The sequence below is a fragment of the Oncorhynchus keta genome, chromosome 37, assembly GCF_023373465.1.
Source record: "Oncorhynchus keta strain PuntledgeMale-10-30-2019 chromosome 37, Oket_V2, whole genome shotgun sequence".
Taxonomy (NCBI): Eukaryota; Metazoa; Chordata; class Actinopteri; order Salmoniformes; family Salmonidae; genus Oncorhynchus; species Oncorhynchus keta.
This window is the reverse complement of record NC_068457.1, coordinates 17643286-17715374: the sequence shown is the minus strand read 5'-3', so window position 1 is coordinate 17715374 and position 72089 is coordinate 17643286. Positions and strand designations below refer to the sequence as shown.

At 43.9% G+C, this 72089-nt stretch overlaps 3 protein-coding genes across 8 annotated transcripts in view; 2 read left to right on the top strand and 1 right to left on the bottom strand.

Moving 5' to 3' along the window:
* The window catches only part of LOC118370274 (programmed cell death protein 10-B), a 13904-nt gene extending 1180 nt beyond the window's left edge, over window positions 1–12724 (bottom strand). Inside the window, exons 1-9 of one of the 5 annotated variants that reach the window (XM_035755223.2) lie at window positions 12611–12724; window positions 11625–11854; window positions 7880–7933; window positions 7615–7732; window positions 7350–7476; window positions 7171–7249; window positions 6479–6561; window positions 4147–4239; window positions 707–856 (exon numbers count right to left, since the gene is read on the bottom strand). In XM_035755223.2, coding sequence (XP_035611116.1) covers window positions 4158–4239; window positions 6479–6561; window positions 7171–7249; window positions 7350–7476; window positions 7615–7732; window positions 7880–7933; window positions 11625–11714 — 633 coding nt within the window. In that variant the 5' untranslated portion in view covers window positions 11715–11854; window positions 12611–12724 and the 3' untranslated portion in view covers window positions 707–856; window positions 4147–4157. Of the gene's footprint in view, window positions 857–4146; window positions 4240–6478; window positions 6562–7170; window positions 7250–7349; window positions 7477–7614; window positions 7733–7879; window positions 7934–11624; window positions 11886–12610 lie in introns of all 5 variants that reach the window. The other 4 variants (XM_035755222.2, XM_035755221.2, XM_035755224.2 and 1 more) reach the window with 4 other exon arrangements.
* A 9702-nt stretch (window positions 12725–22426) lies between these two features.
* Window positions 22427–31903, top strand: LOC118370270 (inositol-3-phosphate synthase 1-B-like). Its single transcript, XM_035755217.2, has 11 exons — window positions 22427–22675; window positions 25835–25957; window positions 26048–26209; window positions 26932–27064; window positions 27385–27578; window positions 27711–27860; window positions 27963–28178; window positions 28436–28600; window positions 28820–28933; window positions 29013–29230; window positions 29336–31903. The coding sequence occupies exons 2-11, from the start codon at window positions 25844–25846 to the stop codon at window positions 29523–29525; spliced, it is 1656 nt and encodes a 551-aa protein (XP_035611110.1). The 5' UTR covers window positions 22427–22675; window positions 25835–25843; the 3' UTR covers window positions 29526–31903.
* Window positions 31904–65216: 33313 nt separating this feature from the next.
* The window catches only part of LOC127916701 (guanine nucleotide-binding protein subunit alpha-11-like), a 37589-nt gene continuing 30716 nt past the window's right edge, over window positions 65217–72089 (top strand). Inside the window, exon 1 of one of the 2 annotated variants that reach the window (XM_052499372.1) lies at window positions 65217–66349. In XM_052499372.1, coding sequence (XP_052355332.1) covers window positions 66214–66349 — 136 coding nt within the window. In that variant the 5' untranslated portion in view covers window positions 65217–66213. The remainder of the gene's footprint in view (window positions 66350–72089) is intronic. The other variant, XM_052499373.1, reaches the window with a different exon arrangement.

Here is a 72089-nt window from a genome sequence, read left to right as displayed (position 1 = left end):
AATTCACCCTATATGGATGAAAATACCCTCGAATTAAAGCCAACAGTCTGCACTTTAACCTCATAGTCATTGTATCATTTCAAATCCAAAATGCTAGAGTACACAGTCAAAACAACAAAACAGGTAACAGGTAAAGTTAGGATTGGGGAAAGGTAATCTGATCCTAGATATGTGGTTAGGGGCAACTTCTACCTTGAGCCTAATGTAAAGTAATCACATGAATATATATTATCAAAAATGGCAATTAGTCTGACAAATGCCTCGTCTCCTCTACTTCTAACAAGACCAGGTGTGTGTTCAACAAGTAGGGCCAGGAATATACCAGTATCATTAATAACATGGCAAGAAACAAAAAGCTCATTTTACATCTTTAGATAAACAGCCCTAATTTTAGAAACAAATATCATTCTTGTCACATTTATTTAATTTCTAAGATATAGCACAGAATATTTTACATACAGCAAGTTTTTATAGGACCAAAGAAAAATTGAAAAAAATATTGTCATACTGTTATCGTCACAGCCTGATGAACAAGACTGTCCCAAAACTTTAAAATGCTGATTCACACAATTAAACAGTAGCTAGGGATAACTAAAAAAGCTATCACATATGCTGAAGTTCTTCAGCTAGATTTTGGCCATTAAAACATTCACTAACGTTAGCTAACAGTTTAAAAGCTGATGTATTTCACTGCTAACATCAGCCTTGTTGAACACACCTCAAGGGTATAAATTAAAACTGTCCGGTCAAAACAAGCCTCTATTGTACATTTAAATCTGGTAGAAGGTGCTCTCCGATCATATGCCATTTTTAATGTTGCTTTGTTGGAAGATTGGATGGCCTCTCCAAGGCAAGCCTACACACACATTCAGACAAAGACAGAAACACAGGAGACATAGATTAGAAATCAGTGGCCACTTTAAGAAATGGATCACTAGCCACTTGAATAATGTTCCGTATCTAGCATTACTCATTTCATATGTATAAACCGCACTCTTCTACGGTATCTTAGTCACTTTTAAAATGTGTCTACATATTGCATCACCCATTTCATATTTATATACTGTATTGTATTCTAGACTACACCCCTGTGTCACGACTCCCACCGAAGTTGGCTCCCCTGCCTGTTGGGGCGGTGCTCGGCGGTTGTCGTCACCGGACTACTAGCCGCCACCGATCCCCTTTTCTGTTAGTTTAGTCTTATGAGTTGCACCTGGTCCTGTTTTCTTGATTTGCTTTCCTATTTAAACTTGTGTAGCCTGCCCTTGTTTGTGGGGGATTCATTTTAGTTCACGTCTTGTATCGGAGGCGCTCCGGACCGTTGCCACCCTGTGTTCTGGGTTGGACAGTGTTCTCCGCCCTGTTTTCTGGGTTGGACTGTGTTCTCCTCCCTGTTTTCTGGGTTGGACTGTGTTCTCCTCCCTGTTTTCTGGGTTGGACTGTGTTCTCCTCCCTGTTTTCTGGGTTGGACTGTGTTCTCCTCCCTGTTTTCTGGGTTGGACTGTGTTCTCCTCCCTGTTTTCTGGGTTGGACTGTGTTCTCCTCCCTGTTTTCTGGGTTGGACTGTGTTCTCCTCCCTGTTTTCTGGGTTGGACTGTGTTCTCCTCCCTGTTTTCTGGGTTGGACTGTGTTCTCCTCCCTGTTTTCTGGGTTGGACTGTGTTCTCCTCCCTGTTTTCTGGGTTGGACTGTGTTCTCCTCCCTGTTTTCTGGGTTGGACTGTGTTCTCCTCCCTGTTTTCTGGGTTGGACTGTGTTCTCCTCCCTGTTTTCTGGGTTGGACTGTGTTCTCCGCCCTGTTTTCTGGGTTGGACTGTGTTTCCGTGTTTTCTGGGTTGGACTGTGTTTTCCTCCCTGTTTTCTGGGTTGGACTGTGTTCCTCCCTGTGTTCTGGGTTGGACCCTCCCTGTTTTCTGGGTTGGACTGTGTTCTCCGCACTGTTTTCTGGGTTGGACTGTGTTCTCCTCCTGTGTTCTGGGTTGGACTGGAATCCCTGTTTTCTGACTGTTTTTCACTCCACTTTAATCAAGTGTTCTGGCATTATTAATCTCATATGCGTAAACTGTACTATTCTGCGGTATCTTAAGTCACTTTAATTGTTTGTAAATATTGCATCACCCATCTCCTATGTTATACTATGCCACTGTATCTTAGTTGCTGACTGTATGTATCTTAATCCATTTCTTACCAGATTTACATGTATTTTGTTATCTTGTGAAACTGGTTACTGCACTGTTGGATCTAGTGTTTTCTCCCTAGATGTTACTGGGTCTAGATGTTACTGCACTGTTGGATTCTAGATGTTACTGCACTGTTGGACTAGATGTTACTGCACTGTTGGATCTAGATGTTACTGCACTGTGTTCTGGGATCTAGATGTTACTGCACTGTTTTCTCCTGCACTGTTGGATCTAGATGTTACTGCACTGTTGGATCTGGATGTGTTTTCTGAAACACTAGATGTTAATGCCACTGTTGGATCACTGTTGGATCTAGATGTTCTGGGTTGGATCTAGATGTTACTGCACTGTTGGATCTAGATGTTACTGGGTTGGACTGTGTTACTGCACTGTTGGATCTAGATGTTACTGGGTTGGATCTGTGTTTTCACTGTTGTCTAGATGTTACTGCACTGTTGGATCTAGATGTTACTCACTGCCCTAGATGTTTTGGGCTATGACCATTTTGTGCCTAGATGTTACTGCACTGTTGCATGTTACTGCCGTGAACCCTCTGCTCTGCTGTTGGATCTAGATGTTACTGCACTGTTGGATCTAGATGTTACTGCACTGTTGGATCACAGATGTTACTGCACTGTTGGACTAGATGTTACTGCACTGTTGGATCTAGATGTTACTGCACTGTTGGATCTAGATTAGTTACTGCACTGTTGATCTTTTTACTGCACTGTTGAATCTAGATGTTACTAGCCACTGTTGGATCTAGATGTTACTGCACTGTTGGATCTAGATGTTACTGCATTATTAATCTATATGTTAAACTGTACTAGATGTTACTGCACTGTTGGATCTAGATGTTACTCACTTTAATTGTTTGTAAATGCACTGTTGGATCTAGATGTTACTATGTATATCTAGATGTTACTGTATCTTAGTCTAGATGTTACTGCACTGTTGGATGTTATCTGACATATGATGTTATATATGCACTGTTGGATCTAGATGTTACTGCACTGTTGGATCTAGATGTTACTGCACTGTTGGATCTTACATTATTTTGTTGGATCTAGATGTTACTGCACTGTTGGATCTAGATGTTACTGCACTGTTGGATCTAGATGTTACTGCACTGTTGGATCTAGATGTTACTGCACTGTTGGATCTAGATGTTACTGCACTGTTGGATCTAGATGTTACTGCACTGTTGGATCTAGATGTTACTGCACTGTTGGATCTAGATGTTACTGCACTGTTGGATCTAGATGTTACTGCACTGTTGGATCTAGATGTTACTGCACTGTTGGATCTAGATGTTACTGCACTGTTGGATCTAGATGTTACTGCACTGTTGGATCTAGATGTTACTACACTGTTGGATCTAGATGTTACTGCACTGTTGGATCTAGAAGCACAAGCATTTCGCTACACCCGCAATAACATCTGCTAAACACGTGTATGTGACTAATAAAATTTGATTTGAAGAGAGAGGAGGCTGTCAGTGGACATAGACAGTAGCACCAGCATAATAAACAATCTCCCACCATAGAGTTAGTTAGAGATCTCAACTTTGTATCTGTCCCATTATGGCTTCTGTGCCATCTCCATTTTGAAGTAGTCCATTTTCTTCTTTGTTGTGTTTTTTAAAAAAAGCATAAACTTTATAATGGTGAATTACCGCCACCTGCAGTACTGGATTTGATTTTGATTTGGAGTCCTGAACCAAATATTGTGCGTCATTCATTTATTGTGGCCACTAGATGGCAGTGATACAGCTTAAAGCCATTTACAAACTGGGTAACCCAATTTGAAGAAGCAGCCAATGCTCTGCTCATTCATTGGCTGATACCTCCCAACCCATAGGAATCGCCACTCACTTGTCTACTTTTAAATTATGGAAGCCCTCAATGGCAATGTTCATGCAACAACAGGTTATATCCAACTAGAACTCTCTAACTATGTCTCACACACCCCTATTGTACCTATATGACGGTCTTGAAGGTCTGCAGAATGAGGTTGGTTTGGTGGATCAGTCTGTTCGCACTGATGAACACGTTGATCGCCCTGGAAACAAGGATGGTTCATTTATATTGTTATTTAACGACTGCAAATAAAACAAAAACGCAATGTCAGCAAAACAGTTGTTCAAAATAGCTCTGACATTTCAAACCTGATTAAATAATTGGTTTCTCATGGTCATCGTAAAATAAACAGTAAGAACATTCCCACTACTAATATTATTAGTATTAATGTACACTGAACCAAATATAAAACGCAACATGCAACAATTTCAAAGATTTTACTGAGTTCCAGTTCATATAAGGTAGTGGTCACCAACCAACCGGTGGATGGCGCAATTGGCGGTGCACTTGATTCAGAAGATCTGTGGCTAAATCGAGTGTGCCTACTGTGCCTACAACTTCCAGCAAAGTTTGATACTAGCTACATGAGATTTCATAACTTATAAAAACCAGAGAGAGAGAGAGACTGTCAAAGAATACAGCAAAGAGCTGCTGTTTTTATGACTTTTTATTCAGCACTGCCAACACTGTTTTTATTCACTACAATTACAAAACATAACACGTACTCTGTACTACCACTCGCGCTGCAGCTGTGATTAATTAGTAGCCAAGTGTATCGATAGCCCTGCATTTTTATTGTTATTAGCAGCTCATCGTGTCTATTTGAATATATCGAGGAATATTTCATTTTCTCTGGTCATAGGAACAACATGAATTTATTGTTGTTTGACTTGTTTTGCCATCAGGTGGAAGACGGTGTCATCTATCTCTGGTCAGTCTCACCGGAGGCAAGGCAAGGAAGGACAGAGCAGGGACCATGAGAGGCAGACCCTCTGCTGCTCTCTCCCTCCCTCCGCTGAGACTAATGCCGTGTTCAAAACATCTAGGAACTCAGAAATGTCAGACTTCTGACTTCAGTGCGTTCAAGAGAACAGGGAACTCAGGATAAAAACTAGATGTGACTGGGAAAAATAGTTTTGAACTGGGGATTGAGTTGATCAGGCTGTTGATTGTGGCCTGTGGAATGTTGTCCAACTCTTCTTTAATGGCTGTGGAAAGTTGCTGGATATTGAAGAGAACTGGAACATGCTGTCGTTCCTGAGCATCCCAAACAGGCTCAATGGGTGACATCTCTGGTGAGTGTGCAGGCCATGGAAGAACTGACATTTTCAGTTGCCAGGAATTGTGTACAGATTTTTGCGACATGTTGCCGTGTATTATCATTCGGAAACACGAGGTGATGGTGGCGGATGAATGGCACGACAATGGGCCAGGATCTCGCCACGGTATCTGTGCATTCAAATTGTCCTCGATAAAATGCAATTGTGTTCGTTGGCCATAGCTTATGCCTTGCCGTACCATAACCCCACCGCCACCATGGGGCACTCTGTTGACAACGTTGACATCAGTAAACCACTCGCCCACATGACAATATACACGTCTGCCATCTGCCCGGTACAGTTGAAACTGAGATTCATCCGTGAAGAGCACACTTCTCCAGTGTGCCAGTGGCCATCGAAGGTAAGCATTTGCCCACTGAAGTCTGTTACAACGTCAAACTACAGTTAGATCAAGGCTTTGGTGGAGGACGACGAGCACACAGATGAGCTTCCCTGAGACGGTTCAATTTCTGCAGAAATTCTTCGGGTTGTGTAAACCCAGCTGTCCAGGTGGCTGGTCTCAGATGTACCCGCAGGTGAAGAAGCTGGATGTGGAGGTCCTGGCTGGTGTGGTTACATGTGGTCTGCGGTTGGACGTATTGTCAAATTCCCAATTCTCTGGCAAGTGCTCTGGGGGAAATTCCTGCAGTCAGCATGCAAATTGCACGCTCCCCCAAAACATGGCATCTGTGGCAGTGTGTTGTGTGACAAAACGGCACATTTTAGAGTAGCCTTTTATTGTCCCCAGCACAAGGTGCACCTGTGTAATGATCATGCTGTTTAATCAGCTTCTTGATATGCCACACCTGTCAGGTGGATGGATTATCTTGGCAAAAGATAAATGCTCACTAACAGGGATATAAACAAATTTGTGCACAACATTTGAGAGAAATATGCTTTTTATGCATATGGAACATTTCTAGGACCTTCTATTTTAGCTTATGTAACATGGGACCAACACTTTATATGTTGCGTTGAAATTTTTGTTCAGTGTATTTTTGCTGTGGGTTTAGTAAGTTCTGTTTTGTGAAGAAAAAAAATCCCCCAATCACAATTCACTGCTTTCGATAAGCATATATCCATCTATTCAGCTTCCTTACGAATCTACTCTACATGACTCACTTTCCATCTTTGAAGTATGTTTTGAGGGTGTCGCTGAAGCTTTTGGAGTATTTGACAAACTCCTTCTTCTGGTGCTCAAGAGCCTGGACACACAGAATAGACAGCTGTGAACATTGCCTTCACAATGATATCAGCTCTACTTTCAGCCATTGATCACATTAAAGATAAGGAAGAAACACACTGAGTGTACAAAACATTAGGAGCACCTTCCTAATATTGAGTTGCAACCCCTTTTGCCCTCAGAACAGCCTCAATTCGTCGGGGTATGGTCTCTACAAGGATGTCGAAAGCGTTCCACAGGGACGATGGCCCATGTTGACTCCAATGCTTCCCACAGTTTGTGTCAAGTTGACTGGATGTCCTTTGGGTGGTGGACCATTCTTGATACACCAGCAGCGTTGCAGTTCTTGACACACTCAAATCTGTGCGCCTTGCACCTTCTACCATACCCAGGTTAAAAGCACATCAACATTTTGTCTTACCCATTCACCCTCTGAATGGCGCACACACACACAATCCATGTCCTTCTTTAACCCGTCTCCTCCCATTCATCTACACTGACTTAAGTTCATTTAACAAGTGACATCAATAAGGGATCATAGCTTTTCACCTGGATTAACCTGCTCAGTCTACGCCATGGAAAGAGCTGTTTTGTCCACTCAGTGTATATTCCACATCTCTGTGTGTCTTACCCTACGGTTCTGGTAGTGGTATTTCTTAAAGACGTTATTGACTGTATCCAGGAGTTCCTTTATAGCACTGGCGATGTCTCTATGGAAAAGAACAACCAACACCAATCAAGAAGCAGGATGTCAAGGGCATGCTCATGAAGGTGTGTGTGTTAGTGTATACTGTGTGTGTGTGTACTCACTTAATTGTCTGTAGGAAGCGTACCCTGTCGTTGATCTCGTCAGGTATCTTACTGAGGATGTGTTTCAGAGCTCTGGATTTCTCATTTAGGTCCTGGAACTCCTGCTCTGGCCTGTCCACTAAGAACTCTACACACACACACACACACACACACACACACACACACACACAGGGAATAGGACATATGAGTCCATTTAATAAACAACTACAAACATATTGAATCTCTTGTAAGCAGATGCTCAGTGCTGGTACTTTTCTACACACACCTTCCACGTCATCTGCAGCCATGCGCAGCAGAGACTCTGTGTAGTTTATCTGAACGTTTTTCTTCTCCAGAATTTTCATTATGATGTCCTGAGTTAGGCCTGGGTTCTCCCTCTCTGCCTAGCAACACCAACACACAATTACACCTGTTGATTATTCAAGCTGCCCATCCTTGCAAACAGAGCCCAGCGGTTACGTAAGGGCAAAGGTCATACGTTTATGAGGTAAGGGGTTAGATGTCAGGGATCGTGTGTTTGTGTGTCTTACCTTGATGAAGGCTGCCCTCAGTGTCTGGGCAGCTGACAAGTTGATCCTCTCCAGCTGCCAAACCAACACATACACACATCGTTAGAGGCTGACAAGAACAAACACACTCATCCAGGGTTCGATATACAAGGCTGCCTGCTGGTATGGGGAGGTTTTGGAAGCCCTCTGGGCCAGTCAATCATCCACACCAGTGGCCCGCTTGGGTCAGTGAGAAAAATATATTGTTATTTTCAATCAAGGCTATATAATTGATGAAAAAGACAGGAATTCCTGAAGCTGCTAGTTCGTTATATAGATTATTTATCTCACACGTGCCCCGCACACAGCCTCATTTGAGTGGAATCATCTGTCGGGCAGCAAGACTGCGCAGCTGTCAACTGTCCTGATTCTTTTGCAACAGACACCATTTATTCCAAACGCTCTTCAACGTAAATGCTGTTGGGTTCTTAAATGGAAGTTGTACCATAGTCCCATGTACCAACACCACAGTCGCCTCCAAACTCATCACCAAGCTCAGGACCCTGGGACTAAACATCTGCCTCTGCAGTTGGATCCTGGACTTCCTGATGGGCCACCCCCAAGTGGTGAGTGTTGGCAACAACACATCCGGCACACTGATCATCAACACGGGGGCCCCTCAGGAGTGTGTGCTTTGTCCCCACCTGTACACCCTGCGTGGACGTGCATGACTCCATCATCATCAAGTTTGCTGACCACACAACGGTGGTATGACTGATCACCGACAACGATGAGGCAGCCTATAGGAAGGAGGCAAAGAGACCTGACAGTGTGGTGCCAGGACAAGAACCTCTCCCCCAATGTCAGCAAGACAAAGGAGCTGACCGTGGACAACAGGAAACGGAGGGGTGAGTACGCCCCCATCCACAGATGGGGATGTAGTGGAGCAGGTCGAGAGCTTCAAGTTCCTCAGTGTCTAAATCATTAAGGAATGATCATGGTCCACACACACCCACACAGTTGTGAAAAGGGCATGACAGCACCTGCCCTCAGGAGGCTGAAAAAATGTGGCCTGGACCATTGAGAGCATCTTGACAGGCTGCAACACCGCTTGGTAAGGCAACTGCAAGGCACCTGATCTACACAGGGTGGTGAGTATGGCCCAATACTTCACTGGGGCCAAGCTTCCTGCCATCCAGGACCTCTATACCAGGCGGTGTCAGAGGAAGGCCCTAAAAATTGTCAAAGACTCCAGCCACCCTGGTCATAGACTGTTCTCTCTGCTACCATACACAAGCGGTACCAGAGTGCCAAGTCTAGGTTCAAAAGGCTCCCTAACAGCTTCCACCCCCAAGCCATAAGACTCCTGAGCAGCTAATCAAAGGGCTACCCAGACCCCTCTTTAACACTGCTGCTACTCTGTTTATTATCTATGCATAGTAACTTTAACTCTACCTACATGTACATATTACCTCAATTACCTCGACTAACCGGTGTCCCCGCACATTGTACCGGTAACCCCCTGTATATAGCCTCCACATTGACTCTGTACCGGTAACCCCCTGTATATAGCCTCCACATTGACTCTGTACCGGTAACCCCCTGTATATAGCCTCCACATTGACTCTGTACCGGTAACCCCCTGTATATAGCCTCCACATTCACTCTGTACCGGTAACCCCCTGTATATAGCCTCCACATTGACTCTGTACCGGTAACCCCCTGTATATAGCCTCCACATTGACTCTGTACCGGTAACCCCCTGTATATAGCCTCCACATTCACTCTGTACCGGTAACCCCCTGTATATAGCCTCCACATTGACTCTGTACCGGTAACCCCCTGTATATAGCCTCTCTTGTTATTTTATTGCTGCTGTTTAATTATTTGTTACTTTATTTTCTATTTTTTACTTAACACTTATTTTTATTTTTTTACCTTCTTAAAGCATTTTTGGGTAAGGGCTTGTAAGTAAGCATTTCAATATAAGATCTACACAGTGATTCTCTACCCTATACTTGCTTGTTTTGTCACAAACTGAAATTAGGCGAACTATTTGAATTTTAGCAAACCAGGAAATGGCGGAGAGATTTCTGCATAGTGTATCGTTAACTCCGCATTGTTGGAAAAGAAAGAACCCCTAATTAATCATTTAACTTTTAGTCAGTGGTGTAAAGTACTTAAGTAAAAATACTTGGAAGCACTACTTAAGTAGTTTTTTGGGGTATCTGTACTTTACCATTTTTGACAACTTTTACACTATTACACTACTACTTTTACAACTTTTACACTACATTTCTGAAGAAAATGATGTACTTTTTACTCCATACATTTTCCCTGACACCCAAAAGTACTCATTACATTTTGACAGGAAAATGGTCCAATTCACCCACTTATCAAGAAAGCATCCCTGGTGCCTCTGATCTGGCGGACTCACTAAACACAAATGCTTTGTTTGTTAAATTAATATCTAAGTCTTGGAGTGTGCCCCTGGTTATCTGCAAATTTTTGTAAAATAATTTAAAAATATGCTGAGCCATACTCACCACCCTTTTGCATAATATAAGGACTTTGAAATTATTAATACCTTTACTTTTGATACATAAGTATATTTTAGCAATTCTGTTTACTTTTAATACTGAAGTATATTTAAAACCAAATACTTTTAAACTTTAACTCAATTAGTATTTTAATGGGTGACTTTCACTCAAGTTATTTTCTATTAAGGTATCTTTACTTTTACTGAAGTATGACTTTTCAGTACTTTCTCCACCAGTGCTTTTAGTCTACACCTGTTGTTTACCAATCATCTGACAAATACAATTTGATTTGTATGGTTTCCACGCATTGCCATTCCAATCTGAATAGATTGCGGATGTTTGTCACAAGCCTGCTACGTTAGGTTAAGCACAAGCTGCACATCTATAAATTATAACTTCGTCCATGCTCTAAAGTGGAGTGAAGTCCACAGAGTTCCATATTTAAACTTCTTCCAGACACTCTTTTAAATGAGAGACACCACTGAACTACAACTTCCGTTTAAGAATAAAATGGAAATCAACAGCATTTGGAGTAAACGGTTTCTGTTGCGAAACGTTTTCCAACTAGCTCGTGAAAAATAATTGTTGTGGACTTAGAACATCCCATTTTTTTGTTTTTCTGTAAGAAAAAGTGTGATTTAGAGAGTGGAAACCAGAAAAAAACTGTAGGAAAACTCGGAAACGCGGACAAACAAAACCTTGAAAACAGAATTCAGCGTAATGTAATGAAACAGCAGGAAGCAGGTCTCGAGGCCTCGACCTTCTAGCCCGAGGTCCGGCGCGCTATCGACTGTGCCGTGCCGCATAAGCATGCTCGTGCGGCAGGGTCGATTTCCGAGCGTATAAACTCAGGGTCGTTACAGTAAAATAAAACAGATTTTAAAGGGCCTAAGAACTGACTGTTCAAAATCACCAACAAGAACACCCTTTTTGAGATTGCGCAAGTTTTATTTTCCCCCTCAAAACAATCAATGTAAATATATTGATATTACATTGTCCAGTTAAAATGTTATTATTTGTGTATGGAGAGTAGGTTATATGCTATACGCTAGCTTGCTCAGCCCGCAAATTAAAGATCAAATCCCCAGATATTTAAATTATGCACGCATCATCCACTATCCTTTGAGATATTGGCCCTGGTCGGTATGTTTTTCATTTGGACAAGTAGCTTTCAGGTCGCACTGGCCCGGGGTGTTACTTGAACATTTACCTGAATCTTTATTAGACAAAACACTCACACACATTACCTCGTTAAAAACTGGATACATGACAGCGTAAAGCGTCATGGAGACCATGGAGTTTGTCTCGGTTTCAAGCCTCATCTCTTCCATGGTCATCCTCCAAGGAGGTGCAGAGAATACACACTGACTTTTTCCTCTCTTTCACTCTCTCTCTCTCACACACACACACACACACACACACACACACACACACACAGAGAGAGAGAAGCTCCAAGAGTCCCCAGAGTGACAAGAGCCTAGAGAGAGAGAGAGAGAGAGATTTGTGCCCTGTTGCCACAAGGGCAACCAGTGAAAAACAAACACCATTGTAAATACAACCCATATGTATGTTTATTTATTTTCCCTTCTGTACTTTAACTATTTGCACATCATTTTAACACTTTACATAGCTACAATATGACATTTGAAATGTCTCTATTCCTTTGAAACTTTTGTGAGTAATGTTTACTGTTCATTTGATTGTTTATTTCACGTTTGTTTATTATCCATTTCACTTGCTTTGGCAATGTAAACATATGTTTCCCCTGCCAATAAAGCCATTTGAATTGAATAGAGAGAACTTTGTCTATGTTGTCATGTAGACAGACCTAAGGCGTTATTAACTTCCTCTTCTACCGTGACATGATAAGCTACTGTACACAAGAACGTTGCCATGTAAGTTAACGTTAAAAATGTTCGGTTCCTAAGAAGCTAGCTAACTTAACTGGCACACATGCTCGCTAACATTAGTTACCAAAGTTTGGTAACTAACTACATAGGTAGTTTGCAGATTCTATGTCATTTTAGGCGGACCTTTAACTGTGAAAATCACCAAGGAATATAGCTAACATTAACTAGCTAACGTCACCCATCAGTATCATGCTCTACTGTAACTAATACGTTAGTTACGCTTGAGCAACTCGCAAATGTGTGGCTAATGCACTGTCATTCAGTAGAGGTAAGTCTAACGGTCAAATGGTGGTGGTTATCTTAACTAACCACAGATAAGTTACCTTTCTTGTCACCGTTCTAATAGCGAGAATGTCTGGTTAGCTGCGTTGTTATCATCAACTTCTCCTTCAGCGACACTTCCGGGTCACGGAATTTTGGAAACGCTCTAAATAAAAGTCCCCAACATAATAGTAGAAAAGTGTCAATATCCTCAATTATTCATGATACATTAAAAATAATTGTCGAAACATGAACAATGATTCAAATTTTTTCACATTTAAGTGACATTTGCATTAAATGTTCCAAGGTCGAATGAATGCCCACAATGAAAATCATTGTACATTTTGCATACAGCATACAGCATACAATGACATTCTACACGATTCTATGCTTCCAACTTTGTGGCAACAGTTTGGGGGAAGCCCTTTCCTATTTCAACATGACCATGCCACCGTGCACAAAGCAAGGTCCATACAGAAATGGTTTCTCTAGATCAGTGTGGAAAAACTTGACTGGCCTGCACAGAGTCCTGACTTCAACCCCATCGAACACCTTCGGAATGAATTAGAATGCAGACTGCGAGCCAGGCCTAATCCCCCAACATCCGTGCCCACCCTCACAAATGCTCTTGTAGCTGAATGGAAGCAAGTCCTCGCAGCAATGTTCCAACATCTAGTAGAAAGCCTTCCCAGAAGAGTGGAGGCTGTTATGGCAGCAAAGGTGGGACCAAGTCCATATTAATGCCCATGATTTTGGAATAATAATAATAATAATAATAAAATGAGATGTTTGACCAGCAGGTGTCCACATACAGTGCCTTGCGAAAGTATTCGGCCCCCTTGAACTTTGGGACCTTTTGCCACATTTCAGGCTTCAAACATAAAGATATAAAACTGTATTTTTTTGTGAAGAATCAACAACAAGTGGGACACAATCATGAAGTGGAACTACATTTATTGGATATTTCAAACTTTTTTAACAAATCAAAAACTGAAAAATTGGGCGTGCAAAATTATTCAGCCCCCTTAAGTTAATACTTTGTAGCGCCACCTTTTGCTGTGATTACAGCTGTAAGTCGCTTGGGGCATGTCTCTATCAGTTTTGCACATCGAGAGACTGAATTTTTTTCCCATTCCTCCTTGCAAAACAGCTCGAGCTCAGTGAGGTTGGATGGAGAGCATTTGTGAACAGCAGTTTTCAGTTCTTTCCACAGATTCTCGATTGGATTCAGGTCTGGACTTTGACTTGGCCATTCTAACACCTGAATATGTTTATTTTTGAACCATTCCATTGTAGATTTTGCTTTATGTTTTGGATCATTGTCTTGTTGGAAGACAAATCTCCGTCCCAGTCTCAGGTCTTTTGCAGACTCCATCAGGTTTTCTTCCAGAATGGTCCTGTATTTGGCTCCATCCATCTTCCCAACAATTTTAACCATCTTCCCTGTCCCTGCTGAAGAAAAGCAGGCCCAAACCATGATGCTGCCACCACAATGTTTGACAGTGGGGATGGTATGTTCAGGGTGATGAGCTGTGTTGCTTTTACGCCAAACATAACGTTTTGCATTGTTGCCAAAAAGTTCAATTTTGGTTTCATCTGACCAGAGCACCTTCTTCCACATGTTTGGTGTGTCTCCCAGGTGGCTTGTGGCAAACTTTAAACAACACTTTTTATGGATATCTTTAAGAAATGGCTTTCTTCTTGCCACTCTTCCATAAAGGCCAGATTTGTGCAATATACGACTGATTGTTGTCCTATGGACAGAGTCTCCCACCTCAGCTGTAGATCTATGCAGTTCATCCAGAGTGATCATGGGCCTCTTGGCTGCATCTCTGATCAGTCTTCTCCTTGTATGAGCTGAAAGTTTAGAGGGACAGCGAGGTCCTGGTAGATTTGCAGTGGTCTGATACTCCTTCCATTTCAATATTATCGCTTGCACAGTGCTCCTTGGGATGTTTAAAGCTTGGGAAATCTTTTTGTATCCAAATCCGGCTTTAAACTTCTTCACAACAGTATATCGGACCTGCCTGGTGTGTTCCTTGTTCTTCATGATGCTCTCTGCGCTTTTAACGGACCTCTGAGACTAAAGTAAGTGCAGGTGCATTTATATGGAGACTTGATTACACACAGGTGGATTGTATTTATCATCATGAGTCATTTAGGTCAACATTAGATCATTCAGAGATCCTCACTGAACTTCTGGAGAGAGTTTGCTGCACTGAAAGTAAAGGGGCTGAATAATTTTGCACACCCAATTTTTCAGTTTTTGATTTGTTAAAAAAGTTTGAAATATCCAATAAATGTCGTTCCACTTCATGATTGTGTCCCACTTGTTGTTGATTCTTCACAAAAAAAATACAGTTTTATATCTTTATGTTTGAAGCCTGAAATGTGGCAAAAGGTCCCAAAGTTCAAGGGGGCCGAATACTTTCGCAAGGCACTGTACTTTCAGTCATGTAGTGTGTCTAATGTATGGTGTCATTTCATAGTGGTCTGAATAATATGAAGTGTTGCTGGCCTTTTACTGTGGTCAAACTGCTTAAAATGGAACCACTGGACACTGTATGGTGCAAATATTGCACTGTGCAGGCAAAGCAATCAAATCGCACAACGTAAAGACTTGTGTTCAATGAGAGGCTGTAGAGAGGCTGCTCAATGTGTGTGTGTGTGTGTGTGTGTGTGTGTGTGTGTGTGTGTGTGTGTGTGTGTGTGTGTGTGTGTGTGTGTGTGTGTGTGTGTGTGTGTGTGTGTGTGTGTGTGTGTGTGTGTGGTGTTTGTTGCTTGGTTGCTCCTCTGGTGTCGCATGGGTATGTGTTTTAAATGGAAGCCAGTCTGTTTCTGCTGATTTACTTTCTCTTTTCTCTCTCATCCAGTCCTCTTTGTTCTAGACAGAAGATACTGTCTTTTTCCCCACTGCTCTCTCTCCCTATGCTAAGCCACTTGAAAAAGACCATTGGTCAGTGGTTTCAATAGCCTACTCTGGTAGCCTACTAATAAATGTTTGGCTATTTTTGTATTTTATCCCAACTTCTGCCCTTTAACTAATTACCAATATGTCGACTTTGACTACACAGGGTTATATTTCCTGTCTGATAACCTTATGAGTATCATTTTAATTACAGATGCAAAGGTCTACAGCAGGGTTTTATTTGGCCCCCCAAGTTCTGAGCAAAAAAATCAAGATGTTTTTTTTTTAAATGTTCATTGTTGGATATACAACAAATAAAATGTAAAAACACATGAAAATCAGCTTCAAGTGATTTTAATTTGGAAAATGTGTTCGCAAGTATTCACATGTCATAACGAGGAGACCAAGGTGCAGCGTGATAAGCAAACATCCTGACCTAACCAAAACAATAAAGAAAACAAAGATAACTAAAGTCAGAGCGTGGTAACGTGATCATAAACAAATGTAAGCAAGGTTTTGAAAGTATTACGTTTTTATTACAATATTTTATCTGCTTGGGCTTATTATTTGTAATTATGTTCAGGCCCCCCAACTATCCGCTCAAGAAACAATTGGCCCACGGCTGAATCTAGTTGATGATCTCTACACCACGCAATCTAGTTGATGAGCTCTACACCACGCAATCTAATTGATGATCTCTACACCACGCAATCTAATTGATGATCTCTACACCACGCAATCTAGTTGATGATCTCTACACCACGCAATCTAATTGATGATCTCTACACCACGCAATCTAGTTGATGATCTCCACACCACGCAATCTAATTGATGATCTCTACACCACGCAATCTAGTTGATGATCTCTACACCACGCAATCTAGTTGATGATCTCTACACCACGCAATCTAGTTGATGATCTCTACACCACGCAATCTAGTTGATGATCTCTACACCACGCAATCTACTTGATGATCTCTACACCACGCAATCTAGTTGATGATCTCTACACCATGCAATCTAGTTGATCACCTCTACATCACGCAATCTCTACACCAGGTAATCTAGTTGATGAGCTCTACACCACGCAATCTAGTTGATGATCTCTACACCACGCAATCTAGTTGATGATCTCTACACCGAGCAATCTAGTTGATCATCTCTACACCATGAAATCTAGTTGATGATCTCTACACCACGCAATCTAGTTGATGATCTCTACACCACGCAATCTAGTTGATGATCTCTACACCACGCAATCTAGTTGATGATCTCTACACCACGTAATCTAGTTGATGATCTCTACACCACGTAATCTACTTGATGATCTCTACACCACGCAATCTAGTTGATGATCTCTACACCACGCAATCTAGTTGATGATCTCTACACCACGTAATCTAGTTGATGATCTCCACTGGCCTACACCTTGCAACCCTGCATACGGCTAGTTCAGCCCTGTTTATTTTTGTCAAATCACAGTTGTTGTCGGGACAAGAACTGCGAGGCCATTAAACCATATGACATGATTCGAAAAATAATCTGGTTCCATGAAAACTTTTTTTTAGCATCTGATTTATTACTATGTCATACACTACCACCAGGGAAGGGAAAGATGATCACTGATTAGTTGTACAACTGAATGCATTCAACCGAAATGTGTCTTCCCCATTTAACCCAACCCCTCTAGTGCAGGGGGCTGCCTTAATCAATATCCACTGCACAGATGTTGTGGGTGTTAACTGCCTTGCTCAAGGCCAGAACAGCCGTTTTTTCCACCTTGCCAGCTCGGGGATTCAAACAAGCAACCTTTCGATTACTGTCCCAATGCTCTAACCGCTAGGCTACCTGCTACTTCCAGAGGTAGCAAGCAGAATGGAGTACCGTGATTAATGGACAGTCCAGCGTGCATCAGCCTTGTAGCCAAGAGATCAGTGTCCAGGGGGCAGCGGTGGATGGGGCAGGGAAGCTGGACTGGCGAGTGTTATCCAGGTAAAAAAAAACTAACAATGACTAAATAGCTTGTAGCTAGTTAGCTGGTTAGCTTCTGGAGGTTCTTGAGTGTGTTCTAAAAATTAAAAATAATAGTGATTCCGTATCACATTGGGTGAGGCAGGTTTCCGGAAGGTATAAACAAATAAAAAATCGAAAAGAGATAGAAAGTAAATATGGGTCCAGTGAGTGTTTGGGACGCGGCGATTCAGACGGTTAGCAGGCCTGTGCTAACAAGCTAACAGTTCGTAGGCCGGGGCTAAACAAGGTAGCAGTTAGCGGACCGGAGCTAAACAAGCTAGCAGTTAGCAGGCCGAATTAGCAAGCAAGAAGATAGCAAGGGCTAGAGAGTTAGCCTTTGGGGGACGTTGCGATGGGGTGAGTCTGTTTATTCCTCTTCATGCGGTGACATCGATAGACCGGTCGTGGGCCCGGGTATTGTAGCCCAGGAGTATGCTACGGTGGTAGCACAGGTGCTCTGGCCGGGCTAGCTTCAAGCTAAGTGGGTGGAAATGCTAGCCAGGAGTAATCATCTGGGGTTGCGGTTTAGCTAGATAGCTAGTTGTGAAGATCCAGCTGAAAAATGTTCCGTTTGCGGTGGGAATCCGGGGATGAAAAATAAATAGGTCCGTTAAGCTCTGGTTAGAGTCGCGTTGTTCGAACTGGCGAGAGCTTTCCGAGCTAAAGGTTAGCTGATGACCGGTTAGCTGAAGACCGCTAGCATAGCTGGTGGTTAGCTGGCTAGCTTCAGTTGAGGCGTTCCGGTTCCGAAGTAAATATAAACACTTTAGGAAAAATAGCTACATTGGGTGAGGCGGGTTGCAGGAGAGTATTTGGAAGCTTAGGTTTAGCAAAATGTTTTTAAAGAGATATGCGAAGAAAAATATGTAAAAACTAAAAAGAAACGATATATACAAGGGACGCGACACGACAGGACGACTTACTGCTACGCCATCTTGGAGAGTGGAGAGTGTCCATTGAAGGTGAGCATTTGCCCATTGAAGTTGGTTACAACGCCGAACTGCATTCAGGTCAAGACCCTGGTGAGGACAACGAGCACACAGATGAGCTTCCGTGAGATGGTTTCTGACAGTTTGTGTAAAAATTATTTGGTTGTGCAAACCCACAGTTTCATCAGCTGTCCGGGTGGCTAGTCTCAGCCGATCCTGCAGGTGAAGAAGCAGGATGTGGCGTTCCTTTGGAACTACTGGGCTGACGTACTGCCAAATTCTCTAAAATGAAATTGGAGGTGGCTTATGGTAGAGAAATGAACATTAAATTCTCTGGCAACAGCTCTGGAGAAATGCTCTCTAACAGTGATGTAAACAAATTTGTGCACAAAATGTTGTGTGTATGACAAACTTCTGGGATCTTTTATTTCAGCTCATAAAACATGGGACCAACACTTTATTTGTTGCGTTTATATTTTTGTTCAGAGTACATTCATTAATCTGACTTCATTATTATGTGAATGCTATAGGCCCATAAGCATTGCCAACATATCTATCCATGGTAGCGAGCCTTGCTTCACCACTGAATACTATTAAGAGGCTAAGAGACAAAATAACTAACATCTTATGTCCTAGCATTAAATGATTGAGTTGACCTTAGCTCAGAGCTGCACATTTAGAGGCCAAGCATTTGGATGTGTAGTGTGAATTACACTTACCATTAGACCATTCACAAATAATAATACAAAGAATATTAGCTTCTCTGAAATATTAGGACTACAGTTTCGTATCCATTTAAAAGTACATATAATAATTTTGCACGCCCAATTTTTCAGTTTTTGATTTGTTAAAAAAGTTTGAAATATCCAATAAATGTCGTTCCACTTCATGATTGTGTCCCACTTGTTGTTGATTCTTCACAAAAAAAAACATTTTTATATCTTTATGTTTGAAGCCTGAAATGTGGCAAAAGGTCGCAAAGTTCAAGGGGGCCAAATACTTTCGCAAGGCACTGTAAAATCTTGGTGAGGCAAACTCACAAAAAATGTTTTAGATGCATGCCAGCAAAGCCACTACACAATACATTAATTGGACACTAATGGTGACAACCGGTGCCCACAAAATTTTAGGGCCTACATGAAAATGTCCCAACACCAAAGTCCCAAAAGCAATCCCAACATCTTACCATTGCTACACCTGGCTATCAGCTGAGCCTTGTCTGGCAGCGAAACAGTTCATTCAGCCTCATTTTCAACCTTTAAAAAAAAAAAAGCTGATATGGCTGACTTGCTTAAACAAATGTGGTTTCTACTGACAATTGAGATGTACAATCTATGATATAAGGGGACTACAAGCAGATAAGAGGTCCGTAATTTCGACTAAGACATTAATGAGCGAGCTCGGACGAACATAGCCAATATAACTATTTGTTCAGCACTTTTGAAATGTACAGCGACAGAATTCAGAACATGGGCCGTTCATACAGTATTCTCCGTGTACACCAAGTCAGAACCGTAGGATAAATAAAGGAGACATATAAGCAGACAATGAAAGCTCTTACAATATTCGATGACTACATTTCTCTAGAACAGGCTATAGGCTACATGTGCACCACCAAGTCAGAACAGTAAGCTAAATTATGAAGGGAAAAGGGACCAAATTATTAGGGTGAGGCACATGGGCTACTAACAGCTTACTACCCAACATGCACTTAGCATTACTTTCTTAGCTACAGTATACATATCTCCCTGGCATATTACATCATTTATGCAGCAGCATACAATACATTTTTGGACTCACCTTGTTTTGCTGGACTCACTTGAACAGGAAGGTGGCGCGGCGGGCCTTCGTGGGCAAATTTTGTCATCAAACTTTGTCATCAAAGTCTGGCTTCTCTGGATTTATGGTGCATTCAAGACAACTGGGAACTCAGAAAAAAAAACAAGGTTGAATCATGACGTTAGTGTTCTTCAGGTCGGAGCTCTAGAAAGAGGCCAGAGTAATCCGATTTGAAAATTTTGAGTTGGATGATCAATTCAAAACCTATTTTCCCAGTCGGAGTTCATTTTTTCCCCGAGTTCCCAGTTGTCTTGAATTTACTGAAGTCTGAGATTACCCATTTCGGAGTTTCCAGTTGTTTTGAACGCAGCATAAATCATGCTGGATTGACAGCATGGCTAATGTTGATTGTTTATCCTTTTAAGCTTGGAAAAAAGACCTTTAAACCCAGACTTGGACCACACGTCCACTCCACTGAATAGTAGGCTAGTGATTGCTTTGTAATGCTCTCAGTGAGCCACTGATTCCTTCCAAACCACTCATTGTTGAATTTGAGATTTCCAACTTGTTGTGTAATGTTTATGTCCACTGGCCGATGAGCACCAATACATTTTATCTATAATTTCTCTACACAATTTATCTTCATATGACAAGGATTGAAAATAATTTGCCAGTATATTGTTGACTTGATTCATGATGATGACCGCTAGTTTGCAGGTAAGATTTTGAAAGTGTGATGTTAACATGATCAGTCCAATCAAAACTACGGTGGCCAATGGCCTTGAGCCTTCTTGGATGGGCACTTCTAATGTGACTCTATGACAGCACCCAGGTTGCTTGAATTTTCGAGCTCTCCCCGGCAGATATTGGCGGTAACATAGTGTCCCCATGAGTGACAAAACACCCAGCCAATCACGGCACAACTAGAGAACATTACAAACCCCTAGGCTCCGTATTTTTCCGCTGGCTGCCCCACCACCACAGAAAGCACTGAGCTTGGCTGAAACACCTGCATGTTGGAGGTGCCATACTTTCTTCTTTTTTTAAAAAGTTGTTTGCCAACTGAAATGTGACACGGAATAATGCCAAAATAACATGCAAAACAGGCAACACAACATAAACAGGTGGGGATCTGCCTGCCCTGAATGACGGGTTGCCTCTGCCTACAAATGGTCAGCTATTCAAATAATGTCATACACCGTGATTTAGTCATCAGGCTGGGCCTCCGGGCGGCTGCAAGTCACCAGTCGCCAGCATCACCTTCTCTCATTCTATCATAACTACACCATCAATGCTTCGAGAGTGATGGTAACAAACTATTTGATTCACAAATAGTCCTGTAGCTCAGTTGGTAGAGCATGGCGCTTGTAACGCCAGGGTAGTGGGTTCGATCCCCGGGACCACCCATACGTAGAATGTATGCACACATGACTGTAAGTCGCTTTGGATAAAAGCGTCTGCTAAATGGCATATATTATTATTATATTAGCTTAACATTATTATCAATCACATGTATTTATAACGCCCTTCTTACATCAGCTGATGTCACAACGTGCTGTACAGAAACCCAGCCTAAAACCCCAAACAGCAAGCAATGCAGGTGTAGAAGCACAGTGGTTAGGAAAAACTCTCTAGAAAGGCCAGAACCTAGGAAGAAACCGAGAGAGGCACCAGGCTATGAGGGGTGGCCAGTCTTCTTTGGCTGTGCCGGTTTGAGATTATAACAGAACATAGATGACCAGCATGGTCAAATAATAATAAGGAGTAATCAGGAGTAAATGTCAGTTGGCTTTTCATAGCCGATCATTCAGAGTATCTCTACTGCTCCTGCTGAGAGTTGAAAACAGCAGGTCTGGGACAGGTAGCACGTCTGGCGAACAGGTCAGGGTTCCATAGACGCAGGCAGAACAGTTGAAACTGGAGCAGCATGACCAGGTGACACCGTGATTTGATTGTGAAATAGAAAAAAAGCACAACATTGTCAGAATCACTGACCAATAAATCCTATTGATCAGAGTGTAATAGGAGTAATATATATTAAATACTTATAAGATATCCCTTATTAAGTATTACTTTCCATAAAGCACAAGTCAACTGCTGAAACGTTAGGACTTCTTGACTTGTATGACATAATGTTTTATGTCTATATTTTCCTAATAGCAAGACTAGTCTAATTTTACTGGCGTGTACATATATGTAAATGTGATTTTACATAGACACTCCTCTGCCTACAAGTAAGCCAGTCCGGCTCTGCCACTAAGCTATCTATAAATGAACAGGGCTCTAGGGGATATCCTCTTGCACTCGCAACGGCAATATTGGAACATCCCATCTTCAGGTCACTTCGGCTTGAGAACAAGCGATTTAATAGGTTATTAGATTAAATATAAAAGAAATATCGAAACAAGCAAGCTATCAAATCAACGAATAACCGTCCGTCACCTATCATTGTTGTTTAGAAGAGAAAATTAAATCTCCTGACTCCAACGTATTCCACGGTAAGTAGGCTAAAGTGCGTAGGCTTTAAGTGCGTACTTGGCTTTTTTTTACTACTAAAATGAATTCCCACTGTCAAAGTTCCGCAATAGGAGTTACGGTGCTAATATCTGTGCATACATAGGCTACTCTTCAGAAATGTGTTTTTGTAGGCGTCACGGATTAGCCTGAAACTCCTTGTCATGTATTCACAATCTAACGGTAATTCCGTACAGTGTATTAACATCAACTCGCTTGCCAAGTTTAACCAGTTGAGGATTTCTCATTTTCAGCCATCAATTTCCTTTGTGTTTCCTGTAGCCTATTGTCACTGGATCGATTGCTTTCATTTTACGCTGGCGACTCGAACCCAATCTTGCTTTTGCCATTCGTTTTTCCCGGTTAACGTTTAGTAATAACCTGTCAAACACACTCGAGTAAAGGCTGATATAAGATCAAAGCAATACAATGTTTTTGCATCTCAGGCGATTTTGGGGGTTGCACAAACCCGCATTCGAACCCTGGCCCAGCGACTATCAAGCCAACACTTAAACCGCTAGGTCAAGAGATCCGAACCATTTGACAAGGTGGCTAGGTATTGGTTAAGGTTGCTATGTTACTTGCTGTCCCCACGCCTCTCTATACCAGTGGTTCCCAACCTTTTTCAGTTTCCAAACCACCAAACTGAATTTTGCTCTGCCCGGATTACCCCTGAAGTACCCCCTCATGTGCATTTTACCAGTATGTCTATGGTCTCGAGTCTTCTCAACTATCCTCTGTGGAAAAGCCAAGTACCCCCAGGGGTCCTACTACCCCTGGTGGGGAACCAATGCTCTATACCAAGTCCCTCCTCACTGGGCAGAAACTGGTTGAATCAACATTGTTTCCACTTAATTTCAACAAAAATTCATTAATGTTATGATGTTGAATCAATGTGGAAACTGGATTGCATTGCACTTGCAAAAAGTAATCAATGTAAAGGAATTCCATGTTTTTTTTTCACACAATAAAATAAAAACTAAATCCAATGTCATGGTGACATGTTCTGTTGATTTCACGTTAGTTGACAACTCAACCAAATGTTAATCAAAAATAGACATTGAACTGTATGTACCCAGTTGGTCACATCTACATGCCACTGCGAGGGCGCCATTCCCACATCTGTCACCAACTTCACCTCAGACACAGCGACTGTCAAACAACCGCTTTAACCGTTAGGCCAAGAGATCAGAACCTCTTGATGAGACCTATGTAGGCTATAGATGGGTGTAATCTAGAGCCAGGCGGGGAAAAAATGATTATAAGGGGAATTATAATGGTAGGCCTGATCACCGACAACGATGAGACAGCCTATAGGAAGGAGGTCAGTGACCTGACTGTGTGGTGCAATGACGACAACCTCTTCCTCAACGTGATCAAGACAAAGGAGATGATTGTGGGCTACAGGAAAAGGAGGACCGAGCACACCCCATTCTCATCGACCGGGCTGTAGTGGAGCAGGTTGAGAGCGTTATGTTCCCTGGCATCCACATCACCAACAAACTAACATGGTCCAAGCACACAGATGACAAAACCTATTCCCCCTTAGGAGACTGAAAAGATTTGGCATGGGTCCTTAGATCCTCAGAAGGTTTTACAGCTGCCCCTTCGAGAGCATCCTGACGGGTTGCATCACTGCCTGGTATGGCAGCTGCTCGGCCTCCGACCGCAAGGCACTACAGAGGGTAGTACGTACGGCCCAGTTCATCACCGGGGCCAAGCTTTCTGCCATCCAGGACCTCTATACCAGGCGTTGTCAGAGGAATACCCTAAAAATTGCCAAAGACTCCAGCCACCCTAGTCATAGACTGTTCTCTCTGCTACCGCACGGCAAGCACCAAGTCTAGGTCCAAGAAGCTTCCAAACATATTCTACCCCTAAGCCATAAGACTCCTGAACAGCTAATGCAATGTCTACCCAGACTATTGCTCCCCCCCCCCTGTATCGGTACCCCCTGTATATAGCTCCGCTATTGTTATTTACTGTGTTGTCTAATTATTTGTCATGCTTATCTCTTAATTTTGGGGGGGCAGGGGTATTTTCATAACTGCATTGTTGGTTAAGGGCTTGTAAGTAAGCTTTTCACTGTAAGGTCTACCTACACCTGTTCTATTTGGAGCATGTGACAAATAAAATTAGATTTGAAGCCCCAATGCAATTCTGAAGTATATCCACAGTGTGATTTCAACTGATTTTGCTGTATATTCGAAAATGAATTAATTATTGTATTTTGTTGAAATTTTAACGACATTTCAACCATGTTCACCATTATCCAGTCCAATTGTGGCAAATGTTGTTACTCCAGTTGTGATGTTTCACCACTGACGTTTCATCTTTTCAACCAAAAGATGATGACAATTAGCCTCTAAACGTATCAATGTGGATAATGTAGATAGTTTGACCATATTGTCAATGTTAAGCGACCTAGCTAACTTATTTTATTTGCATCGTTAGCTACCTTATCAGTTTATTCAGTCTATATGTAGCCGATGTGAAATGGCTAGCTAGTTAGCACTAGTGGCGTTTCAATCGGTGACGTCACTTGCTCTGAGACCTTGAAGTAGTGATGCTTCGAGGGTGACTGTTGACGTGTGCAGAGCGTCCCAGGTTCGCGCCCAAGTCGGTCGGGGTGAGGGGATGGGCGTAAAGTCTATACTGTTACATATACTTGTTTTTCAAATTGTAATATTTTTTTACTATATTTGTGGCTATGGAATCCTGACCTGTTCACCGTTCTACCTGTCCCAGACCTATTATTTGACCATGCTGGTCATCTATGAACATTTGAACATCTTGGCCATGTTCTGTTATAATCTCCACCCGGCACAGCCAGAAGAGGACTGGCCACCCCTCATAGCCTGGTTTCTTCCTAGGTTTTGGCCTTTCTAGGGAGTTTTTCCTTGCCAATGTGCTTCTACACCTGCATTGCTTGCTGTTTGGGGTTTTAGGCTGGGTTTCTGTACAGCACTTTGAGATATCAGCTGATGTATGAAGGGCTATATACATACATTTGATTTTGATTTGAAATAAATAAATGAAGCCAAAGAACTAGGCTAACTCTGTTAATATCTTCCCTAACTGTCCTGTTGCACTCTTTCACTCTCTTTTTGTCTCTATGCTTCTCTCTGTCACTCTCTCTCAAGCCTGCAGTCATGACTGAGAACATTCGTATCAACAATCCCAATGTGAAGTACACAGATACACACATCGAGGCTCAGTACTGCTACCATACTACTGCTGTATGCAGGGATGGAGACACACTCACAGTAAGTTTCTCACACACACACACACACACACACACCAGCATCACCTATCTAATTTCTAACTGTGTAAATCTCTCCACTCCACCCCTCCAGGTGACCCCTTCTGTTAGTGAGCTTGAGTTCCGTACTGAGCGACGTGTCCCCAGGCTGGGGGTGATGCTAGTTGGCTGGGGAGGAAACAATGGGACCACCGTCACCGCTGCTGTCCTGGCCAACAGACTGGGACTCACCTGGAGAACCAAAACTGGAGAACAGGTAAGGTGGTGTGTGTGTCGTTGATCCTACTTTGTGACCGTTTTATAGCATATACATGTCTCTCCTCTGATGCAGAGCTAGCTAGCAGAGCCTCATTATACCCCTAATACAGTGATGGGTTCACACACACACACACACACACACACACTGATATGATGGGTTTAGTGGAGTTTTAAGGGTTTAACATTGACTGACACACGAACGTTTACAACACAGGCAGTCCTTTACCTTTATATGGGCATCATTACTTCCCCAAATGTGTCCTTTTTTTTTCCTTTTTTCCTCACCATTCTTCATTTAATGCAGATATTCAAAGTTTGGGTCGTGGCGGGAATTGCAGTGGGCTAGCCAAAACAAATGTAAAAGTCTACATTATTGTATTGGATAATATAAAACGTTTTTGAAAGATCCTTTAAAAAATAATTGAGTGCATTTATTTATTGTTTTTCTTAATTTTGATAAGAGAGATAAAAATGTAGTGAATCGAAGGTTATTTGTTGATGTACAAATCCAAATGTCATTTTTTTTTATGTAATGTAGTGTCGTTAGATTTCGGGTGGGGTCGGCTGAAATTCTGGCGGGGAAAAAAGGAGTCCCTGTAGAAAACGTTTGAATACCACTGATTTAGTGTGTTGTTATTATTCAAGACTTGTTATTTATTTTTCTTCTGTGTCTATTTTATTACCCTCTCCCCCTTTTCGAACCCCCCTCCCCCTTCCCAGAAAGCCAACTACTACGGTTCCCTCTTCCAGTCCTCAACTGTGTGTTTAGGTGCGGGGTCAGATGGAAAGGAAGTTAACATTCCATTCCGTGACCTCTTACCCATGATGCACCCTAATGATATCGTCTTTGATGGTAAAGGAGTGTGTATGTGTGTATGTAATAAGAGAAGGAATGCTGACCCTAGGTCAGTTCTTCAGGGGCCACTATGGAGAAGGAAAAGTTAAAAGTCTCCATGTGGACTGTCTGTCAGGCTCGTTATTTAACCTCCTGTTTAACCTCCTCCATTATTCAGCACTGCCCTGGAGGCAGAGGTCGAGTACACACCTCTGGTCCTCTAGTCTAACTGGTCCTCTGTTCTTTTGGGCCTGTCTGATGGGTTTTCTTTTAAGAGACATTAGGCTTGTAAAACTTTAGCTAACTAATTAAATAAAGAGAGAGTGTGTGTGTGTCAGGCTGGGACATCTCATCCATGGATCTGGGCAGTGCGATGGAGAGAGCCGAGGTCCTTGATTGGTCCCTCCAGGAGAAGCTCCGCCCACACATGAGCCACCTCCGACCCCGAGCCTCCATCTATATCCCAGAATTCATAGCTGCCAACCAGGCGGGCCGAGCAGACAACGTTCTGAAAGGGACCATGGCTGAACAGGTACGCCCAATCCCAAGTAGTGTGTGTGCCTCGTACACCCTGTCCCCTAACCCTTTAGCTCTTACCCCATATACCCTAGACCCTATGTGTCTCTGTGTGTCTGAATAGTGATTCTTCTCTCTCTCCCTCCAGGTGGAGCAGATCAGAGCAGACATTCAGGACTTCCGGCATTCAAGCGGCGTGGACAAGGTCATCGTTTTGTGGACAGCCAACACCGAACGTTTCTGTGACCTCACAGCCGGGGTCAACGACACGGCCAAGAATCTCCTGGCTGCCATACAGGTAGAGATCTGACAGATCTATTCTATCTATACTATTATGTCTGTCTCGCTCTTGCCTTCTCTCTCTCTTACTCTCTCTCTCTACTCTCTCTGTCTCTATCAGTCAGGTGGGGAGGTGTCTCCCTCTACTTTGTTTGCCGTAGCCAGTATCCTGGAGGGCTGTGCCTACATTAACGGTTCTCCCCAGAACACGTTTGTCCCTGGGGCGATAGAGCTGGCTGTGGAAAGAAACGTGTTCATAGCAGGAGACGACTTCAAGTCTGGTCAGACAAAGATCAAGTCAGTCCTGGTCGACTTCCTCATCAGTGCTGGGATCAAGGTGAGAGGTCGACCCAGTCCATTTGATGTTTCATTCACTTCAATAGGACTTCTGTTCTGTGAACAGTTCCAGTTCCACTTGTATAATGACAAAGTACATCATTATACAATTACTAAGTTATTCTAAAATTACTATACAACATGTTAAAACACTGTTATTACAACAATTGTACCCAGGTAAAAGGGCAATTTCATGTGTGTAACACTAGGTTAATACCAGACTGTAAAATAACGTGTTGCTGTCTGTTGCCATGACAGCCCACCTCCATTGTCAGCTACAATCACCTTGGCAACAACGATGGTATGAACCTCTCAGCACCGCAGCAGTTCCGTTCCAAGGAGATCTCCAAGAGCAATGTGGTAGATGACATGGTCAACTCCAACCCTATACTGTACCACAATGGGGAGAAACCTGACCACTGTGTAAGTCTGTGTGTGTGTGTGTGTGTGTGTAACACAGAGAAACCTGATCTAAATTAAGAGTTGAATGTGTGTTTTTTTCATACCTGGTAGATATCAATAGCACCGCATTTTGTTTTACTAAGTGGCAGAAAGTATCCATAGTTTTTCTTGATAAATACTTGACTCAGTTGGCTTGCTGTGTGTGTGTGTGTGTGTGTGTGTGTGTGTGTGTGTGTGTAGGTGGTGATTAAGTATGTGCCGTATGTGGGGGACAGTAAGAGGGCGATGGATGAATACACCTCTGAGATCATGATGGGAGGAACCAACACTATCGCAATGCACAACACCTGTGAGGTGAGTCTCTCTCTCTCACACACACACACACACACCTCAATCTGATTTTTTTTTTCTAACCAAAGGTGTCTCTCTCCAGGACTCTCTGCTAGCCAGTCCTATCATCCTGGACCTGGTCCTCCTCACAGAGTTGTGTCAGCGTGTATGTGTTCGGCCCCAAGGATCAGAGACCTTCCAGTCCTTCCACAGTGTCCTGGCTATCCTCTCCTTCATGTGTAAAGCTCCCCTTGTCCCCCCTGGGGCCCCGCTGGTCAATGCCTACTTCAGACAGAGAGCCTGCATTGAGAACATCATGAGGTCAGAACACCTACCACCCTGTCGCTGGGCAATAATGTTGTGCCGGTCTCTGTGGTTATATTCCTTCAGTTTTGCAACTGACTAGGTATCCCTTTTCCCTTTCAGAGCGTGCCTTGGTCTCCCTCCTCAGAACCACATGCACCTGGAGCACAAGCTGCAGAGGGGCTTCCTGCCTCGCCACGACAACCGTATCTACGACAATGTGGCTACCAAGAGGGTCCAAAGCAACGGTTACCACGCCTCCCAACAGAATGGTGTCTGCGCACACGTGGTGAAAGAGGCAACGATTGGATAATGGCTGCAGATTAGGTCTCTGTCATCACGGGGAAGATTCTAGAAGTGTCTACAGCCACAGAGAAACAATTACATCCATAGTTTAGTTTATTAGGATCCCCATTAGCTGTTGCACATGCAGCAGCTACTCTTCCACGGGTTACACACTATTACATATTTAGATACTTATTTACAGTGCAGTTAAATTAGATCCATAGAAAGTTAGCCAAACTCTTTATACAGCATACTGTATGATGATCATGTTTTATTTGACCTATTTGTGTAAGATACATACAGTAGGAAACAACCTCTAGTTGGCTTTAACCATTGTCACTTTTGGACAACCAGTTTAATATTCTGTGGTTTTAGACTCTTATTGCTCATACATACAAACTTAACCAAAATCTGTTCATATATTTGTTCCAATGATACAGTGGGGAGAACAAGTATTTGATACACTGCCGATTTTGCAGGTTTTCTTACAAAGCATGTAGAGGTCTGTAATTTGTATCATAGGTACACTTCAACTGTGAGAGACGGCATCTAAAACACAAATTATTTTTAAGTAAATAATTAGCATTTTATTGCATGACATAAGTATTTGATACATCAGAAAAGCAGAACTTAATATTTGGTACAGAAACCTTTGTTAGCAATTACAGAGATCATACGTTTCCTGTAGTTCTTGACCAGGTTTGCACACACTGCTGCAGGGATTTTGGCCCACTCCTCCATACAGACCTTCTCCAGATCTTTCAGGTTTCGGGGCTGTCGCTGGGCAATAAGGATTTTCAGCTCCCTCCAAAGATTTTCTATTGGGTTCAGGTCTGGAGACTGGCTAGGCTACTCCAGGACCTTGAGATGCTTCTTACGGAGCCACTCCTTAGTTGCCCTGGCTCTGTGTTTTGGGTCGTTGTCATGCTGGAAGACCCAGCCACGACCCATCTTCAATGCTCTTACTGAGGGAAGGAGGTCGTTGGCCAAGATCTCGCGATACATGGCCCCATCCATCCTCCCCTCAATACGGTGCAGACATCCAGTCCTCATTTGCAGAAAAACGTCCCCAAATAATGATATTTCCACCTCCATGCTTCACGGTTGGGATGGTGTTCTTGGGGTTGTACTCATCCTTCTTCCTCCAAACACGGCAAGTGGAGTTTGGACCAAAAAGCTATTTTTGTCTCATCAGACCACATGACCTTCTCCCATTCCTCCTCTGGATCATCCAGATGGTCATTGGCAAACTTCAGATAGTCCTGGACATGTGCTGGCTTGAGCATGGGGACCTTGCGTGCGCTGCAGGATTTTAATCCATGACGACGTAGTGTGTTACTAATGGTTCTCTTTGAGACTGTGGTCCCAGCTCTCTTCAGGTCATTGACCAGGTCCTGCCGTGTAGTTCTGGGCTGATCCCTCACCTCCCTCATGATCATTGATGCCCTACGAGGTGAGATCTTGCATGGAGCCCCAGACCGAGGGTGATTGACCATCATCTTGAACTTCTTCCATTTTCTAATAATTGCGCCAACAGTTGTTGCCTTCTCACCAAGCTGCTTGCCTATTGTCCTGTAGCCCATCCCAGCCTTGTGCAGGTCTACAATTTAACCCTGATGTCCTTACACAGCTCTCTGGTCTTGGTCATTGTGGAGAGGTTGGAGTCTGTTTGATTGAGTGTGTGGACAGGTGTCTTTCGTACAAGTAACGAGTTCAAACAGGTGCAGTTAATACAGGTAATGAGTGGAGAACAGGGGGGCTTCTTAAAGAAAAACTAACAGGTCTGTGAGAGCCGGAATTCTTACTGGTTGGTAGGTGATCAAATACTTATGTCATGCAATAAAATGCAAATGAATTACTTAAAAATCATACAATGTGTTTTTCTGGATTTTTGTTTTAGATTCCGTCTCTCACAGTTGAAGTGTACCTATGATAAAAAATTACAGACCTCTACATGCTTTGTAAGTAGGAAACACTGACGATTTTGCAGGTTATCAAATACTTGTTCTCCCCACTGTATGTTACACGCAATGTTACCCTACCATCCCTACCCTGATTGGAGTAAACTAACAGACTAACAATACTGCTACTTGCAGCTATTTTCGCGCACATCTACGATGTCCGTATTTAAACAATTACACATATATTCCTAATTTCCCCTTTCTTCAAGTGATGGATTGTCACCCACAGTGGCCAATCCACCATTCATTCTGATCTTAAATCCAACCCTCCAATGTCCACAGATTTAACCCATCTTTCCCAGTATAATGCCATTTTTATACTTCCTTTTGCAATACATTCCTCCATTTTACTATGCTGTCTTTTTGAGTGTCCTTGTAACATTTCTACTGATATTGCCCAAAAAATAAAGAGTATAAAAAAATAAAAATAAAGAGTATAATCATATTTCATGTTTTTTCAGATGTCTTAACAATACAGTTTGCATGTCCCTGATTTTATAACATAACAGCCATACCTGGACCTGACTCCAAAAGTGAGCCACCAATACAGTACCAGAAAATATATTCTAGTGATTCTGCTTCCTCATGGCAGTCTGCACAAGGCTGACTGCTCAATGTCCCATATATTGAGCATTATTTTTGTAGAAAGTATTTTTATGTAATAGTTTAAATTGAAACAAACGGATTGATGTCACTTGCTGTTTTATGTCAGTTCATAGACCCCATGCCAAGGTATTAGGACATCAAAAACTATAATTTTTACACAAGTATTGCTGTCAAACCTTTTGACTTCATTAATTCACATTTTTTAAGCTATTTATTATTTTTTTTATGGGGGAGACTAATTCTAAAATTTCTTGTTTGAGTAATTTTCTCTTCCAATTTTGTGGCAGAGCCACAATGCGTTGTAATTTTTTTATCGAGCATACACCTCCATATACTGTTAGCTGCTTGTGACAATTTTACCATTCCTGTTTACAATGACCTTCATAAACATTATCCCATTGTACATTTCTTCCCACCCCAAAATGTTTCTCTATCAGTACATTGGAGTTTAGCCATATTATTTGCTGTCATATTAGTTCTCCCTTTTCTGGAGGAGGAAAGTGAGAGACTTTAAAAAGGAGGATACTTTAAAACAGGGACCCATTGCCAATCCAATGAAAATGTTTAATATGCAAAGAGTCCACTCGGAAACATAGGATGGGCCTCGCTTAGTAGCTTGCTAGAAAACCGATTTGGATTTAGATACAATGGAGACTTTAAGAGAGAGATTTAATGCTGTAATATTTAATAGTTTGAACCCTACCAACCAACTGGCCCTCCAAATACACCTCCGCTGTCTTCAACCAGGATCTCAGCGATCACTGCCTCATTGCCTGTATCCGCCACGGAGCCGCAGTCAAACAACCACCCCTCATCACTGTCAAACACTCCCTAAAACACTTCTGTGAGCAAGCCTTTCTAATCGACCTGGCCCGGGTATCCTGGAAGGACATTGACCTCATCCCGTCAGTTGAGGATGCCTGGTCATTCTTTAAAAGTAACTTCCTCACCATTTTAGATAAGCATGCTCCGTTCAAAAAATGCAGAACCAAGAACAGATACAGCCCTTGGTTCACTCCAGACCTGACTGCCCTCGACCAGCACAAAAACATCCTGTGGCGGACTGCAATAGCGTCTAATAGTCCCCGTGATATGCAACTGTTCAGGGAAGTCAGGAACCAATACACGCAGTCAGTCAGGAAAGCTAAGGCCAGCTTCTTCAGGCAGAAGTTTGCATCCTGTAGCTCCAACTCCAAAAAGTTCTGGGACACTGTGAAGTTCATGGAGAACAAGAGCACCTCCTCCCAGCTGCCCACTGCACTGAGGCTAGGTAACACTGTCTCCACCGATAAATCCATGATTATCGGAAATTTCAATAAGCATTTCTCAACGGCTGGCCATGCCTTCTGCCTGGCTACTCCAACCTCGGCCAACAGCTCTGCCCCCCCCCGCAGCTTCTCGCCCAAGCCTCTCCAGGTTCTCCTTTACCCAAATCCAGATAGCAGATGTTCTGAAAGAGCTGCAAAACCTGGACCCGTACAAATCAGCTGGGCTTGACAATCTGGACCCTCTATTTCTGAAACTATCCGCCGCCATTGTCGCAACCCCTATTACCAGCCTGTTCAACCTGTCTTTCATATCGTCTGAGATCCCCAAGGATTGGAAAGCTGCCGCAGTCATCCCCCTCTTCAAAGGGGGAGACACCCTGGACCCAAACTGTTATAGACCTATATCCATCCTGCCCTGCCTATCTAAGGTCTTCGAAAGCCAAGTCAACAAACAGGTCACTGACCATCTCGAATCCCACCGTACCTTCTCCGCTGTGCAATCTGGTTTCCGAGCCGGTCACGGGTGCACCTCAGCCACACTCAAGGTACTAAACGATATCATAACCGCCATCGATAAAAGACAGTACTGTGCAGCCGTCTTCATCGACCTTGCCAAGGCTTTCGAATCTGTCAATCACCATATTCTTATCGGCAGACTCAGTAGCCTCGGTTTTTCGGATGACTGCCTTGCCTGGTTCACCAATTACTTTGCAGACAGAGTTCAGTGTGTCAAATCGGAGGGCATGCTGTCCGGTCCTCTGGCAGTCTCTATGGGGGTGCCACAGGGTTCAATTCTCGGGCCGACTCTTTTCTCTGTATATATCAATGATGTTGCTCTTGCTGCGGGCGATTCCCTGATCCACCTCTACGCAGACGACACCATTCTATATACTTTCGGCCCGTCATTGGACACTGTGCTATCTAACCTCCAAAAATGCTTCAATGCCATACAGCACTCCTTCCGTGGCCTCCAACTGCTCTTAAACGCTAGTAAAACCAAATGCATGCTTTTCAACCGATCGCTGCCTGCACCCGCATGCCCGACTAGCATCACCACCCTGGATGGTTCCGACCTTGAATATGTGGACATCTATAAGTACCTAGGTGTCTGGCTAGACTGCAAACTCTCCTTCCAGAATGATATATAACATCTCCAATCGAAAATCAAATCAAGAGTCGGCTTTCTATTCCGCAACAAAGCCTCCTTCACTCACGCCGCCAAGCTTACCCTAGTAAAACTGACTATCCTACCGATCCTCGACTTCGGCGATGTCATCTACAAAATGGCTTCCAACACTCTACTGAGCAAACTGGATGCAGTCTATCACAGTGCCATCCGTTTTGTCACTAAAGCACCTTATACCACCCACCACTGCGACTTGTATGCTCTAGTCGGCTGGCCCTCGCTACATATTCGTCGCCAGACCCACTGGCTCCAGGTCATCTACAAGTCCATGCTAGGTAAAGCTCCGCCTTATCTCAGTTCACTGGTCACGATGGCAACACCCATCCGTAGCACGCGCTCCAGCAGGTGTATCTCACTGATCATCCCTAAAGCCAACACCTCATTTGGCCGCCTTTCGTTCCAGTACTCTGCTGCCTGTGACTGGAACGAACTGCAAAAATCGCTGAAGTTGGAGACTTTTATCTCCCTCACCAACTTCAAACATCAGCTATCTGAGCAGCTAACCGATCGCTGCAGCTGTACATAGTCTATTGGTAAATAGCCCACCCATTTTCACCTACCTCATTCCCATACTGTTTTTATTTATTTACTTTTCTGCTCTTTGCACACCAATATCTCTACCTGTACATGACCATCTGATCATTTATCACTCCAGTGTTAATCTGCAAAATTGTAATTATTCGCCTACCTCCTCATGCCTTTTGCACACATTGTATATAGACTGCCCCTTTTTTCTACTGTGTTATTGACTTGTTAATTGTTTACTCCATGTGTAACTCTGTGTTGTCTGTTCAAATCAAATCAAATCAAATCAAATTTTATTTGTCACATACACATGGTTAGCAGATGTTAAATGCGAGTGTAGCGAAATGCTTGTGCTTCTAGTTCCGACAATGCAGTGATAACCAACAAGTAATCTAACTAACAATTCCAAAACTACTGTCTTATACACAGTGTAAGGGGATAAGGAATATGTACATAAGGATATATGAATGAGTGATGGTACAGAGCAGCATACAGTAGATGGTATCGAGTACAGTATATACATATGAGATGAGTGTGTAGACAAAGTAAACAAAGTGGCATAGTTAAAGTGGCTAGTGATACATGTGTTACATAAGGATGCAGTCGATGATGTAGAGTACAGTATATACATATGCATATGAGATGAATAATGTAGGGTAAGTAACATCATTGTTTAAAGTGGCTAGTGATATATTTACATAATTCCCATCAATTCCCATTATTAAAATGGCTGGAGTTGGGTCAGTGTCAATGACAGTGTGTTGGCAGCAGCCACTCACACTGTTAGTGGTGGCTGTTTAACAGTCTGATGGCCTTGAGATAGAAGCTGTTTTTCAGTCAATGCACCTGTACTGACCTCGCCTTCTGGATGATAGCGGGGTGAACAGGCAGTGGTTCGGGTGGTTGATGTCCTTGATGATCTTTATGGGCTTCCTGTAACAACGGGTGGTGTAGGTGTCCTGGAGGGCAGGTAGTTTGCCCCGGTGATGCGTTGTGCAGTCCTCACTACCCTCTGGAGAGCCTTACGGTTGAGGGCGGAGCAGTTGCCGTACCAGGCGGTGATACAGCCCGCCAGGATGCTCATTGTGCATCTGTAGAAGTTTGTGAGTGCTTTTGGTGACAAGCCGAATTTCTTCAGCCTCCTGAGGTTGAATAGGCGCTGCTGCGCCTTCTTCACGACGCTGTCAGTGTGAGTGGACCAATTCAGTTTGTCTGTGATGTGTATGCCGAGGAACTTAAAACTAGCTACCCTCTCCACTACTGTTCCATCGATGTGGATAGGGGGGTGTTCCCTCTGCTGTTTCCTGAAGTCCACAATCATCTCCTTAGTTTTGTTGACGTTGAGTGTGAGTTATTTTCCTGACACCACACTCCGGTCCGTCTCGTCGTTGTTGGTAATCAAGCCTACCACTGTTGTGTCGTCCGCAAACTTGATGATTGAGTTGGAGCGTGCGTGGCCACGCAGTCGTGGGTGAACAGGGAGTACAGGAGAGGGCTCAGAACGCACCCTTGTGGGGCCCCGTGTTGAGGATCAGCGGGGAGGAGATGTTGTTGCACCCTCACCACCTGGGGGCGGCCCGTCAGGAAGTCCAGTACCCAGTTGCACAGGGCGGGTCGAGACCCAGGGTCTCGAGCATGACGAGCTTGTACTATGGTGTTGAATGCCGAGCTGTAGTCGATGAACAGCATTCTCACATAGGTATTCCTCTTGTCCAGGTGGGTTAGGGCAGTGTGCAGTGTGGTTGAGATTGCATCGTCTGTGGACCTATTTGGGCGGTAAGCAAATTGGAGTGGGTCTAGGGTGTCAGGTAGGGTGGAGGTGATATGGTCCTTGACTAGTCTCTCAAAGCACTTCATGATGACGGAAGTGAGTGCTACGGGCGGTCGTCGTTTAGCTCAGTTACCTTAGCTTTCTTGGGAACAGGAACAATGGTGGCCCTCTTGAAGCATGTGGGAACAGCAGACTGGTATAGGGATTGTTGAATATGTCCGTAAACACACCGGCCAGCTGGTCTGCTGCTCTGAGGGCGCGGCTGGGGATGCCGTCTGGGCCTGCATTGCTTAACACGTTTAAATGTCTTACTCACCTCGGCTGCAGTGAAGGAGAGACCGCATGTTTCCGTTGCAGGCCGTGTCAGTGGCACTGTATTGTCCTCAAAGCGGGCAAAAAGTTATTTAGTCTGCCTGGGAGCAAGACATCCTGGTCCGTGACTGGGCTGGATTTCATCTTGTAGTCCGTGATTGACTGTAGACCCTGCCACATGCCTCTTGTGTCTGAGCCGTTGAATTGAGATTCCACTTTGTCTCTGTACTGACGCTCTTGTTTAATAGCCTTGCGGAGGGAATAGCTGCACTGTTTGTATTCAGTCATGTTGCCAGACACCTTGCCCTGATTAAAAGCAGTGGTTCGCGTTTTCAGTTTCACGCGAATGCTGCCATCAATCCACGGTTTCTGGTTAGGGAATGTTTTTATCGTTGCTATGGGAACGACATCTTCGACGCACGTTCTAATGAACTCGCACACCGAATCAGCGTATTCGTCAATATTCCCATCTGACGCAATAAACATGTCCCAGTCCACGTGATGGAAGCAGTCTTGGAGTGTAGAGTCAGCTTGGTCTGACCAGCGTTGGACAGACCTCAGCGTGGGAGCCTCTTGTTTTAATTTCTGCCTGTAGGCAGGGATCAGCAAAATGGAGTCGTGGTAAGCTTTTCCCGAAAGGGGGGCGGGGCAGGGCCTTATATGCGTCGCGGAAGTTAGAGTAACAATGATCCAAGGTTTTACCACCCCTGGTTGCGCAAATATGCTGATAAAATTTAGGGAGTCTTGTTTTCAGATTGGCTTTGTTAAAATCCCCAGCTACAATGAATGCAGCCTCCGGATAAATGGTTTCCAGTTTGCAAAGAGTTAAATAAAGTTCGTTCAGAGCCATCGATGTGTCTGCTTGGGGGGGATATATACGGCTGTGATTATAATCGAAGAGAATTCTCTTGGAAGATAATGCGGTCTACATTTGATTGTGAGGAATTCTAAATCAGGTGAACAGAAGGATTTGAGTTCCTGTATGTTTCCTTCATCACACCATGTCCCGTTAGTCATGAGGCATACGCCCGCCACTCTTCTTACCAGAGAGATGTTTGTTTCTGTCCGCGCGATGCGTGGAGAAACCCGTTGGCTGCACGGCCCTGGATAGCGTCTTCCCAGTAAGCCATGTTTCCGTAAAGCAAAGAACGTTACAGTCTCTGATGTCCCTCTGGAATGCCACCCTTGCTCGGATTTCATCAACCTTGTTGTCGAGAGACTGGACATTGGCAAGAAGAATACTGGGAAGTGGTGCGCGATGTGCCCTTTTTCGGAGTCTGACCAGAACACCGCCGTTTCCCTCTTTTTCGTAGTCGTTTCCTTGGGTCTAATGCAAGCGATCCATTCCGTTGTCCTGTTTGTAAGGCAGAACACAGGATCCGCTGGCAGGAAAACAAATTCTTGGTCGTACTGATGGTGAGTTGACGCTGATCTTATATTCAGTAGTTCTTCTCGACTGTATGTAATGAAACCTAAGATGACCTGGGGTACTAATGTAAGAAATAACACGTAAAAAAAAACAAAAAACTGCATAGTTTCCTAGAACGCGAAGCGAGGCGGCCATCTCAGTCGGCGCCGGATGTTATATTTCACACTGCTATGCTTTATCTTGGCCAGGTCGCAGTTGCAAATGAGAACTTGTTCTCAACTAGCCTACCTGGTTAAATAAAGGTGAAATAAATAAAAAATACAAACTCATGTTGGTTATATAAATATGCTCGTTTAACCTTATCTGGTCTGCCATTCCAAATAATATAAAATATTTTTTGCCCCCATGATTTGAAAAAGGATTCTTCTGGAGCCATGGAATAAATATGTAAACTGCAAGATAATTAATCAGGGTCATTTTCCCTTAATAGATAGGTGTTTGCCTTTCCACTGTTTTCAAGATTCTATCTATTTTGCTTTCGATCGAAGTTAATAGTTGCAAGATTGCTCAACTTTTCCAGGATATGTTACATCAAGCACATGAACTTCACCATCCACCCATGTAAATCGACAGACCACATGGCAATTTAAAGTTTGTATCTTTTAGAAACCCAATCCGTAATATAGTTGGGTTTTAGTCCAGAGAAAATTGAGAAATTATCCAGGTCCTCAATGAGGCCATTCAAGGTTGAAGATTGAGGACTTCAGAATTTGAGTCATCAGCATACATTGATACTTTCGTCTCCAGTCCCTTAACTTTAAGCCCTTTAATGTTAACAATTCAATGGCCATAATAAAATAGGTATGGTGACAGAAGGCAGCCTTGTTTTACGCCTCTTGACAATTCAAAGTTCTCAGAGAAGTAACGGTTATTTGTTATTTCAGTAGTTGATAAAAAGTTTATATCCCCATCTAAAAGATATCAATTACCAACCATAGTTCATTATGTTTAATTAGGCCTTCACCAAAAACTGTCGCAGATAGTTTAACATGATTTTTGGGGAGAAGGATATCACAAAATGTATCCTCAAGGGAGGTCGGAGAAACTTGACAAAATAACATTTGTTTAAAATGTTTTACATCATCATTCAAAATCTCTGTTAGTGAGATAAAGATTTCTCCAGGTTTGTAAAACAATTGTAGGTTATTTTTGGTCGCAGTTCTATATTGAATGTTCGGGAAAAGTTGGTGCATTTTTTGCCATTCTCCATCCAATTTGCTGTTTTTTAGATAAATGAAACCTGATCTTTCCTGAATAAGTCCCTCAAACTCCTTGTGTTTTGCGTCTGCATCATTCCGTGCTTCAGTATTACATTAATTTACACCTGTGGATCCCAAACTTTTTATAGTCCCGTACCCCTTCAAGCATTCAACCTCCAGCTTTGTACCCCCTCTAGCACCAGGGTCAGTGCACTCTCAAATGTTTTTTTTGTTGCCATCATTGTAAGCCTGCCACACACACACACAAACTATACGATACATTTATTAAACATAAGAATGAGTGTGAGTTTTTGTCACAACCTGCTCGTGGGAAGTGACAAAGAACTCTTATAGGACTATGGCACAAATAATGTAATAATGATAATTAATAATTTTGCTCTTTATTTAACAATCTTACATATAAAACATTATTTATTAATTGAAAATTGTGAATAACTCATCACAGGTTAATGAGAAGGGTGTGCATGAAAGGATGCACATAACTCTGCAATGTTGGGTTGTATTGGAGATAATCTCAGTCTTAAATAATTTTCCACAAACAGTCTGTGCCTGTATTTAGTTTTCATGCTAGTGAGGGCCGAGAATCTGCTCTCACATAGGTATGTGGTTGCAAAGGGCATCAGTGTCTTAACAGCGCGATTTGCCAAGGCAGGATACTCTGAGCGCAGCCCAATCCAGAAATATGGCAGTGGCTTCTGATTAAATTCTATTATCACAGAACAACTTGTTGCAATTTCGATGAGGCTCTCTTGTTCAGATATCGGTAAGTGGACTGGAGGCAGGGCATGAAAGGGATAACGAATCCAGTTGTCGTGCGGTCCGTTTTCAACTCACTCAGGTGCTTCAAAAAAATCATACAGTGATGGAAAGACCTGTGTGTTGTCCTTGTTAATCCAGACAGAGAAGAGCTCCAATTTCTTAATCATAGCCTCAATTTAGTCCCGTACATTGAATATAGTTGCAGAGAGTCCCTGTAATCCTAGATTCAGATCATTCAGGCGAGAAAAAACATCACCTAAATAGGCCAGTCGTGTGAGAAACTAGTCATCATGCAAGCAGTCAGACAAGTGAAAATTAGGCTCAGTAAAGAAAACTTTAAGCTCGTCTCTCAATTTAAAAAAATGTGTCAATACTTTATCCCTTGATAACCAGAGCACTTCTGTATGTTGTAAAAGCGTTACATGGCCGCTGCCCATATCATTGCATAATGCAGAAAATACAAGAGAGTTCAGGGGCCTCGCTTGCTTTAACAACGTTAACCATTTTTACTGTAGTGTCCAAAATGTCTTCCAAGCTGACAGGCGTTCCCTTGGCAGCAAGATCAATTAATCAATCAAATGTATTTATGAAGCCCTTCTTACATCAGCTGATGTCACAAAGTGCTGTACAGAAACCCAGCCTAAAACCCTGAACAGCAAGCAATGCAGGTGGCTAGGAAAAACTCCCTTGTAGGGCCAGAACCTAGGAAGAAACCGAGAGAGGAACCAGGCTATGAGGGGTGACCAGTCCTCTTCTGGCTGTGCCAGGTGGAGATTATAACAGAACATGGCCAAGATGTTCAAATGTTCATAGATGACCAGCAGGGTCAAATAATAACAATCACAGTGGTTGTAGAGGGTGCAACAGGTCAGCACCTCAGGAGTAAATGTCAGTTGGCTTTTCATAGCCGATCATTCACAGTATCTCTACCACTCCTGCTGTCTCTAGAGAGTTGAAAACAGCAGGTCTGGAACAGGTAGCACGTCTGGTGAACAGGTAAGGGTTCCATAGCCGCAGGCAGAACAGTTGAAACTGGAGCAGCACGACCAGGTGGACTGGGGACAGCAAGGAGTCATCAGGCCAGGTAGTCCTGAGGCATGGTCCTAGGGCTCAGGTTGTCCAAGAGAAGAAAGAGAGATGGAGAGAGAGAAGGACACCAGTTAAGACAGGAGAAATACTCCAGATATAACAGACTGACCCTAGCCCCCGACATATAAACTAATGCAGCATAAATACTGGAGTTTGAGACAGGAGGGGTCGGGAGACACTGTGGCCCTGTCCGACGATGCACCCAGACAGAGCCAAACAGGCAGGATATAACGCCACCCACTTTGCCAAAGCACAGCTCCCACACCACTAGAGGGATATCTCCAACCACCAACCTACCATCCTGAGACAAGGCCGAGTATAGCCCACTAAGTTCTCCCCCAGAGCACAACCCAAGGGGGGGGCGCCAACCCGGACAGAAAGATCACATCAGTGAACCCACTCAACCCACTCAAGTGACACACCCCTCCTCGGGGTGGCATGGAAGAGCACCAGAAAGCCAGTGACTCAGCCCCTGTAATATGGTTTGAAGCAGAGAATCCCAGTGGAGCGAGGGGAACCAGCCAGGCAGACAGCAAGGGCGCTTCGTTACTCCAGTGCCTTTCCGTTCACCTGCAATGCCATCAGGGGTATGCCAACTTGAAACCTCGGTTGTTTGAAAATGAAACCTCGGTTGTTTGAAAATGTGAATTCCATTATTATTTGGCGTACCCCCGACGGCATTGCACGTACCCCAGTTTGGGAATACCTGCTCTAGGGGAATTGAGAAATCTGATTGAGCACCTTATTACTGATGACTGTGTTTCTTCTGATCGTGTTTTGCTTTCTGCTTGCATTTTATGTCATTCGGGGCTCATCTGTAGGAGACCTTGGTCTCAGTATGACTCCCTGATAAAATAAAGGTACAAAAAAAGGTTAGTTTTAAAATCAAATTTTATGAAGATAAATTGTAGAAATGGGCAGGGTTTATGACTTTGTGGCCATAGACCCTAGTGACGACCAAATTACAGCTCTTGATGTGTTTGTCACTGAACGACTTATGCCACATTCACGTGCAGGTAGGAATTAGGAAAGTAATTTCAAATATGATCAAACCGGTCACATGGGTGAGAGACCGCATCCTTGCAAAGAATGTGGCAAATGCTACAGAACGAAGGTATGCTTGACCAGACATTCAAGTGTGCACTCAAGGAAACCAAATTACTGTAAAGTCTGTGGCAAATGTTTTCAAAAGAAAGGAAGACTTGGCAAAACATACAGAGATACATTACAAGAGATCAATTATATTGCTGCAAAGACTGTTGCAAATGCTTCAACATGATACTAAACCTAACCACGCACATGATATCTCACAGATTGGAGAAACCTTATCGCTGCATAGACTGTGGAAAACGCTTCACTCGGTCACAGGGCCTTAGAATGAATAAGACCATACACACAGGGATGGAATCATATACAGTGCCTTGCGAAAGTATTCGGCCCCCTTGAACTTTGCGACCTTTTGCCACATTTCAGGTTTCAAACATAAAGATATAAAACTGTATTTTTTTTGGGAAGAATCAACAACAAGTGGGACACAATCATGAAGTGGAACGACATTTATTGGATATTTCAAACTTTTTTAACAAATCAAAAACTGAAAAATTGGGCGTGCAAATACAGTATCTATTTTTGACACAATTCAGCAATGTACATCTCTTGTTTTTTAAAGTTGTTTTTTTAATGGATGCAATTTGAATGCCTCCTTTTCCGTTATTGTACATTGTACAATTGGACATGTTTGATCACATCTTTATTCTTTGGTGTCATTATGGGGTTTTGTGTGTAGATTGCTGAAAACTTTTGTATTTATTTATTAAATTTTTGAATTAGGCTGTAACGTAACAAAATGTGGAAAAAGTGAAGGGGTCTGAATACTTTCCGAAGGCACTGTATATGTGATGTACATAAATATGTCTCAACAGCAAAGCTTTCTTTTCAGCACCATGGAGTGAATGCTTACCACTGCTAGAACTGGCTATCAGCGGAGTCTTGTCTGACAGTGAAACAGTTCATTCAGCCTCATTAACCGCCTTTTTAAAAATATAGCTGATATGGCTGACTTGCTTAAACAAAATGTGGTTTCTACTGACAATTGAGATGTACAAACTATGGCATAAGGGAACGAAGAGCAGATAAGAGGCTACCTGTAATTTCGAAGACATTAATGAGCGAGCAAGGACAGCCAATATAACTATTTGTTCTGCGCTTTTGAAATGTACAGCAACATAATTCAGAACATGGGCCGTTCATACAGTATTCTCCCTGTACACCAAGTCAGAATGTAGCATAAATAAAAGGGGCATATAAGCAGACAATGAAAGCTCTTACAATATTCAATGATTACATTTCTCTATAACATGCTATAGGCTACATGTGCACCACAAAGTCAGAACAGTAGGCTAAGTTATGAGGGGGAAAGGGACCAAATTATTAGGGTGAGGCACATGGGCTACTAACAACTTACTTAGTATTTCTTTCTTAGCTACAGTATACATAAAAAAACAAGGTTGAATCATGAAGTCAGTGATCTTCAGGTCAGAGCTCTAGAAAGAGGCCTGAGTTCCCGACTTGGAATTCTGAGGTCAAACCGTATTTTCCCAGGTGGAGCTAGTTTTTTTCAGAGTTCCCAGTTGTCTTGAGTTTGGACACGCCTACTCATTAAAGGTTTTTTTTTTTTTTTAAATTTTAAAAACTATTTTCTACATTGTAGAATAATAGTGAAGACATCAAAACTATGGGCTCAAACCACCACATTTATTTTTTAGGGCTTAAACTTTTTAATACTATTCTGTATCACTGGTGAAAACAAAGACCCCCCCTCTCTGTCTCTCCCTCGTTCTCTCTTCAGATGCTGACAGCTCAAGACTTGCACTGCAACTGTGACATCCGTACCCGAACCTGGACCAGCACGGAGTGCACTGATTGGTGGGAGTGGGAAGTGATGAATGAGTTCCAGCCCTCTGATTGGCTGGATAAGTTCCGCATGAGCCGGGAGACCTTCTTCTTCCTGTGTGGCAAGCTGAAACCTCGCCTGGCTTGCCAGGACACCCTTTTCCACCGGGCGCTTCCGCTGAAGAAGAGTGTGGCGGTTGCCCTGTGGCGGCTGGCGTCCAACATTGAGTACCGCACCATCAGTGGGCTGTTTGGCGTGGGCAGCTCCACGGTGTGTAAGTGTGTGAGGGACGTGTGTCATGCCATCGTCACACTACTCCGGCCTGTCTACCTATGCTCCCCAACGTACAGGAAGTGGAAGACTGCGCGTCACTTCCTGTCTCGCAGGGGCTTCCCTCACTACGTGGGCGCCGTTGCAACCCTCCACACCGCCATCCTCAAGCCGTCCGCTAACGTGGCCAACTACGCCAACCCAGACGGGTGGCTCTCTGTGGTCTCCCAGGTAGGACAGGACCTCTGCTGCAATTAATAGCCCAGGCTTTTATTTGCTTCAATCGCTGAACACAACCAGTGCTTATTACAGACAGGCATCTATTTTTGCTCAATAAAATGTTGAAAAGACACTGTTTATCGTGACCAGTATGACCCATGTAAACATTAGAATAACAAATCCTTCGCAGATCAGACTTGCAAAGACTAGGCTGCCTATCATACACGGCCGATTTTGCGGTTCAGCACCATGGAAAGCGTGTGCCGATAACAATTCGATAACAATTCATTTAGAGACACATTTGCTGAAATGTGTGCTGATGCCTGGCTATTGAAAGGGACAGGTGGCGTTTAATCGCTGTACTTTGCGCCGTTCATCTTTCCCTCAATCCTGACTAGTCTCCCAGTCCCTGCCACTGAAAACAGCATGATGCTGACATTGTTCTATGCCCTGATTTGAAAAATATATATAGAAAACCTTTTTCTGGCTACCTAGTACCTACACTACACTTATTTTTAGCTGTAAGTAATATCTATGGTCTGCACACTCTCTTACTCTCCCTCTACTGGAAGAAATCCTAGTGTAAACACTTCCGGCTAACGGATCTGCCCTCTTAGCAGAGAATGTGAACATTCTTGTCATTCTGAAAAATAACTTTCAAATAGAATGACTGTCACTGAATATAAGCTGAAGGTGAGCAGGCCTACAGTGCCTTCGGAAAGTATTCAGACCTCTTTACTTTTGTCACATTTTGTTACGTTGCAGCCTTATTTAAAAAAAAAAAAAAATCATTATCCTCATCAATCTACACACAATACCACATACTGACAAAGCGAAAACAGTTTTTTTGATCAATTTGCAAATTTATTACAAATAAAAAACAGAAATACCTTATTTACATAAGTATTCAGACCCTTTGCTATGAGGCTTGAAATTGGTCTCACGTGCATCCTGTTTCCACTGATCATCCTTGAGATGTTTCTACAACTTGATTGCAGTCCACCTGTGGTAAATGATTGCAGTCCACCTGTGGTAAATTCAATTTATTGGACATGACTTGGAAAGGCACACAGTTGGCAGTGCATGTCGGAGCAAAAAACAAGATATGAGGTCGAAGGAATTGTTGTGTCGCGGCACAGATCTAGGGAAGGGTACCAAAACATTTCTGCAGAATTGAAGGTCCCCTAGAACTGTGGCCTCCATCATTCTTAAAATTAAGAAGTTTGGAACCACCAAGACTCTTCCTAGAGCTGGCTGCCCGGTCAAACAGCAATCGGGGGAGAAGGGCCTTGGTCATGGAGGTGACCAAGAACCCGATGGTCACTCTGACAGAGCTCTAGAGTTCCTCTGTGGAAATGGGAGAACCTTCCAGAATGACAACCATCTCTGCAGCATTCCACAAATCAGGCCTTTATGGTAGAGAAACAAGATTCTCTTATCTGATGAAACCAAGATGCAACTCTTTGGCTTGAATGCAAAGCATCACATCTGGAGGAAACATGGCACAATCCCTACGGTGAAACATGGTGGTGGCAGCATCATGTTGTGGGGATGTTTTTCAGTGACAGGGACTGGGAGACTAGTCAGGATTGAGGGAAAGATGAACGGCGCAAAGTACAGCGAGATCCTTGATAAAAACCTGCTCCAGAGCACTCAGGACCTCAGACTGGGGTGAAGGTTCACCTTCCAACAGAACAGCGACCCTAGGCACACAGTCTCTGAATGTCCTTGAGTGGCACAGCCAGAGCCCGGAATTGAACCCGTATTGTGTGTAGATTGATGAGGAGAAAAAAATATTTCATTCAAAATGCTGTAATGTGAAAAAATGTGAAAAAGTCAAGGGGTCTGAATACTTTCCATATGTGCTGGTGATTTGAGTTGATTGTGGTCTACTGCAGTTAAATGTATGTTGTAATGAACATGATTTCCTTTCTGTGCCGAACACCCGTTATACCCCTAGACTAGACCTTTTTACAACATTTTACATTTTAGTAATTTAGCAGACGCTCTTATCCAGAGCAACATACAGTAGCAATTAAGGTTAAGTGCCTTGCTCAAGGGCAGATCGACATATTCTTCACCTAGTCGGCTCAGGGATTCAACCTTTCGGTTGCTGGTCCAACTCTTAACTGCTAGGCTACCTGCCGCCCCAAAGCTTTAAATAAGGTCTATAGTCTGTACTTCCTGATGTAAAGTCGAGCGCAGGCCTTTTCATCTTTAACCCAGCTGCAGACTGGCTTCACAAGGCGATAAATAAAGGGGATCCTCCCCACTGGCGTTGTGGCACTCAGGACCCCTCCATATCAGGACCACCAGAACCAATGAGAGTTCTCCTGGTGCAGCCTGGCCTGCAGGCCGGGATTCAGGAGCACTGAGGTGTTGTAGCTCCCAGGGGCCTCGCCCCTGACCACGGTGTTGTACAGCCTCTCCTGATCTTATGAAGCACCACTAGTCCAGTAGCCTTCTGGGGATGTCCGTCCATCTGATCTGGGCTCTCCCTCTCTGTGTGCTCTTTATTTCCAGATTCATCCTGCCAGTGTTGTTGCTCATTACCTCAGCACCCTGCAGTCCACCGTACGGACGAATGAAATCCTCTCCACCGAATAAAAAAATCAGCAGCAGTGCTATCCCTGCTGAGGCACCCCAGCTGACTCACATCTCTTTTATAGCTACTTCAGAATTCACCTGGCGTCATTCCAGGGAGCAGCCAGAATCTTTGGATCTCTCTGAGGGGGTTGTGTGTGACCTTATAGGTGGTGTTGTCCCTAGAATCCAGGGAGTTGTGGAAGATTTTAGTGACATAAGCAGGAAGTGCGTTGATGTGGTTGCCACTGTGGTTGAGATTTCCCAGTGTGTAGTATTCATCCCCGTCCGGATAAGGTAACAAAAGTTCATAGTTGTAATGGTGATGAAAGCTGTAGTCTCCCCTGTTTGGTTCAAAGGGGGGACTACTGATGTTGCCATTGTTGTCGAAGGTGATATTGTGAGCGAACAAGTGCAGCAGCGTGAGGCCATAGCGAGGGAAGGGCCAACCATTGAGCAGATAAGGATTCCTCTTTCCAGGGTCAAAAGGGAAATGTAAGCTGAAACGGTTGAACTAACCAGGCATATTTATGTCTAAGTCATATAATTGGCAAACCCTCCTTCTTTAGAGTTACTGGGTGTGCAGGCTTTTGCTCCAAACCTTCTCTAATAATCAGCTGCTCTTCAGGACCTTTATGTTTGGCCACCAGTGGTGGAAAGAAACCAACTTGATGAGAGACTTCTGCGATAGTGCGCTATGGGTATGGGGTTGAGTTAAATCCTCTTATCTCCCATTTCTCTAACCTCCTCAACCCCCAAACTTAGTGGCCTATCAGAGCTGAACTAGGTGCAACTCCTTTGCCCACGAGGCCCTGCACGATAGTCCTAGAGGGTTGCTACAATACAAACAAATATATAAAGACGTATAAACTATATAGAAACTATAATACCGGTACCCTGAATGTCTTACCTTGTTTATGTCTGCAGCAGGCTTGTAGTGAAGTGAGGAGACGACTGACTGAGCCTATTGACTCTGTGTTGTTTGACTTTGTCCTCTCTTTAGCTGTAGCCTCCCTCTCAATAGGGTCGTCACTAGTTACCACCCCGCCTATTTCAAAAATGTCTCTTCTGAATAAAATGTGATTTTAAACCTAACTTTAACCCCACTGCTAAACGTATGCCTAAACATAAATTAAGGCTTATTTTAGTTTTCAGGGATTTTTAGGGTATAACCAAACTACAGACTTATAGCCAGATATATACTTTGTGATTGTGCTATCTAGTGGAAACCCCTCAACAGTCGCCTCAGAATGGAAAGGGAATGTGATCTACGCTTGGAAAGGAAAACTCAAACTCCCGCTTCTTTCCAGTGATGTGTATCCCATCATACCCAGGTCCCATACCTATCATTGATAGATTTATAAACACTGCGTCTTTCCCTTGGCCTTGATTCCAATGTGTGTGGGGGTGTGTTCCCTTGACTCAAATGTGTGGTTGATATTTTAAAGCTCCTGCTGTTATTTTCAATCTGATATTTATCTCAGCTTTTTCAGGGACCCTGAAAGCTCTCGAGGGCCTGCCCCGTTTGAGACTGTAATTATGCAATTATGTAAAATGGCCACACGATGTCATTACACTTCTTCAAAGGTTTTTCCCTCTACATTTGCTTTATCTTCGTTGTGATTCTGTTAATTTATTTATTATGTTTTTTTTATATGCTGTAATGGAAATTGTCATCAGTGTTAAAACCTTTATTAAAAATTGGGTACCAGGGGGTGTCTTGCCCCCTGGAGCTAACTGCCCCCTTGTAATAATATAAATAATATATGCCATTTAGCAGAATGACTTAAGATAAATAATCCACTAGTTTAGAGAGAAAAATTTAGATACATTTTTGTAAAGTAGTAATATGTTGGATGAGTGTGGGTAACTGACCCCTGGGGGCTAGTTACTCCTTTATGGTTATGAATGGGTTTCTACCTGTCATTTAGACAATGACTAGCCTAGTTAGCGCTAGTTTATGCTAACTTGCTAACTAGCAACTTCACTATCAGTAAATGCTAGCCAGCTAGTTAGTTAGCATTAGCTGCTAGGAGTGCAAGCGAGCAACCTCACTACCAATTTCGCATTGTTTGTCACTTATTTTGTACATGTTGCTGCTTCTGTCTCTTATGATCGAAAAGAGCTTCTGGATATCAGAACAGCGATTACTCACCTCAATTACTCACCTCATGAGTCCGACACAAAGGATATGCTGTTTCTCCGAGACCAGGTCCAAATCATTTGCGTGAGGAAAAGACAGAGGTACGGTGACGGCCATTGGGGTGCCTTGTGAGAATTCGTCGGCAATTGGGTAACCAGTCTCTAAATCAAATCAAGTTGTATTTGTCACATGCGCCGAATACAACAGGTGTAGACCTTACAGTGAAATGCTTACCTACAAGCCCTTAACCAACAATGAGGTTAAGAAAAATACCTAAAAAAATAAGAAATAAAGTAACATAATTAATGAGCCGTAGTAAATAACAATAGCAGGGCTATATACAAGGGGTACCGGTAATGAGTAAATGTGCGGTGGCACCGGTGTCGAGGTAATATGTACATGTAGGTAGAGTTATTAAAGTGACTATGCATAGATAATAACAGAAAGTAGCAGCAGAGTAGAAAGGGGGAGGGGGGGGCAATGCAAATAGTCTGGGAAGCCATTTGATTAGCTGTTTAGGAGTCTTACGGTTTCAGGGTAGAAGCTGTTTAGAAGCCTCTTGTGGACCTAGACTTGGTGCTCCGGTATCGCTTGCCATGTAGTAGAAGGGAGAACAGTCTATGACTAGGGCTGAAATCCGGGATTGATATGACAACAGCCAGTGAAAGTGTAGAGCCAAATTCAAACAGCAGAAATCTCATAATTAAAATTCCTCAAACATACAGTACATGTATCTTATACCATTTTAAAGGTAATCTTGTTGTTAATCCCACCAAAGTGTCCGATTTCAAATAGGCTTTACAGCGAAAGCACCACAAACGATTATGTTAGGTCACCGCCAAGTCACAGAAAAATTCAGCCATCTTTCCAGCCAAAGAGAGGAGTCACAAAAATCACAAATAGATATAAAATTAATCACTAACCTTTGATGATCTTCATCAGATGACACTCATAGGACTTCATGTTACACAATACATGTATGTTTTGTTCGATAAAGTGCATATTTATATACAAAAAACTCAGTGTACATTGGCGCGTTATGTTCACTAGTTCCAAAAACATCCAGTGATATTGCAGAGAGCCACATCAGTTTACAGAAATACTCATTATAAATGTTGGTGAAAATACAAGTGTTAGACATGGAAATATAGATATACTTCTCCTTAATGCAACCGCTGTGTCAGATTTTTAAAAAGCTTTAAGGAAAAAGCAAACCATGCAATAATCTGAGAACGGCGCTCAGAAAACAAATAGATATATCCGCCATGTTGGAGTCAACAGAAATCAGAAATAACATTATAAATATTCACTTACCTTTGATGATCTTCATCAGAAAGCACTCCCAGGAATCCCAGTTCCACATGAAATATTTGATTTGTTTGATAATGTCCATCATTTATGTCCAAATTGCTACTTTTGTTAGCGCGTTTTGTAAACAAATCCAAAGTCACGAAGTGCGTTCACTAGGAGCAGACGAAATGTCAAAAAGTTCCGTTACTGTCCGTAGAAACATGTCAAACGATGTGTGGAATCAATCTTTAGGAATCAATCTTTTTAACACAAAACTTCAATAATATTCCAACTGGAGAATTCCTTTGTCTTCAGAAAAACAAAAGAGCACGAGCTCCCTCTCATGTGAAATGTGCATGACCAGCGCAGGACTGATGGCAGACCTCTGACTCAATCTTCTCTCATTCCCCCTTCCCCCTTCTCTCTTTCCCCCTTCACAGTAGAATCCTCAAACAAGTTTCTAAAGATGGTTGACCTCTAGTGGAAGCCTTAGGAAGTGCAAAATAACCAATATCCCACTGGGGCTGAGGTGAAAAGGGGGCTGAGATGAAAATCGACCAACCTCAGATTTCACTCTTCCTGTTTGGATTTCTTCTCAGGTTTTTGCCTGCCAGATGAGTTCTGTTATACTCACAGACATAATTCAAACAGTTTTAGAAACATCAGAGTGTTTTCTATCCAATACTAATAATAATATGCATATATTAGCAACTGGGACTGAGGAGCAGGCAGTTTACTCTGGGCACCTTTTCATCCAAGCTACTCAATAATGCCCCTGCAGCCATAAGAAGTTATTAACACCGCTCTGGATGGCAGGAGGCTTGGCCTGGTGATGTACTGGGCCGTACACACCTCTGTAGTGCCTTGCATGCTCTCGATGGTGGAGCTGTAAAAGCTTTTGAGGATCTGAGGACCCATGCCAAATCTTTTCAGTCTCCTGAGGGGGAATAGGTTTTGTCGTGCCCTCTTCACGACTGTCTTGGTGTGCTTGGACCATGTTGGTTTGTTGGTGATGTGGACGCCAAGGAACTTGAAGCTCTCAACTTGCTCCACTACAGCCCCGTTGATAAGAATGGGGGCGTGCTCAGTCCTCCTTTTCCTGTACATTTACATTTACATTTAAGTCATTTAGCAGACGCTCTTATCCAGAGCGACTTACAAATTGGACTGTAGTCCACGATCATCTCCTTTGTCTTATTCATGTTGATGGAGAGGTTGTTGTCCTTGCACCACACGGTCAGGTCTCTGACCTCCTCCCTATAGGCTGTTTCATCATTGTCGGTGATCAGGCTTACCACTGTTGTGAAAACTTAATGATGGTGTTGGAGTCGTGCCTGGCCGTGCAGTCATGAGTGAACAGGGATTACAGGAGTGGACTGAGCACGCACCCTTGAGGGGCCCCCGTGTTGAGGATCAGCGTGGCAGAAATGTTGTTACCTGCCCTTACCACCTGGGAGCGGCCCGTCAGGAAGTCCTGGATCCAGTTTGAGAGGGAGGTGTTTCGTCCCAGGGTCCTTAGCTTAGTGATGAGCTTTGAGGGCACTATGGTGTTGAACGCTGAGTTGTAGACAATGAATAGCATTCTCACATAGGTGTTTCCTTTGTCCAGGTGTGAAAGGGCAGTGTGGAGTGCAATACAGACTGCAAAATCTGTGGATCTGTTGGTGCAGAATGCAAATTGGAGTGTGTTACGGACTCCTCTTGGAGGAGGGAATGCAACACCCTGCTACATCTCAACTCCCCGTGGAGTGAAAAAGTATGTGATCGTAGGTGCGGGGAAAGACGACAGAGGCAGAGAAAAATACAGTTTACAGGGAATTTATTATTCCTTAACCTGTTACTCCTACCCCCTACTTTTTCGAACATTCTGTTAAAAATCGCGCAACATTTCAGCGCCCTGCTACTCATGCCAGGAATATAGTATATGCATATGATTAGTATGTGTGGATAGAAAACACTCAGACGTTTATAAAACTGGTTAAATCACGGCTGTGACTATAACAGAACGTATGTTTCATCGAAAAGCGCAGGAAAATCTGATCACTGAAAATGGGAAAATATATCCATGCGCCACTAGAACCCATTGTTGAATGTGATCCACATTAAATGGGGCCGAGGTTGCAATACCTACAGCTTCCACACGATGTCAACAGTCTTGTCATTTGCCTACGATTTGTTTCTTGGTCAAACGGACACGAGGCAGCGCATTTCTTCCGGTCTCCGACCGGATATTTTGGTTGAGATTTACCCGGACATTATTTCCAGACGTACAGCTATAGAATATACATCGCCTCGTGATCAATTTGATCGATTATTAACGTTTACTAATACCTAAAGTTGCATTACAAAAGTATTTTGAAGTGTTTTGTGAAAGTTTATCGTCGACTTTTTTAATTTAAAAAAATGACGTTACGTTATAAAACGCTATTTTTTTCCTTGATCACATAGTCTTCATAGATCAATATCTAGGCTATATATGGACCGATTTAATCGAAAAAAAAGACCCAATAGTGATGTTTATGGGACATCTAGGAGTGCCAACAAAGAAGATGGTCAAAGGTAATGAAATGTTTTATATTTTATTTGTGCGTTTTTGTGTAGCGCCGACTATGCTAATTATTTTGTTTTACGTCCCCCTGCGGGTCTTTGGGTGTTAAAGAAGATGGTCAAAGGTAATGAATGTTTTATATTTTATTTGTGCGTTTTGTGTAGCGCCGACTATGCTAATTATTTTGTTTACGTCCCCATGCGGGTCTTTTGGGGTGTTACATGCTATCAGATAATAGCTTCTCATGCTTTCGCCGAAAAGCATTTTAAAAATCTGACTTGTTGCCTGGATTCACAACGAGTGTAGCTTTAATTCAGTACCCTGCATGTGTATTTTAATGAACGTTTGAGTTTTAACGAGTGCTATTAGCATTTAGCGTAGCGCATTTGCATTTCCAGATGTCTAGATGGGACGCCTGCGTGTCGGGTAGGAGTAAGAGGTTAACACAGTAATGTGGGGAAAAGGGGCTGGATGAAACCAAAGCACAGAACGTACACATTTAAAAGAATCCCCGCTCCTACCTTACCTGCCTTCCCACTTCTTACCTAACCTTTAGCACCAGCTGGCGCGCTACCAAAATACAGGGGGTGGTCCACCCAATCAGTACTGGTATACATGCAATACTGGTATACATGCCAGCGTCTGAGGGCCCCTTGACTCTCCGGATGATATGGACTGGAGACCTGATGGGAAATACACGTGTCTTTAACACATTTGACATAAAGTTGGTTCCCTGATCAGTTTGGATTACTTTAGGGAGCCCAAAAGTAGAGAAGAATTTCTCATCTCAGCAAGGGACACACTTTGTATGTGGACAATTGTTACAGCAGTCTCACACTCTTCCAGCATCTGCGCTCCAACAGCACAGGGGCCTGTGGCACTGTCAGGTTGAACACGAAGGGGAGCCGGCATTCAGATGCAGGAAGATGCAGAGAGGGGAGGTGAAGTTCAAGGAGAACGCTCGACAGCTGGCGGTAAAGTGGCATGATAAACGAGATGTCCATGTCCTCTCCACTGTCCATACAGCAACCATGTCAGCCACAGGGAAGTTGGACCACCTTACGGGAGAGAGAAAAATCAAACCAGACTGCGTGCTTGACTAGAACCTCAAAATGGGGGCAGTGGATAAGGCAGACATGGTAAACAGCTTTGTGGAATGCACTCGGAAAATGACCAAGTGGTATAAGAAGATATTTTTCCATTGGATCGTCGCTGCCCTCAATGACCACATAGTTCACCGCCAACTAACAGGTGAGATGATTACTGAACAAGGTATTTTTTGTAATTGGACGTACAGTTCACATGCAAAATCACATCGAAACTATTAACGTAGTAAGGCACTTTGATTTTTGATTTATTTTATTTTACTTCACCTTGATTTAACCAGGTAGGCTAGTTGAGAACAAGTTCTCATTTACAACTGCGACCTGGCCAAGATAAAGCATAGCAGTGTGAACAGACAACAACACAGTTACACATGGAGTAAACAATAAACAAGTCAATAACACAGTGGAAAAAAAGAAAAAAAGAGTCTATATACATTGTGTGCAAAAGGCATGAGGAGGTAGGCGAATAATTTAAATTTTGCAGATTAACACTGGAGTGATAAATGATCAGATGGTCATGTGCAGGTAGAGATACTGGTGGGCAAAAGAGCAGAAAAAAAAACAAAAAAAAAACAGTATGGGGATGAGGTAGGTAAATTGGGTGGGCTATTTATGTTTATGATTATGTACAGCTGCAGCGATCGGTTAGCTGCTCAGATAGCAGATGTTTAAAGTTGGTGAGGGAGATATACGTCTCCAACTTCAGCGATTTTTGCAATTCGACGAATATTCGACGAAAGACGAATATGACTCTAGATTTTAGATCGGAGATGTTTGATATGAGTCTGGAAGGAGAGTTTACAGTCTAGCCAGACACCTAGGTACTTATAGATGTCCACATATTCTAGGTCGGAACCATCCAGGGTGGTGATGCTAGTCGGGCGTGCAGGTGCAGGCAGCGAACAGTTGAAAAGCATGCATTTGGTTTTACTAGCGTTTAAGAGCAGTTGGAGACCACGGAAGGAGTGTTGTATGGCATTGAAACTCGTTTGGAGGTTAGATAGCACAGTGTCCAAGGAAGGGCCAGAAGTATACACAATGGTGTCGTCTGCGTAGAGCTGGATCAGGAAATCGCCCGCAGCAAGAGCAACATCATTGATATATACAGAGAAAATTGTCGGCCCGAGAATTGAACCCTGTGGCACCCCCATAGAGACTTCCAGAGGACCGGAGAACATGCCCTCCGATTTGACACACTGAACTCTGTCTGCAAAGTAGTTGATGAACCAGGCAAGGCAGTCATTAGAAAAACCAAGGCTACGGAGTCTGCCGATAAGAATATGGTGATTGACAGAGTCGAAAGCCTTGGCCAGGTCGATGAAGATGGCTGCACAGTACTGTCTTTTATCGATGGCGGTTATGATATCGTTTAGTACCTTGAGCGTGGCTGAGGTGCACCCGTGACAGGCTCGGAAACCAGATTGCACAGCGGAGAAGGTACGGTGGGATTCGAGATGGTCAGTGATCTGTTTGTTGACTTTGCTTTCGAAGACCTTAGATAGGCAGGGCAGGATGGATATAGGTCTGTAACAGTTTGGGTCCAGGGTGTCTCTCCCTTTGAAGAGGGGGATGACTGCGGAAGCTTTCCAATCCTTGGGGATCTCAGATGATATGAAAGAGAGGTTGAACAGGCTGGTAATAGGGGTTGCGACAATGGCGGTGGATAGTTTCAGAAATAGAGGGTCCAGATCGTCTAGCCCAGCTGATTTGTACGGGTCCAGGTTTTGCAGCTCTTTCAGAACATCTGCTATCTGGATTTGGGTAAATGAGAAGCTGGGGATTCTTGGGCGAGAAGCTGCGGGGGGGCAGAGCTGTTGGCCGAGGTTGGAGTAGCCAGGAGGAAGGCATGGCCAGCCGTTGAGAAATGCTTGTTGAAGTTTTCGATTATCATGGATTTATCGGTGGTGACCGTGTTATCTAGCCTCAGTGCAGTGGGAAGCTGGGAGGAGGTGCTCTTGTTCTCCATAGATTTTACAGTGTCCCAGAACTGTTTGGAGTTAGAGCTACAGGATGCAAATTTCTGCTTGAAAAAGCTGGCCTTTGCTTTCCTGACTGACTACGTGTATTGGTTCCTGACCTCCCAGAACAGTTGCATGTCGCGGGGACTATTCGATGCTATTGCAGTCCGCCACAGGATGTTTTTGTACTGGTTGAGGGCAGTCAGGTCTGGAGTGAACCAAGGGCTATATCTGTTCTTAGTTCTGCATTTTTTGAACGGAGCATGCTTATCTAAGATGGTGAGGAAGTTACTTTTAAAGAGTGACCAGGCATCCTTAACTGACGGGATGAGGTCAATATCCTTCCAGGATACCCGGGCCAGGTCGATTAGAAAGGCCTGCTTGCAGAAGTGTTTTAGGGAGCGTTTGACAGTGATGAGGGTTTGTTGTTTGACTACGGACCCGTAGCGGATACAGGCAATGAAGCAGTGATCACTGAGATCCTGGTTGAAGACAGCGGAGGTGTATTTGGAGGACCAGTTGGTCAGGATAACGTCTATGAGGGTGCCCTTGTTTACAGATTTAGGGTTGTACCTGGTGGGTTCCTTGATGATTTGTGTAAGACTGAGGGCATCTAGCTTAGATTGTAGGCCTGTTAAGCATATCCCAGTTTAGGTCACCTAACAGAACAAGCTCTGAAGCTAGATGGGGGGCGATCAATTCACAAATGGTGTCCAGGGCACAGCTGGGAGCTGAGGGGGGTCGGTACTAGGCGGAAACAGTGAGAGACTTATTTCTGGAGAGAGTAATTTTTAAAATTAGAAGTTCAAACTGTTTGGGTATGGAAAGTATGACATTATTTTGCAAGATATCTCTGCAGTAGACTGCAACTCCTCCCCCTTTGGTAGTTCTATCTTGACGGAAAATGTTATAGTTGGGTATGGAAATCTCAGAATTTTTGGTGGCCTTCCTAAGCCAGGATTCAGACACGGCAAGGACATCAGGGTTGGCAGAGTGTGCTAAAGCAGTGAGTAAAACAAACTTAGGGAGGAGGCTTCTGATGTTGACATGCATGAAACCAAGGCCTTTTCGATCACAGAAGTCAACAAATGAGGGTGCCTGGGGACATGCAGGGCCTGGGTTTACCTCCACATCACCCGCGGAACAAAGGAGGAGTAGTATGAGGGTGCGGCTAAAGGCTATCAAAACTGGTCGCCTAGAGTGTTGGGGACAAAGAATAAAAGTAGCAGAATTCTGGGCATGATAGAATATATACAGGGCACAATGCGCAGACAGGGGTATGGTGGGGTGCGGGTACATCGGAGCCCAGGCACTGGGTGATGATAAGAGAGGTTGAATCTCTGAACATGTTGGATGTAATGGGTGAGGTCACCGCATGTGTGGGAGGTGGGACAAAGGAGGTATCAGAGGTATGAAGAGTGGAACTCCATTGTAAACTAAAACAATGATAACTAACCTGAACAACAGTATACAAGGCATATTGACATTTGAGAGAGACATACAGCGAGGCATAAAGTAATCAAAGGTGTTGATTGGGAGAGCTAGCTAAAATAACAGGTGAGACAACAACAGCTAATCAGCTAACACAACAACAGCAGGTAAAATGGCGATGACTAGGCAGAGAGGGTCGGATTAACTACACACAGAGCCTGAGTTCGCGGCTGGGGCCGACAGATAAATAAATAAACAGAATGGAGTACCATGGACAGTCCAGCAGGCATCAGCTACTGTATGTAGCCAAGTGATCATAGTGTCCATGGGGCAGCAGTAGATGGAACACGTTAGCAGGCGACAAGGCGTTTAAAGTTAGTAGCCCTCCGACGGAGGCCAGTTGAAGGCACAGCGGATGGAGTATTCGTCGGCAGACCAGTAGTGGTGGTGCGGCGGGGCGCCGTGTCGACAGAGAATCCAAGCCTGATGGCGAAAAGAGGTATTGTAGAATTTTGTTTGCTGGCCGGGAGATGCGCCTGGCTCACAGCTAACTGGTGCTAGCTTCGTGGCAGTGGCGTTAGCCACTATAGCCAATCGGTAGCAGCGGTGATCCGGTGACAAGGTCCAGAGTTTACAGCAAGGATCCGGTGGAGTATCGGGCTCTAGCCGTGTATGAGTGGGGTTCGGGTGAACAGCTGAGTAGGCCGGGAGGTTGGCCTCAGGGATAGCTTCGGTACTGGGTGCCACGGTGAGCTAGCTAGCTGCAAGCTGTGAGCTAGCTAGCTGCAAGCTAGCTGTGAAGATCACAAGTAGTGGTCCAGGGATTACGGCAGGAATCCGGATTTGTTGTGGAGAGACAGTCCGATACTAGTAGACTGGCGAGTATTATCCAGACTAAGAACAGGGCTGGTATCTGTGCAGAAGGTAAAAGCCGCTAGCAGTGGCTAACAATGACTGAATAGCTAATTAGCTGGTTAGCTTCTGGAGGTTCTTGAATGTGTTCTAAAATTAAAAAATAATAGCGATACCGTATCACATTGGGTGAGGCAGGTTACCGGAAGGTAAAATCGAATTAAAAATCGAAAAGAGATTGCAAATAAAATTGAAGTATATATACAAAAAATACGAAAAATACGGAAGTACACGAGACACGAACAAAACACGTCTTCACTGCTACGCCATCTTGGTCACTAGAAACATAGCCTGGATTTGAACCAGGGTGTCTGTAGTGACACCTTTAACACTGAGATGTAAGTCAAATCAAATCAAATCAAATTTTATTTTTCACATACACATGGTTATCAGATGTTAATGCGAGTGTAGCGAAATGCTTGTGCTTCTAGTTCTGACAATGCAGTGATAACCAACAAGTAATCTAACTAACAATTCCAAAACTACTGTCTTATACACAGTGTAAGGGGATAAAGAATATGTACATAAGGATATATGAATGAGTGATGGTACAGGGCAGGTAATCAAGCCTACCACTGTTGTGTCGTCCTCAAACTTGATGATTGAGTTGGAGGCGTGCGTGGCCACGCAGTCGTGGGTGAACAGGGAGTACAGGAGAGGGCTCAGAACGCACCCTTGTGGGGCCCCCGTGTTGAGGATCAGCGGGGAGGAGATGTTGTTGCCTACCCTCACCACCTGGGGGCGGCCCGTCAGGAAGTCCAGTACCCAGTTGCACAGGGCGGGGTCGAGACCCAGGGTCTTGAGCTTGATGACGAGCTTGGAGGGTACTATGGTGTTGAATGCCGAGCTGTAGTCGATGAACAGCATTCTCACATAGGTATTCCTCTTGTCCAGGTGGGTTAGGGCAGTGTGCAGTGTGGTTGAGATTGCATCGTCTGTGGACCTATTTGGGCGGTAAGCAAATTGGAGTGGGTCTAGGGTGTCAGGTAGGGTGGAGGTGATATGGTCCTTGACAAGTCTTTCAAAGCACTTCATGATGACGGAAGTGAGTGCTACGGGGCGGTAGTCGTTTAGCTCAGTTACCTTAGCTTTCTTGGGAACAGGAACAATGGTGGCCCTCTTGAAACATGTGGGAACAGCAGACTGGTATAGGGATTGATTGAATATGTCCGTAAACACACCGGCCAGCTGCTCTGCGCATGCTCTGAGGGCGCGGCTGAGGATGCCGTCTGGGCCTGCAGCCTTGCGAGGGTTAACACGTTTAAATGTCTTACTCACCTCGGCTGCAGTGAAGGAGAGACCGCATGTTTTCGTTGCAGGCCGTGTCAGTGGCACTGTATTGTCCTCAAAGCGGGCAAAAAAGTTATTTAGTCTGCCTGGGAGCAAGACATCCTGGTCCGTGACTGGGCTGGGTTTCTTCTTGTAGTCCGTGATTGACTGTAGACCCTGCCACATGCCTCTTGTGTCTGAGCCGTTGAATTGAGATTCTACTTTGTCTCTGTACTGACGCTTAGCTTGTTTAATAGCCTTGCGGAGGGAATAGCTGCATTGTTTATATTCGGACATGTTACCAGACACCTTGCCCTGATTAAAAGCAGTGGTTCGCGCTTTCAGTTTCACGCGAATGCTGCCATCAATCCACGGTTTCTGGTTTGGGAATGTTTTTATCGTTGCTATGGGAACGACATCTACGACGCACGTTCTAATGAACTCGCACACAGAATCAGCATATTCGTCAATATTTCCATCTGACGCAATACGAAACATGTCCCAGTCCACGTGATGGAAGCAGTCTTGGAGTGTGGAGTCAGCTTGGTCTGACCAGCGTTGGACAGACCTCAGCGTGGGAGCCTCTTGTTTTAGCTTCTGCCTGTAGGCAGGGATCAGCAAAATGGAGTCGTGGTCAGCTTTTCCGAAAGGGGGGCGGGGCAGGGCCTTATATGCGTCGCGGAAGTTAGAGTAACAATGATCCAAGGTTTTACCACCCCTGGTTGCGCAATCGATATGCTGATAAAATTTAGGGAGTCTTGTTTTCAGATTAGCTTTGTTAAAATCCCCAGCTACAATGAATGCAGCCTCCGGATAAATGGTTTCCAGTTTGCAAAGAGTTAAATAAAGTTCGTTCAGAGCCATCAATGTGTCTGCTTGGGGGGGAATATATACGGCTGTGATTATAATCGAAGAGAATTCTCTTGGAAGATAATGCGGTCTACATTTGATTGTGAGGAATTCTAAATCAGGTGAACAGAAGGATTTGAGTTCCTGTATGTTTCCTTCATCACACCATGTCTCGTTAGTCATGAGGCATACGCCCCCACCCCTCTTCTTACCAGAAAGATGTCTATTTCTGTCGGCGCGATGCATGGAGAAACCCGTTGGCTGCACCGCATCGGATAGCGTCTTCCCAGTGAGCCATGTTTCCGTGAAGCAGAGGACGTTACAGTCTCTGATGTCCCTCTGGAATGCTACCATTGCTCGGATTTCATCAACCTTGTTGTCAAGAGACTGGACATTGGCAAGAAGAATGCTAGGTTGCGGCCAAACCTTGAGTGGCCAATGCAGAGCAGCGGCCACACGCTCAAACGCAGAGAAATAGGAATCAACTTCCGACTCCCGAAATGGAGGGACTAAAGCAATATTTTTGTGAGCGTGATGGATGGCAGGAGTGCATGATGCAGGGTAATCTGGTGCCTTCTAGCGCCGGGGGAAGGGAAGAGCGGGAGCAGACGTGACAGTACCCCTCCCTCTTGGGACGTCACCCGGTGTCCACCTGGGCAAACCGGACAAGACATGGGCGCTGGGCAAGCCGGTTGGGGTGTGAAAACCCGACGAACCGGCAGGAGCGTGAGAGACTGGCGATCCGGCCGAGGCATGGGAGCCTGCCGATGCGGCTGAGGCAAGACGCCTGTTGATCCCGCTGAAGAAGCCCTGAGATCCTGCTCAGCGTGGCGTGGGATGGAAACCTGCCGAGCCAACCGAGGCAACGAAACCTCTCGAGCCAGCCAGGGCGTGGAAGCCCGACGGGCTGGCTGAGGTACCCCCGGTTACATCAGCAGCGGAATCCACCCTGACGTCACAAACAAAACACTCCTGGACCGGTTGGGCACACAAAAACTGACGATCTGGCTGAGGCCCGACGTGTGATGGGCACCCTCCGAGCCAACCGGGGCAAGGAAACCTCTCGAACCAGCTAAGGCATGGAAGCCCGACGAGCTGGCTAGGCATCCCCGGGTCCATCGATGGCGACCCAGAGCCGCTGCCACCATTCCAACCGGAACGCCAGTACTCCCCGATGCTTCGTATGTTGGCTGCTGCATTCTGTCATGCGGAATGACGCTGGAGAGACGAAGCAGGTACAGGGAGTAACATTTAATAAATGACGGACATATAACAAGACAGGCACAGTGTCAGCAAACAGAAACTAAGACAAGAAACAATCAATGCAGCAGCAAGGAACAGAGCAAGGGAACAGACATATATAGGGGAGGAAATGAACATGTGATAAGTGAGTCCGGGTGAGGCCAATCACGCTGATGCTAGTGACATGGGAAGGCAGGTGTGCGTGATGGATGGCAGGAGTGCGTGATGCAGGGTAATCTGGCGCCCTCAAGCTCCAGGGGAAGGGAAGAGCTGGAGCAGACGTGACACTATTCACATCGACAGGGCTGTAGTGGAGTGGGTTGAGAGTTTCAAGTTTCTTGGTGTCAACATCACCAACAAACTAATCATGGTTCAAACACACCAAGAATGTCATGAAGAAGGCCTTTTCCCCCTCAGAAAACTGATAAGATTTGACATGTGTCCCTAGATCCTCAAAAAGTTCTACAGCTGCACCATCGAGAGAATCCTGACCGGTTGCATCACCGCCTGGTATAGCAACTGCTCTGTATCTGACCGTAAGGCGCTACATAGGGTAATGCATAAAGCCCAGTATATCACTGGGGCCTACATGTACAAATTTCCTTGAATAACCTGTACCCCCGTACATTGACTCGGTACTGGTACCCCCCTGTATATAGCCTCATTATTGTTATTTTGTGTTACTTTTTCTTACATTGTTTTACTTTAGTTTATTTAGTAAATATTTTCTTAACTTTATTTCTTGAACTGCATTTTTAGTTAGGGCTAGGCATCCTGCTAGTTGGACAACTTCCAGTGAAACTGGAGGGCGAACATTTAAAATAAATATTCATAAAAATGATGGATATTAAACATTTAGGTACATACAAGTGTCTTATATCGGTTGAAAGGTTAAATTGTTTTTAATCTAACTGCGCTGTCCGAGTTACAGTAGCCATTACAGCGAAAGCATGCCATGCGATTGTTTGAGGATGGCGCCCCACATCAAAATAATTATCCACTGGCACAGGTTTCATAAATTCACAAATAGCGATTAAATATTCACTTACTATTTGAAAATCTTCCTCTGATTTGTCATCCAAAGGGTCCCAGCTATAACGTGTAGGGTCGTTTTGTTAGATAAAATCCTTCTTTATATGCCAAAAAGTCAGTTAAGTTGGCAACATCGATTTGAGTAATCCACTTGTTCAACATGCAGAGAAAGCAATCTGAAGTCATAATACGTTTCTATTTACTTCTCAGATAATCAGATAATCTCAGATGTCTTTTTTATTTTACTAGGCAAGTCAGTCAAGAACAATTTCTTATTTTCAATGACGGCCTAGGAACAGTGGGTTAACTGTTCAGGGGCAGAACGACAGATTCGTACCTTGTCAGCTCAGGGGTTTGAACTTGCAACCTTCCGGTTACTAGTCCAACGCTCTAACCACTAGGCTACCCTGCCGCCCCGTCTTATGGAAAGAAGTATACATTAATTTAAAAGACTGTGTCCCTGTACTATAACGGATCTTTCTTATTAGTTTCTTATTCGTTTTTGAAGTTACAAGCCTGAAAACTTGAACATAGACTGCTGACATCCTGTGGAAGCCATAGGAATTGCATCCTGGGAGCTAGGATTCAGTATGCCCCTATACTTTCCATTGTAAGAGCATGGGCTCTCAAAAAAAAATCTGGTTGGCTTTTCTTTGGATTTTCTCCTACCATATCTATTGTATTATATTATCCTACATTATTTTAAAAATGTCTTCAAATAACTTCAAAGTGTTTTCTTTCCAATGGTACCAATTATATGCATATCCTGGCTTTAGGGCCTGAGCAACAGGCAGTTTACTTTGGGCACATCACATGTCAGGCAGAAATTGAGAAAAAAGGGCCTAGCCCTAAGAAGATTAAAGGATTTAAGTAAGCATTGCACGGTAAGGTTGTATACCTGTTGTATTCGGGACATGTGAGAAATATGATTTGATTTGATATAGCCATATAGCTAGCTACGTTTTTAAGAGAGATCATTTCAATTGGCATCTCTCACCCTGTTTTTAGTTACAGGTGGGCTTATGAGTTGTGTTCCACTTTTACTGGGGATAGCTTTATTTGTGACCTATGTACAAATTAGAATTGTGCAATAGCAGAGCATAAGAGAATTGCCACATCAATGTTACACTGAATGAATTAGTTAAGTTATGAGTTATTGTTATTGAATGTTATATTCCAATGTTATTACTTATATTCCATTCCAATATTATATTCCAATAAAAAAACAATTCTGAATTAAAAACTATTGAAAACCTTTTTATCCTGAATGTCATTTTAAAAACTGTTGTGATTTAAAATATTGTATTATTCAATTAATATGTAGTGTAATTGTACATAATGGATTGTATGGAAAAGGAACAACAGTATGTGCAGGTGAATTAAAAATATCCTCATAGTACGGATAATAATGGTGCATGCAATGTCGTGCGAATGTTGCTTTTTTGAATCGGCAATTAGACATTGTTCTGAGGGGGGGCTAGTTACCCCACGAGTACCCTAACGGTCATAAACTCCATCATCTAATGGCGTGCATTTGCAGTGCAAACCCGCAGATCATGAGTGGGTGGAAACTGCGATATTAATCCGCTGATCCCTGTGCCATTGAAAAAACAATACCGGTAATCTCCCTAAATAGATCCATTATGAACTCATAAAGCAATATGGCAAAAATCTGAATTATTTTGTCGTTGCTATCTAGCTGCAATTTATGTATGCCGTTCGTTGAATGCATCGACCTAATTTGAGTGGTTCTCAGAATCCACATCCAGAATTAAAAGACGTCCCGCCCCTTTTCCTGCTCATGTAACGTGCAAACTCACTGTCACTCACTTTGGTTGCCTAGTACCCTCCCGGCATCCAACTAGAGTGTGCCATGCCCACGGTTTTCAACAGAAACCCAACGATCTGCTAATAAATGGAACTGCTAGTTGCTAGCGAGGCCATCAATACGCATTTTGTTTTCTGTTTATTTAACTAGCGGCTGTGTTTTCATGGGAAATGTATTAGCAAGCTAACGTCAGATAGCGCGATAACTGCGCCAAAAATGATGCGAGATTCAATCGAATGTTGCACTGCTAGCTAGTCAGCCAAAACTGACTGGGGAATGGTCATTGCTCAGTTTGCCAGCATCACAGCTCTGACACATCACGAAGCCGTTCAGCTATCGAGACATAACGCTGGAAACTAGCTAGCGTTTAGTTGGATAGAAAAAGGAGGACGAGCATTTGCTGGGAAGTGGTGACTGTGCCATTGCAAGACTGGCCATATGGATGCGTTGCCTTTGTGTGCATTTTATTGACAATTGTGGCTTGGCTCTAGCTAGGGGGCGGACAGGGCTGAGAAGGCGGACAGTTGGCTACGTTAGCTAACTAGCTTGTTGGATGTCGCGACAGTGCAGTTAGCCCCGTTCGTTGTGTCAGGCCAAGGACCAGGGGACGCACGAACCCAAGTCAGTGAACAGGGAGTATCGCAATCAAGGCGGGTAATAGGGATAGTTAGCTAGCTAGCTAGTTGTCCAACTAGCTAGCTAACGTGAGAAATCTAAACAAGGCTTGAAGCGCGCATCAACGGAGAGAGGCCCTCAACACACCCCCTCGCACCGACACTGCCCCCTCTTCACCGATCCTCCCGTGATTTGCTGAGATCTGTACACGGGTGAAGTCGGACAGTTCTCGGTTGGGGACAACTTGACAGCGAGGCCCCTAGCTCCCCTCCCCCATCCAAGACCCCTCAGTCCACCTCCTCGCCAGACATTAGAAGCGAGGATCGGGATATTAGATACCTAGCTAAAGTTAACCCAACCAGCTAGTGCATTCTAACCCGCGGGCTGCCAAAACCAGGAGGGATGACTTTGGAGTCGATGATGGCTTGCTGCCTGAGCGAAGAGGCGAAGGAATCGAAACGAATCAATGCGGAGATAGACAAACAACTCCGGCGAGACAAGCGGGACTCGAGGAGAGAACTGAAATTGCTCCTTCTCGGTAACGCAAACTGTCATCCATATTTTGGTGTTTCTTTGAACCATAGGTAGCTAGTTGCCGTTTTGTGAAATATCAATTTAGTTAACTAGATAGGTTAGCTAGCTAGCTTCAGGCCTCCACCCCCCCCCAAGTGAACTAGCTAGATGTCTAATGTTAGCTAACTAGTCAATATGTATTAGTTAGTTCACGTTAGCTAGCTAGATATGTGTTTGGTTAGCAAACGAGTTTGTTAGCTAGTCAGATGGGTAGGTAGCTAGCTACCTTCTGTTGCTAGCTAAATCACCAAGACACTTGGCCAACATCTTGGCACTTTAGCTGTTGGTGCTACTAGTGCTTGCTAACCAACTAGCTACTTAACGTTGGCATCTAGCTATTTGCTGTCATTGCTTGCTTGCTAACTAACTATCTTGCTTACCATCCACTCACCCCTGGTTTAACTAGTCAATTAGTCTATGAACGGTTAGTTAGCTAAGTGCTAGGCTTCAATTTAATTCTTAGAACGGGGGAATGGTCCATAATCAAATCAAGTGGTTATGCTAACTATGTATTATTAGATGAGTAACGTTAGTGTCGCCATATTGTTATATCTGCTGACTAGTACTGAATCCAAGTTCTACTACCACTAATACTATTACTTCAAGGACTGGAGAGGTCCATTTCAGAATGAATCTGATGGTGAAAAGAATTTAAGCATATATGGTCATGTTAATGGTACTGTATTGCAGAAAACAGATCCCTCCCTGCTGTTTTTATGTTAACCCCAGCCCCAATAAATGATCCATTGGAAGGTGATAGATTGTAACAGTTGCACTGCTAAATAAAGAGTACAGGTGAGCTGAAATGGATGTCTTGCACACCCTATAGCTTGGCCTAGGCTCTATTTATTTTACCTTTATTTAACTAGGCAAGTCAGTTAAGAACACATTTTTATTTTCAACGACAGCCTAGGAACAGTGCAGGTTAACTGCCTGTTCAGGGGCAGAATGACATATTTGTACCTTGTCAGCTCAGGGATATGAACTTGCAACCTTTCGGTTACTAGTCCAACGCTCTAACCACTAGGCTACCCTGCCTAGGAAAGAGTTCTGGTGTGCTCTCTGAATTAAATGTGTATATATATGAAACATTGGGTGCAGCTTCTCAACATCAGTCAGAAGCATGTAGATACTTGTGTGTGTGTGTGTGTGTGTGTCTGTATATGTGTGTCTGCTTTTACAGACCACCTGGCAGTAGAAGTTGTCCTAAGACACTGGTCTCTAGGATCAGTTTGGCATTCCTAAATCCTAACCTTAGCCACAGGAGAAAAATAACTGGCCTTAGATTGCCAGTGTCTACCAGTCTTTTAGATGTAAAAAATAGCATTGTGTTTCTATTGGACAAGTTCATTTTGGGTAGTAGACTAGCTCTGTTTCAGAAACGTTTGCTCCCGTTTCACACTTACAAAACATATCCCAGGTTGTCTGACACGTGTGATTGCCCCTCTCTCCAGTCGTTTCCTTGTGGACCTTGGCTCAGTTCTGAGAAGTAGGCCAAACCACACAGAGACACACTATTCTATTGTAGGCTATTTCGTCATTTTTACAATTTTTATCACACTCTATCCTACTGTATTGTATTTTTGACTTGAACCTGTGGGGAGCATATTAGGCCTAGGTCACGAAGAAGAAAATTATATCTTTCACACGGAACAAAAAAAATATTAACACAACATGTAAAGTGTTTGTCCCATGTTTCATGAGCTGAAATAAAAGATCCCCAAAATGTTTCATACGCACAAAAAGGTTATTTCTCTCATTCTGTGCACAAATTTGTTTGCATCTCTGTTAGTGACTATTTCTCTTTTTGCCAAGATAATCCATCCACCTGACAGGTGTGGCATATCAAGAAGCAAATTAAACGGCAGGATCATTACACAGGTGCACCTTGTGCTGGGGGCAATAAAAGGCCACTAAGATGTGCAGTTTTCTCACACAATGCCACAGATGTCTCAAGTTTTGAGTGTTCAGTTGGCATGCTGACTGAAGGAATGTCCACCAGAGCTATTGCTAGAGAATTTAATATTAATTTCCATACCATAAGCCGCCTTCAATGTCGTTTTGGAGAATTTGGCATCACATCCAACCGGCCTCACAACTGCAGACCATGTGTAACCACGCAAGCCGAGGACCTCCTCATCCGGCTTATTCAGCCACCTGGACAGCTGATGAAACTGGGTTTGCACAACCAAAGAATTTCTGCACAAACTGTCAGAAACCATCTCAGGGAAGCTCATCTGGGTTCTCGACATCCTCACCAGGGTCCTGACCTAACTGCGGTTCGGCATCGTGACTTACTTCAGTGGGCAAATGCTTACCTTTGATGCCCACTGATATGCTGGAGAAGTGTGCTCTTCATGGATGAATCCTGGTTTCAACTGTACCGGGCAGATGGCAGACAGTGGTATATGGTGTAGTGGGGAGAGCGGTTTTCTGATGTCAACGTTGTGATCAGAGTGCTCCATGGTAGCAGTGGGGTTATGGTATAGGCAGGCATAAGCTATGGACAACGAACACAATTGCATTTAAGCAATGGCAATTTGATTGCACAGAGATACCATGACGAGATCCTGAGACCCATTGCCGACCCATTCATCCGCCGCCATCACTTCATGTTTCAGCATGATAATGCACGTCCCCATGTTGCAAGGATCTATGCACAATTCCTGGAAGCTGAAAATGTCCCAGTTCTTCCATGGCCTGCGTACTCACCAGACATGTCACCCATTGAGCATGTTTGGTATGCTCTGGATCGGCGTGTACGACAGCGTGTTCCAGTTCCTGCCAATGTCCAACAACTTCACATAGCCATTGAAGAGGCCACAATCAACAGCCTGATCAACTCTGTGTGAAGGAGATGTCACGCTGCATGAGGCAAATGGTGCTGAAACCAGATACTGACTGGTTTTCTGACCTCCCCCTACTTTAAAAAAAAGTATCTGTGACCAACAGATGCATATCTGTAGTCACAGTCATGTGAATTCCATAGATTAGGGCCTCATTAATTGAATTCCATTGATTGATTTCCTTTGAACAGTAACTCAGTAAAATCTTAGAATGTTGCAATGTTGCGTTTTATTTTTTATTTTTACACACACACACACACGATCTGTATGCAGTAGGCTCAGTTGGATTACTGTTCCCCACTTCCATTTCTCAATTCTACTGCTTCAGAGTGGAGCACAGAGATGATGGATGTGTGGGTTGGGACTGTTCACTTCATCATCAATATATCTCTGTTTATACCTACTGACTATTCCTACTCTTGTGTTGCAATGCTGTGTGAGTCTAGCACCAGGGCTGGAACTAAAACCAGTACTAGTTCTGCAGGATCAGCTAGCCCTGATCAGTGGAGAAGTCTACTTCCTGTATCAGATTTTCAGATTTTAGTCAGTCAGTGGGACTTCTGTGAGAGGCAGTGTGTGCCTGTGCCTCTGTGTGACCAGTCATGCAGTAAACAGACTATTCTAAGTAAGTTTAGGCTGTGTATTTGTGTCTGAGCAGGGATAAGGAGGTGTAAAGAAGGATTAGTCCAGGTCTATAATAGGCTTTGTTAAACATGGATAAAGCTTAGACTGATATGTCACTGACTCCTATTAGTCACACCAGGGCTATGTGTGGTTTTCCGGGTCAATTACCTTGTTTTTAAATGCTCCATAGTTCTACACTCTCCTGTTCAATGCATGATGTTACGAGTACCACAGAGCTGTTGCATTTATCAGGAGTTGATTGTACATGCAAATACTGTGGTTTCCTATGGCTCGGTTGGTTGAAGTGCTTGTATGACCAAAGTTGAATTTTGATGCCCGAAGATGGGACAGGCCATGGAGACCTCACTCACTCTACCTCCCTCCATCTCCCCTGTAACATGTGCTGCTGAGGGCCATATCAGGCCATGGGACCAGCCATGCTCCACAGCTCTGGTGGCGTTTTCCTCTACTTGGTCAAAACACAGAGAGGGCTCTAGGCTGGCTGGGCTGGGGGCTGCTGTAGCTTGACTAGGGACTGGCTGGCTGAGCTGGGGGCTGCTGTAGCTTGACTAGGGACTGGCTGGCTGGGCTGGGGGCTGCTGTAGCTTGACTAGGGACTGGCTGGCTGGGCTGGGGGCTGCTGTAGCTTGACTAGGGACTGGCTGGCTGGGCTGGGGGCTGCTGTAGCTTGACTAGGGACTGGCTGGCTGGGCTGGGGGCTGCTGTAGCTTGACTAGGGACTGGCTGGCTGGGCTGGGGGCTGCTGTAGCTTGACTAGGGACTGGCTGGCTGGGCTGGGGGCTGCTGTAGCTTGACTAGGGACTGGCTGGCTGAGGGACTGGCTGGCTGGGCTGGGGGCTGCTGTAGCTTGACTAGGGACTGGCTGGCTGAGCTGGGGGCTGCTGTAGCTTGACTAGGGACTGGCTGGCTGGGCTGGGGGCTGCTGTAGCTTGACTAGGGACTGGCTGGCTGGGGGCTGGGATTAGGGACTGGCTGGCTGGGCTGGGGGCTGCTGTAGCTTGACTAGGGACTGGCTGGCTGGGCTGGGGGCTGCTGTAGCTTGATTAGGGACTGGCTGGTTGGGCTGGGGGCTGCTGTAGCTTGAATAGGGGCTGGGCTGGGGGCTGCTGTAGCTTAACTTGGGGCTGTCTGGCTTGGGCTGCTATTGCCGGGCTTGGGGTTGTGCTGGCTGGCTGGGATGGGGGCTGCTGTAGCTTGACTAGGGACTGGCTGGCTGGGTTGGAGGCTGCTGTAGCTTGACTTGGGGCTGGCTGGGGGCTGCTGTTGCTTGACTTGGGACTGGCTGGCTCGGCTGGGGGCAGCTGCAGCATGACTTGGAGCTGTGTATCTGTGACCTGGGTGACCTGGGCTGTTGGCTAAGTGAACTGCTGCCTACTCAGTCACTTTCTTGTCCTGCTGCTTCGCTCCAAATGGGAGGGGTTTTCATGTCGGGCTAGCAGGGCTCAGACTCTCCGAATGGAGGAGAAACTAGCTCAGATTAAGTTAGTTTTGGGTGGTCACTCACTAGCCAGGGGCAGGTTGAGGGGTTTAGTTCTAAACCCTGGTGACGGTCAGAGCAGAGATAGCCTGGTGGAGAGAGAACTCAGGTGTTCTCTCATTATTTTGGTCATATAAGGGAATGTTGTCATGCTTCTTGAGCTAGATTTGACAGCCTTGTGTGTGTGTGTGTGTGTGTGTTAAATCCCTCGATGCCAAGGGTCAGGTTTAGGGATAACTATCTGACTTGCATTACATAAATACTATTATAAAAAAATGGCATAATTCTATATTCCATTTTTTTTTACCTCCTAGGCCATCAACATGGTGTTCAGGTTCACCAAACTTTTTCTATGATTCTGACCCACTGTGACGAAGTGACTGGCTGGTTCACAGTCCGACACACACACACCCACACCCACATACACACACTCAGAAGCCAGCCTATAAATACTTTCCCAGGTGCTCGCCTTGTTAATGAAGAGCATTTTAATCGAGTGTGTGTCCCACAGCCGCCATTCCTCATGGAACACCACGCACACACAGCCCAAACGGGGTCATGCATTCCTCTCTGGAGATGTAGGGGGGTTATGAGGCAGAGTTCCAGACTAACTTTTATTTTGGTGGCGCTGGTGCTCCCATCGTTTTCAGTTGATGGCACCAGCACCTGGGTTTTCACCACTGCTCAGCGATAATGACCTGACCTGTGTCTTGTATTGTGCCTGCATTCCATACAGA

Coding starts and splice junctions, on each gene's coding strand:
- LOC118370270 (XM_035755217.2), top strand. CDS start 25,844: ATGACTGAGAACATTCGTATCAACAATCCCAATGTGAAGTACACAGAT. Junction 27,579..27,710: donor AAGGGACCATGGCTGAACAG/GTACGCCCAATC, acceptor CTCTCCCTCCAG/GTGGAGCAGATCAGAGCAGA. Junction 28,601..28,819: donor GGGAGAAACCTGACCACTGT/GTAAGTCTGTGT, acceptor GTGTGTGTGTAG/GTGGTGATTAAGTATGTGCC.